The sequence below is a fragment of the Bidens hawaiensis genome, unplaced genomic scaffold, assembly GCF_021521415.1.
Source record: "Bidens hawaiensis isolate Kalapana, Puna unplaced genomic scaffold, B.hawaiensis_p1.1 tig00023393_1, whole genome shotgun sequence".
In the NCBI taxonomy this organism is placed as follows: domain Eukaryota; kingdom Viridiplantae; phylum Streptophyta; class Magnoliopsida; order Asterales; family Asteraceae; genus Bidens; species Bidens hawaiensis.
The window spans coordinates 44,822-116,391 of NW_027493663.1; the positions used below are offsets into that span (position 1 = coordinate 44,822).

At 37.3% G+C, this 71,570-nt stretch overlaps 5 protein-coding genes, 1 long non-coding RNA gene and 1 pseudogene across 6 annotated transcripts; 3 read left to right on the forward strand and 4 right to left on the reverse strand.

Annotated features, from left to right (window-relative positions):
* Nucleotides 1-4,749: 4,749 nt before the first annotated feature.
* On the reverse strand, nt 4,750-7,846 carry LOC143567351 (ubiquitin-ribosomal protein eL40 fusion protein). Its single transcript, XM_077053797.1, has 5 exons — nt 7,744-7,846; nt 7,592-7,678; nt 6,737-6,839; nt 5,032-5,098; nt 4,750-4,914 (listed from the first exon to the last, which is right to left on the reverse strand). Exons 1-5 carry the CDS (start codon nt 7,844-7,846, stop codon nt 4,888-4,890), a joined length of 387 nt encoding a protein of 128 aa, XP_076909912.1. The 3' UTR covers nt 4,750-4,887.
* Nucleotides 7,847-9,061: 1,215 nt separating this feature from the next.
* LOC143567360 (uncharacterized) lies at nt 9,062-11,584 on the reverse strand. The gene is made up of 5 exons (XM_077053803.1): nt 11,335-11,584; nt 11,081-11,275; nt 10,085-10,202; nt 9,464-9,604; nt 9,062-9,360 (listed from the first exon to the last, which is right to left on the reverse strand). Exons 1-5 carry the CDS (start codon nt 11,582-11,584, stop codon nt 9,108-9,110), a joined length of 957 nt encoding a protein of 318 aa, XP_076909918.1. The 3' UTR covers nt 9,062-9,107.
* A 3,769-nt stretch (nt 11,585-15,353) lies between these two features.
* LOC143567358 (putative UDP-N-acetylglucosamine--peptide N-acetylglucosaminyltransferase SPINDLY) lies at nt 15,354-21,865 on the forward strand. The gene is made up of 18 exons (XM_077053801.1): nt 15,354-15,373; nt 16,267-16,703; nt 16,805-16,966; nt 17,056-17,231; nt 17,324-17,399; nt 17,469-17,597; nt 17,729-17,848; nt 17,940-18,008; nt 18,087-18,168; nt 18,567-18,661; nt 19,066-19,130; nt 19,222-19,420; nt 19,498-19,692; nt 19,913-20,007; nt 20,110-20,245; nt 20,322-20,539; nt 21,160-21,287; nt 21,369-21,865. Exons 2-18 carry the CDS (start codon nt 16,293-16,295, stop codon nt 21,716-21,718), a joined length of 2,706 nt encoding a protein of 901 aa, XP_076909916.1. The 5' UTR covers nt 15,354-15,373; nt 16,267-16,292; the 3' UTR covers nt 21,719-21,865.
* A 628-nt stretch (nt 21,866-22,493) lies between these two features.
* On the forward strand, nt 22,494-23,646 carry LOC143567361 (uncharacterized; annotated as a pseudogene).
* Nucleotides 23,647-26,893: 3,247 nt separating this feature from the next.
* Nucleotides 26,894-31,673, forward strand: LOC143567359 (carbon catabolite repressor protein 4 homolog 1-like). The gene is made up of 9 exons (XM_077053802.1): nt 26,894-27,125; nt 27,209-27,929; nt 28,529-28,786; nt 28,892-29,032; nt 29,159-29,250; nt 29,343-29,457; nt 29,546-29,681; nt 29,748-29,903; nt 31,405-31,673. The coding sequence occupies exons 1-8, from the start codon at nt 26,968-26,970 to the stop codon at nt 29,891-29,893; spliced, it is 1,767 nt and encodes a 588-aa protein (XP_076909917.1). The 5' UTR covers nt 26,894-26,967; the 3' UTR covers nt 29,894-29,903; nt 31,405-31,673.
* A 3,119-nt stretch (nt 31,674-34,792) lies between these two features.
* On the reverse strand, nt 34,793-46,192 carry LOC143567353 (4-hydroxy-tetrahydrodipicolinate reductase 2, chloroplastic-like). Its single transcript, XM_077053798.1, has 8 exons — nt 45,992-46,192; nt 45,851-45,908; nt 36,489-36,668; nt 35,876-36,009; nt 35,704-35,778; nt 35,400-35,611; nt 35,237-35,324; nt 34,793-34,968 (listed from the first exon to the last, which is right to left on the reverse strand). The coding sequence occupies exons 1-8, from the start codon at nt 46,190-46,192 to the stop codon at nt 34,900-34,902; spliced, it is 1,017 nt and encodes a 338-aa protein (XP_076909913.1). The 3' UTR covers nt 34,793-34,899.
* A 9,746-nt stretch (nt 46,193-55,938) lies between these two features.
* On the reverse strand, nt 55,939-56,954 carry LOC143567354 (uncharacterized). Its single transcript, XR_013141399.1, has 3 exons — nt 56,804-56,954; nt 56,448-56,708; nt 55,939-56,264 (listed from the first exon to the last, which is right to left on the reverse strand). It is a non-coding gene; the product is annotated as an uncharacterized LOC143567354 (long non-coding RNA).
* Nucleotides 56,955-71,570: the final 14,616 nt, after the last annotated feature.

Sequence of the window (71,570 nt, forward strand, 5' to 3'; positions counted from 1 at the left end):
TATTGATTAAACAAGTAAACAACTTCCGAACAATTAACAAAGACAAGTCACACCCGGGAGTTCAAGCAAGTAAGCAAACAGCTATCTCATGAAACTTAACATATTAACAATCGATGATCAACACAGACTGACTAACTAGATAAACCTTAGGCATCCACGCTCGCACACGACACTGGTTATCAAACGGCCCCTGCCAGTGTGACTCAACTAAGGGCAAACGTATGCTTCATCATATTCAACTAGTCAAAACAATCCTATAAGCAATTATCATAGCAACTGGCACAATAACCGTTTTGATCGAAATAAACTAAACTGACTTAGTGCACAATAATACTAGACATCAATACTCATAGATTAATCAAAGATGGTTACAAATAATTCGTTCTTAATACATGAGAAAAACTGAAAGATACAATACTCTATATCCCAGGCATGACTCGAAGAATCTAGCCGCGTCTCGGCATCTCTCGGGCTTCGGTTATGATGTGGTAGAACATGTATGATGCCTTGAGATGATTGGAAGTGATGGTGGCCCTCCTTACTGCTCTGAAAATCACCTGGAAAGTGAATTATCGTGTCTAGGGTCGTCAAAATGAAATATAAACTCAAACCCTAACTTTCACGATTCTAGGGACCATCGCGAAGGGCGATGGTCTCCTCTCCTGGTCCATCGCGTTACGCGATGGACCAAAAGTCAATGCAATGTAAATCTTGTACAGGGCATCGCGTAGCGCGATGCCCCACCTTCAACACCCATCGCGCTACGCGATAGGTCCCTTCACTCAGCAGGTCCAATTAAATGCCTCGGTTCGCGTGCTGGACATCCCGGGTCTTCATTCCATGCTCGTACAGGTCCAAATTAAGCGCGTTAAGTACCTGTGATCTGAAACACAATAAACATGTATGAAGTACCAAAGTTCCTAAACTAAACGAGTAAAACGACCAAATTTGCATACTAAAATACGTACAAATAAACCGAACATCAGCGAAAGGTAATTATCTGTGAAAATTTGTCACCAAACTGAAGTTTTCCAATGAGAGGATACCGTGAAGTGGAATATTCAGGAAATGTTGTACCTGTGCTTTTGACTTTCTATTTTATGAATGTTAATATATAAATATTTTATATAAACTAAATACAACCAGCATGTTAACTTTATCCTATTAGATAAATTTTATCAAAACTGATTTGTAATCAATAAAATATCTTTTGAAATGATTCGATAAATAATAATAAACATGTCTTAATAATGTATTCAATTTATTATATTCAAAATTACAAAAGAAAACTAGACTATACGTGAAATAAAAAATGTAATGGAAATAATATATGTGAACTCTAAAGTGTTAAAGAATAAGTAATTTGAAACTATGAAAAACTATGGAGCAAACCAAGGGTTGGTGGTTCGGTGATAGAGACAAAACCTTTTAATCACTTAAAAGGTCATAAGTTAAATGTCTTTCATAAAAAAGAAATTACCCTTTCATAGTCCATTACGGCATTACCTGATAGATAGATATGTTAAGTAAGCTACTTTAAAACGTTATAAAATCATAATAATTTAATACTGCGTTTGTAATTTTCCTTAAAAGATATGCTTAGAACTAAAATAAGTTACTTTCTCCAAATCACAAAGCCTGCAAATATTGGCCTTACCTTGACTTTTGGAAAGAAACATAGGATTGTGAGTTGTTACGTTATAAAATCTTAATTTTCTTTTCTAGTATGATAAAGTTAGGCAATATGGTATAGACAATTCAATTTGTTCGTTAGCTCTTTGAGATCGATACATTAAAAAATAAAAAATAAATAAAAACTTGAATTAAGTCAAGTTTAAACAAGGTTGATTCAAGAGCTCAAGACTAAAAAACAAGTTCATTTAATAAGTGATCACGATAGTAAATTCACGACCCTAAACATTTAATTAGCTGAATAATGTATATAATGTTAACCCACAAGAAGATTGAATAATGTGAATGTTTAAAAGGAAATATTAATTCTATAATCACTTATTCATACTCATTTATAACTTTATAATTAATTTTCATTTTTATCATCTATACTTCCGTTTTTATTATAAACAGTATTTAGTACTTGTTAGAAAACAGTACATGTTAGGTAAAGAATTGAAAAGCAGAAAAGACATCAACATTCATCATATATTCCAACATACGAAAGTGTGTCAGGAAACACAAACTTATCTTGCCAAATGTACAACACAACATTATTTAGATACAGACAGATATGCTATTATCTGGCTAAGAATTCTGGTCCACTTGATTGCATCAAATGTATGTTGCCAAATGTAACACTACTTGAAATAGCAACTTGTATACTCATAAATGTAGCAAAATATTTTAAATAATCATGATCTTGATAAAACCTACTCTCATATAGACATATGGATCACCCAGAGAAAGGTCGATTAAACAAATATAATATCAAAAACTCTTGGTTGCTATTATTAAATTGTGACACATTAAATTAGTTGCTAGTTGCTACTCTCCCTAACTCACGGCTTTTCTTCCGTAACGTTCATGCATTATTTTTTTGTAACATTTTTTTTATTTTGTTTTGCTTTGTAATAAATCTGTCTCTCTCTTTTCATCAAATAAATGACTTCTGTACTAGAATTATCTTTTGTGCAAATGTTTTTAACCATATTCATAAATCATAATAAAATTTGCTTTAACATGATGACATTTTCACATAATCTCAGTATATTCATAAATCAAAATAAAATTTGCTTTAACATGATGACATTTTCACATAATCTCAATATGCTTTAACATTTTGATAAAGGAAGGATGTGATCTATATGGATAATACTCTTACGCACAAATCATCGTTCTTTTTCTATTATTCGGGATTTATTAAATGAGCAACAGTTTAGAAGTGGTAACCATTAAGCATTTTGTTTGATATTTTCTAATTTCCATCATTTTATATAAATAAATGGATTTTAAAAGTGTGTTATAATTAAATCACTCAAATTCAAAAGTGTTTCAATTAAGTCATTATCCTTTCATTTTTCATTTGAACTGATAATTTTTAACATATATTTTGTTGTTTCAATAAAGAAATATTTTTATCTTTTTTTTCATGTTGATGTGAAATGTTGGCATGGTTTTACTTTTATTTTTTAATACAATTAAAGATTTCTTTAATTTTTAAATTTGACTACATATATTACAAATCCTGGTTTCCATATCTTCTTCCTATTGCTTTCTTAACACACAAAAAATCCAATGAGACTTGATTTGAAGATTTAATGACCCGATTTGAAAAAAAATTGCATGATCTAATTAGAACGCTTTTAAAACTTTTATTTTATAGCATTTTCACTTTTAAAAATGCTTGTGAGTTGTGACTTGAATTTGATTCTAATGCCAAATATTTCTTCTAATCAAACAATTGAACAAACATATAATGGGAGATCAGACCAAACAGAAAATTAGACTTCGACTGATTAACTTTCAAACAAACCAACTGCCCCCTTCTAAAAAGCATTTGCTAAGATAGTCTTGCTCAAAACACAAGGTAAAAGCGAGAAGAAAAACGTTTTAACAAAACCAAAAAACAAACAAAATTAAACCAAAATAACCGACTTAAACACATAATAAGTAATTCCGTTGACAAATTACATTTCTATTTCGTTGTCTCACTCAAAAATCAAACCGTAGAATTCAAACTCTAGAATTGAACTGAGGTACACAGCCTAACCAAACAAAAATTGTCAGAACATTTGTTACCAAAGATCAGTAAAACAAAACCTTAGGGTTATTCATACACCAAGGAGATTATTCACACACCAGGAGGGCCTATACGAGTCGTATAGCCTATACGACTCGTATAGGTGTACTGTCAAGTCATTTTCGGTCAGAAGTGTCAGTTTTCATTTATTTGCATCATATAGCCCCTATACGAGCCGTATAGGGCTATACGACTCGTATAGTCTCTATTTAACTCGTATAGTATTTATTTTTTTTAGATTTTTTTAAAATTACAAAATATTAAAATAACATCCGAGTTGTTTACAAAATAGAAACACGTAATTTAAAAGTAAATATTTTGCTATATACATAAAAACATACGAACAACATGAACGTTTTTGGGTAACGACCTTTTATGTGTGGTAACGACGTTTTTGGTTGACGCCCATATGAGTTATAAATATGTTTGGAGCAATAAATAATTACGTTTTGAAATATAACTACCATAAAAATAATTACGTTTGGAGCAAGAAAAACTGATATCTGGCCTGTACGGGGCCGTATACCATCTATACGGCTCGTATAGACCATAAAATAATTATAAATATATGACCAAAGTACAGCTGACATGCTGTCTATATGAGTCGTATAGACCCTATGCGGCTCGTATAGGGTCTATACGAACAAGAATATCTATACGACTCGTATAGACTGCAAAAAGCTGCCACACTGTCACCCTCATATGCATGTTAATAAAAGTTAGGCCTATACGACTCGTATAGGCCCTATACGAGCCGTCTAGCCTTATTCACACACCATGGGGATGGTGTTTGTATATAACAACCCTTTCTAAATCCGAAACTTTGAATTACGTTTGTTTTCAGCCCAAAGCTGACTGAAACCAAACCAGGCATACTTCTAAAAAGAGGTAATAAAAATGGCTTTGAGTCAAGATATGTCGGGTTAACTTTGGACTAAGGCTATTTTTTCCCAAGATAGGTATCACTCATATCAGCAACAGCAACAGCAACAGCAAAGCACAATGTCACCAGAAAAACAGTTAATTTAGTAAGTTTACTTTCATACCAAACAAAAAATGTCTAAAAAAGATGCCCATGTTTTAATGATAAACATGCATAATCCTCTTCCAACAGAGAAAGCACTCAGATGTCTTCACTTGATCTTCTTTTTTGGCCTTAGCTGCAGCCAAAAAAAAATAAAATTATTCATCCATTTATTATCAATATATAATAATCGACAAAAGGCACATAAATAAATTATTTTAAAACATGAACAGAAAGTTGAGAGCGCGATTACCTGGTTGCTGTGACCACACTTCTTCTTCCTGCAGTTTACAGCCCTTGGGTGCAAACGCGCATAACACCTAGGTCAATACAATACATAAGTTAACCGGAATCAAATCATAAAAATGAATCCAAACAAGTTCAAAAGCATTCCATGTATGTAAAACCATACTCAAGTATATATGCATTATTAAAATCTAACCGAATCAAAAATAGATGGCGTCTTCAAAAAACAAAACAAAAAAAATTGAACTAAAAGGCAAGCTTTCGTGATCAGGAGAAATAAAAATCTAAATTTTAGCAAGTAACAAAATCCCAAAAACACTTAAAAAGGTTTACAAAAACAAACCATAAATTCTTAAAAGATCGAGCCTGATGAAAACTGAAAGCAGATATTGTATTTTGTTATTAACTCCCAGTGAGTTTCTTTTAACATTTTTCTGATTAATTCCCCACTTTTATCAAAATTCTTTAAACCAAAATGATAAATTTAAAGACTCAGAATTAATCACCAAGATTATCTTTGAAAAGAAATTCAAATATTTTATGTATAAATAGAAATCGCTGTACCATTAATGTTTTTCGCTAAATCGTGGGTTTCAAAAACTTATCTTTCATACTTCCATAGAAGGGCTCAAGCATACCTTGAAACTTGGAGCTATGTACTTGGATGAAAATCATAACAAAATTGTTATTTAATGCTCTTATATATGGTAAGAGTTTAAGGGGTGAAGGATGAAGCACGAGTAAGGACAAGACGGGTAGTGGCAGCGTTTTGGGTGACACTCGTAATCTCCACAGTCAAACTGGTTTGTTTAGTATCATGCAGTTTTCAAAAAATATAAAAGCATTTTGACTGCATAATACAAAAAGAACAACTTTGATAGTGGTATAACTACAGATCACCCGCAAAACCGTCACCATTCGCCATGCCCTACTCATGATCTTCCTTGCAGATCTTCCTTGCACCCGTTCAGCTCTAACATTATATAAGAGCATTAAATAAAAAATTTGTTTTCATTTTCATCCAAGTACATAACTTAAGTTTCAAGGTAGGTTTAAGCGCTTCTAAGGAATAATGAAATATTAGTTTTTGAAGCCCACCCTTTACCATTTAGCATAAACCATTAATGTGGAGTTGTGGACACGAATTTCCATATTTACATAAAAACAATTTGGGTTCCTTCTCAAAAATAGTCATGGTCGACTAATTGAACAGTTAAATTTATAATTTAAAGTTATAGTTTAAAAAATTTAGTAAAATGAGTAATTAACCACATAAATGGTGTCATGCTAAGACTTGCATATGTTATGCGAGACCTAAGTTCATTCAGGTGGAACTTTACAAGTGAAATAGAGAGGAGTTGATGCTTGATAGATCTGGGGAGTTATATACCTCATAAAGAAGATGTATAAAAATTGTTGTCAAATAGAGGTAATGCACATGAGTATAACCCAAAATTGTTGTTAATACCATAGTATGTAACATAAATGGTAAATCTTCACATCATAAAAATTACCTATTTTAGAGTTTCTGTAAAATACTTGCAAATAAATATAAATAGTAAAGAGAACATAAAAATTTTACAATAGAAACCCTACAACAAGAAGCATAAGAAACAGCTATAATATTGAGGAAAAAAAAACTTATTAATATTATCTAACAAGTACTATTATATTAATACATGCTGAACCAGCATTACAAACGAAAAACTCACTTGCGGCAAATGGTCTTGTCTTGATTGTATTTCCTAGCCAATGCCATCAAAGATGGTTCAATGATTCCTCCCCTCAGCCTCAAAACCAAATGAAGAGTAGATTCTGAGAACACAATAATAAAAGAAGATTAAAAATCAAACATTACAAAAAATAATGAAATTCAATCAAAATATCTTATTGCAATGTACTTCATGCATTCTTTATATAAATAAAAACTTTAAACAAATAATAGTAAAGCAATACTGCTAATAAGCAAAACATAGAACCCTAAAGTAGCATATTGCCCGAAATTAACCAACAATATGGCAAGTGATTAATAACATAATACTAGTTAAATTCATATATGGCAATTATGAAAACAGCAAACCTATGCAGCTAATGCTGAAAAATATTGGGTATCGATCAAGGACAGATATTTGAGATATCAGTTGGTGTATATCGGCAACTTTAAGATCATGCAGAATTTATATATATAGCAATTTAACATTAACAACTAGCAATTAATATACTCTCCTTACTCTCCTACCATAAACTAATTAACCTTTGGAAGCTTACATAACACTAACAATTGTAACAAGTAAGAACTGATTGAAGACTTAAAAGTAGTTAAAACACTAACATTAAACACTAAAAATTGAGAATTACTAAAACTTAAAAAGCTGATATAGTAAAATCGGTGATATATCAGTCGAATATCACCGTTAATTATCGATATTTTACCAATACGACGGATAACCAAAATATCAGCGATATCGACTTCATAGCAGCAAAGGGATGCTACAAGCTCAATTAATAGTTCAAGCCTAACAGAGACAAATTAAACTTCCTAATCACTGAAACTAAAAGAAATAAACCTTTCTGGATGTTGTAATCAGCAAGAGTTCGGCCGTCTTCAAGCTGTTTTCCGGCGAATATCAACCGCTGCTGGTCCGGTGGGATACCTATATGATATGAACAATTGAGAAATATGTTTGAATTAAATAAAGGATAATAATAATAATCGTACCTTCCTTATCCTGGATCTTGGCTTTGACATTGTCGATGGTGTCACTGCTTTCAACCTCTAGGGTTATGGTTTTACCGGTTAGGGTTTTCACGAAGATCTGCATCTTTTTGATAACTGGACTACTGTGGACACCAAACAAGGGTTTTATACTCTGGTTTACCAGATGGGGCCTTTTGGGCCCATTAGACGTTTCAGGCCCAACTATGGTCCGTTTTTTAACCGGTTTTGTCGGATCTTATAGGTTTTTGGTCAGGTCGTCCACGTTTTGACAGGATAATCCGGTGGGTCCGAGTCCGGCCATCCGGGTACGGTTTATCTAAGGAACTGAAATCTGGTTTGTACCCATGGGCTGGGTACACCGGGTCCAGTTTTGGGTAGGGTACACCCGTGTCGGATTCGGAACTGGGTTTTATGCTCGAGTATACTTATATTTTTAGATGGTAGTTTGGTACTAGGATTTAACATCATGCATCCTTTTGTTAAAAACATGTATAATAATAAATTATCATATGAAGTGTAAATGAAATTCAGAGTAGAAAGAATGCATATTGTTTATAAAATGAACGATTGATGCACAATTATAGTTGTATATAGTTTTCAATATTTAAAAATTTACGAGGTTGAATTGACTATGACAATCGTAAATGCATGTTTTGGTCTATCATAGAAGCTACATTTGATTTGAAGAAGTTTTTAGATGATAGTGAAAACTTAACACAAAGTGTATAACTTCGTGATTTTACATAAATAGGTGGTGATAGTAAGTTAATGTCAGACAGAGTATGATGGGTTTCATAAGTTTGTATATTACCAAGGGGTTGCGGAGTGGTAAATAAGCACAAAAATACATTTGGGGTGGTTGTATTCCTAAAATTGAGATTTATCCCATCCAAATGAATTGAAAAAGACATTCATAAGGGGAATGTGCGTGTTTAAAGATGCTTATATGCTTGGATACAAAACCAATTTTAAGTAGTAGACGGTAAAAGCGACATAAATAAAAACACTTATAACTATGTGATATACATAATACAGTTGGCAACTGTTTTATCTTTCTCTCAATACATTTTATTATCTTCAAATCTTCAATACAATGTTGTAAAGAGTTCTACAACACTTTCTTCATGCTTTCGTACTCCCTGGTCCTCTTTCTCCCAGATTTATATTAGTTCTAACTTGATTAAAACCAAAAATAAATCACTAAACTAACAAAAACAATAAAATGGAAAAAAATCAGTTGCATTAAGATTACTCATTATTAATGGATGATTTATAAATGAAAGGCACAGCCCACATAATAATAAATAAATCAAAAAGAAGAGCCTCGAGTCCTGAGCAAAGCAAATATATAGAACCAATTTGGTTCAACTAAGGGAAGCCATTTTGGGTGTGACAATCTCCAGAAGTCCCTTCGGGTTATCAACATGAACCCAATGCCCAGCCTTGGGAAGAACCACAACCGAAAGTTTACCCTCTGATGCATCACCCGTCCGATTATTAAGGCTTTCGAGCCTCTCAATTATATGCGGGTCCCACCTGTCGCTGTTTTCAGCACGCACAATCACAATCTCCGTCCCTTTAGGTGGGTGTTCTAGGAGCGGCCAATAATCCATCTTCCTGGAACATGGATTTAAAAAATATATATATCAATCCCATACTGGTATAAAAAATGATAAAAATTATATCAATCATTCGTGATATGAAAAGCATAGAAGCTAACCTGTAGGAATCAAACATCTGGATGATTCCATCAAGATTAAATCCCCATGTATAGTGTTCTCCTGTTTTTTTGAGATTGGTAGCGATCCATTCAGATAATGATCTTGAAAATCCTTGATTTGCCAAGTGATCCACTAGCCAACTGTAGCCAAAAACACAGTCTTTGATATCACAAATAAGATCATGCTAGCGAAACTATATGCTCATGTTCTTAATGGCTCAATCAGAATAAGCAAAAGGGCTAATTGCATAAAAAGACTATATACACCGATGATATCTATTTTGGGCAACACACTTTTCTGCACCCACGAAAAAGGTTAAAACTCTCAAAAAGACCAAGCCTGTTGTGGGTGCAAACAACCCGGTGTAGAAATCAATTAAAAGTTGCCTTATAATGCAATTTACCCCAAATTAAATGGAAGTTCTACAAAAACCATTAGTTGAATCTAAGCATACTACAGAAACGTGCATCATGAATATCAAGAACACATTTTGTATAAATAAGAATCCAAGATGAGCTATAAATTTGGATCAACTGTAATAAGACATCATATATTAGTCAAACATGGCGTAACTATTAATATGATGCTCAAAAGGTGGTTGATGAGATTTAAATACATACTTGCGTGATTCGATTGTTGTTGGTAGAGTTTGCAAGGTTTCTAAAACTTTCTCCACCTCACCACTAGATTCTTCAGGGTCCACTATTCCAGGCACAGAATCCAGCACCCACAACTGTTCTGCATCATAGGTTTGTCTTCGTCAGGTATTGTCGAATATCGATAATATCAATTACATATTAAGGGCTTAAATTTGTTTGGAATTATCAACTGAAAACCATAAGTTGAGATAGTAAAAACTAAGTAACCACCTACTATAAAATTAATTGCATGATTAGGCTTCTATTTTGAATGATGTAATCACAGTTGTTTAGTGCCTGAACAATTGTAGTTCATGTCCAAAAAAAACTGATACGATGCCAAAGTTCTTCACTTGGCATACGTGACACGAAATTTAAATCAATAATAGTATATTAATGCATTTTATCAAGTCTGCAATTTTGTCATCTTCTTAAAAGGCATGAATGGTGACGCTAAGATTGTACAGAATAAAGAACACCAGAGTAAATCACTCAAAAATAATCTCAATGACTTAATGTTACACCATAATGAGCAAACTATGGGTTTTGTTAACATAATTTAAAAGTATTCTCATATGTTTTATATTAAGGGTATGAACAAATTTGCCGATAAATGACATGCATGGTCTCCACGTGAGTTTATATTCCAAATAGACATTCTCTTTGTAACAGGAAACTTGTTCACAGAGCAACACTAAAATGTGAGACGTATGTTATCGCATACAAATAAATCAATGGAGGAAAAATTTTCAAGAAGCCACAAATTATTATACATCAAAAACACCATAATTAATGATCGAAATAATACTTATAATAACTAACATATGAAGATAAGCATTTGTATGATAAATAATTAGCACTAAAACTGATTGTATCGTTTCGGATGGCAAAATTGATGTTTCTAAGCCGTCAACTAACCGATACGAAACTTGTATGAACATACCTGTTTGGGCAACTTAGCCGAACTCCCATAGTCACCTGTAGCACAGCTCAAAAGATACTGCAAAGCCACCTTACCACCCATAGAATGGCCTAACACAACATCAGGCCACTTCCAATCATGAGCTTTAACCAAATTAGCAAGATCATTAGCAGCACTCACAATATCATGAGGCGGGTTTAACCCAGACGATCGCCCATGGTTCCTCAAATCCACAAGAACCATCTTCCAATCTACAATTAATATTAATATCAAGTCAAAATTAGGGGTTTTTAATAATGTGTTAAATTACCTGATGAATTGGATAAAGAAGAGGCTAAATTGCGAGAAAATGATCTCCAGTTTCTAGCGGATCCGACTAAGCCGTGAAGAATGAAGGCGGAGTGATCGGGTTCGGGCTTGTGGGTCGGAGAACGAACCTCTTCGAAAGCTAGGGTTTCGATGGACCTGGTAGAGGTAGAGATGAATGGGAAAATAGTGGATTGCAGGAACTGCGTATAGGATCTGAATTTGGGTTTGTTGTTGATGATGATTCTCGCCATTGTTGGCTTTCAGGGACCTTGGTCTGCAGCTGCTAGGGTGTATGTTGTCAGTTTTTTTTAATCAAACTCAGTAATGGTTAAATGAGACGTCCGCTTGACTATATTCACTAAACGGACATACACAAAAAAGATTTCGTTCGGTAGGCTTAATATGTTTTCAATTATTATATGTAATACTTGTTTTTTTTATAATAGTAGGAAAATTATGTAAATGATATTGTGAATGTTGGAATTTCTTGAAAAATAAATAATTTGAAGCTCGTTTTTCGTGAAACATTAGAATGTTTATGGATTTTGAACTCCATGACATTATTTTGATATGACTATATTTTGGTTATTACGTTAAGTGTTAAGTTTTTTTTGGATATCATGTGGTGTAATTTTGGATTTGTGGGTGAACCTTCTGGATTTATGATTATTCTTTTTGAATTAGTATGTAATTGTTTATGTTTGTTTGTTGATTAGAGTCTTTTATATATGTTTGTCCATTAATGTTCATTAGTGTCCGTTAGTGTTCATTTGTCCATTGGTGTCCGTGCGTTCGACTGTCCATTAGTTTTTGTTAGTGTTCGTTTGTTCATTATTGTCTGTTAGCATCGGTTTACAATATTAACGAGCGGATATAAATGGACACGGACAAACTCAATTCCTTAATGAACAGACACATACACGAATTTTCGTTTGGTAGAGTGTTCGTAAACCATCCGTTTGTTCGACAAAAGCCTAACGGATGAACATGGACTTGTCCGGTTCGGTTCGTTAACAACCCTAAATACCGAATTTATATCTTTTGTCTCCAGAAAAATGACATTTTTTTGGTTAACTACGCATATCTCATTCTTCATCTGCATCTTTGTATAATTACATTTTAGTTTGCTTATCAAGTTCAATTTGAAATTGAGCTTTGATAACGAGTATCCTAACACATATTCACAATGTGTCGATACCCACAGGAATATTTGTGAATCCGGCCCGATGTCAAAAATTTAAGTCTAGCTTTGAATCTATCCACAACTGGTTTTCAATGTTTGGTAAGATTTATTTGCACCTATAGGCATTCTAAGATGAGTAAATGACAACTTTGAAGCTTTCACATCCTATACGCTTTGCAAGACCTTCCACCTCCACCTCGTCAATGCCCACCCGTACAATTTTACTACCGTGAAAGTTTTTTCTGAGCATGAGAAACAAATATCAAAGCATCTAAAAATTTGTTTTAAGATTAGTGATACCGTGAAGAGACCATTTCCCCATGAACATCACGTCATATGCATACATAACATGAGATAACACTTGATCGTTGTTAGGAAGTAAAACCACATTGAAAAGCCCTTTACCACTAAATTTACGAATACGAAAATAAGATATCGAGTCACATTGTTATACACCTCCACAATCCTTAAGGCTAAGGGGCATACACCCCTCAACACCATCCCCCTCATTCGCCACGGATACGTCACGTCAGCTTTCCCCCATCATTCAACATCGCCCTTCAACCAAGGAAATTCACCATTCTCCGTTATTCTCCACCATTCCATCATTTAATAATAAAAAGAATTGAAAAAGAAAAGAATTTAAGTAAAAAAACCAATTGGTTAGCCCTTAAACGAGAGCAATGTTTTCATAACCAGATCGAACAGCGAACCGGATGGGCGAATGGTTCACCGGTTTAACCAGTCGGACCGGTGTGACATCCCACATCGGTTGGGGAGGAGAACTAAGCCTTCTTTATAAGGAGGTGGATACCTTCCCCATCATAATGTGTTTCGGTCGCTTAATGGTAGTGGATGAGAGGAGAATTCCACAGTTAAGCGTGCTCAAATGGAAGTAGTATCAGGATGGGTGACCTCCTGGGAAGTCTTCACCTGGGCAACCAAAATCAAATTTGTGAGGCGATGGTGGTACGTCCCGGCCAAAGCGGACAATATTATGGTGCGGCGGTAGCTGGGCTGTTACAAATGGTATAAGATCCATGGGCGGACCGGTGGTGCCAGGTCTCGCGAGGACGCTGGACCCCTAAGGGGGGTGGATTGTGACATCCCACGTCGGTTGGGGAGAAGAACAAAGCCTTCTTTATAAGGAGGTGGATACCTTCCCCGTCATAACGCGTTTTGAGCGCTTAATGGTAGTGGATGAGAGGAGAACTCCACAGTTAAGCGTGCTCGGGTGGGAGTAGTATCAAGATAGGTGACCTCCTAGGAAGTCTCCACATAGGCAACCAAAAGCAAATCCGTGAGGCGATGGTGGTACGTCCCGGCCAAAGCGAACAATATTATGATGCGGCGGTAGCTGGGCTGTTACAACCGGCCAAACAACTTTGATCAAAAAATGACGGGTAGGCTGAATAAAAGATTTTCCAAAAAAATATATTTTTTTTCATAGTAAACCGGTTCAACCGGTTCGGTTTTCTGATCAAACCAGTTCAGACCCGCCGGTTCTCTGGGAGCCTATCGAACTACACAGAACAGGACCAGTCAGTAGACCGAATCCTGGTCGGATAGGTATGGTCTCAACAACATTGAATGAGAGGATAATGGCAATAATGATGATGACCATTTATGCTCATGTCATTCATGACCAAAAAAAATAAGGGGGGGGGGGGGTTGTCTAAATGAGGCCATTCCTCATTTGAGGGTCACGCGGATCATTCATCGGTGTATAATGGTAAGCCTAACAATATAGTGAAAAACAAGTCATGTGAAGTTCTCTTATACCACTCAGCAAATTTATTAATTTGGTGCCAGGTTTTAGGCTGTGCGTTGTGATGGCTTCACCGGCGCTAGCCACGTTAGTGGCGAACACCACAACGGTCCGGCGCGATGGGACTTCTGCGAGCCTTGTCGTGGATGGTGAAGGTGGTTTTTTTCTTTTTCCTTTTTTTAATACTTTCAAATTAGGGTGGTTGGTGGTGGTCGTGAAGAATTGTAAAACGAGAAGAAAAGAATGAAAGAGAAGAAGGGTGGTGAAGAAGAAAGGAAAAGAGAAGGATAGTTGGTTGTTTTTTTTTTTTTCCTTATTTTATGTTTTTTTATAATAATGATAAAAATTGCACAAATAAAAAAACCCAAACAATACAAATTTGTATGAAAAAAAACATAAAATAAAAAACAAAAACCAAACAATACAAATTTGTATATATTAAAAAATAATTTAAAACAAGAATATATATTAAAAGATAATTTGTATCATTTGGGTTTTTATTTATACAATTTTATCTTTATTATAAAAATTATCTTCTAATATGTATTCTTGTTTTAAATTAAAAAAATCACAAAATTCATTGAAGTCACCGTTCACCTGAATCACAACATGCTCAGACGGTTCAGCAAGTGTCATCCAGTCAGCATCGCATGACATAATATTATTAGATGAATTCAGAGTCTAGTTTAGCAACATCATACATTCTTATTTCTTATAAGTTATAACCATCCTATAAATGCACATCTACAATAAATAACCACAAGGGCTCTTTTGTAATCTATCACAATACATATTTTTGACGATTATTATTATTTAGTATTAGTATTGGGGCCAGGAAGGAGGCAGGCAGGGTCGCAGCGGAACGCGGGCAAAATCATAGACAAACGGGACTTACATTTGACTACACTTTCCACCACCACTGGCACTGCTCGATTGCCAAACACACCACCGCCGCAGTGGCCTTGGGAGCCAACTCCTCCGTCGCACACAACACACAATTCTTAAGCCTCTCACTTTGCCGTCAACTGAGAGTCAATAATAATAATAATCAGGAATGCTATTTCTCTCTCGCCTTCAATGCGTATTTAGGTATATTACATTAATGTGTATCTGCGTTTCTAGTTATTAGATTAAGTGCATCAACTGCAATCATGTGCTTCTACGTTTTCATCGTTTGATAGTTTAGTTTGCATTACTGGAAGTGAAGCCAAATCCTTAATCCTATTGAGTGAGGCTGCGGTTTCGTGGTTTCTAAGTGATTTGTTGCTTTGATGTAACTGTTATGTGCTTGTGTTAGGGTTTTGGGGCGTCTAGTGAAATTATTGAAGAACTAGTATTGTCATATACAATTCATTTGCTCTAAAAACTATTATTTCAGATAATTTAATGCATAGTTATCAAATGCGCTAGGCTCACTCAAGGTGCATAGGCCTCGCCCGGAGCCTAGGTGCATAGGCCTCGCCCGGAGCCTAGGTGCAAAAACAGTGAGGGCCTGACGCGCTAAAATAAAAAATATATATTATGCATATGAAAAATAATACTATTCTTCAAATAATAAATAAAAGCTATTATATAATATTTAATATAATTTAATTTGTTTTAAAAGTTCTAAAATAGTCAAGATTCAAATGTAATTCCAAAACTTGAATAACAATAGGTTCAATGTAATTCCTTTGACCTCTCCTAGATCTATGTTTCAATCGCGCTCCTTGCGTTTCTTTTGCTTGGATTTTATCTTCCCATGTTCCTGTCGTAGACAATGCTGAAGTGCTTGCCTAGGCACTAGAAGTGCATTTATTGAGCTTCGTCTGAAAAATGGGCCTAGGCGCAAGAAGCGAGGGCTTTTAATAACTCTGATTTAAAGGAATATTCACATAGCATACACACTGTAGAATAGATCAATGAAACTGTGTACTTTAGGTTTTGAGATTATTACTTAGTTTTAAAACCAATGATTTGTCTATTTGCTGCAATTGGTCCAGGAATTTGATCTTTTAGTTGCAACAAGATGGCGTTGACAGAAAAGGATGTTGGTGGAGGGAAAGAGAAGGGTCACCTTGAAGATAATGGTTTCTTAAAAACAGTTGAGCCGTCACTAGGTGCCACTGATTCTACGACACATGTTAGTCCAATAGAAGAGTGTTATGAGGGGAAAGATGGGCTTGGTTATGCTAATATTTTGCGGTCTAGAAACAAATTTGTGGAAGCTCTTACTATATATGAAAGTGTACTTGAGAAAGACAATGGAAATGTTGAGGCTCATATTGGCAAAGGAATCTGTTTGCAGATGCAAAATATGGGAAAACAGGCTTTTGAGAGCTTTTCTGAAGCTGTTAAATTAGATTCACAAAATGTGTGTGCACTTACTCATTGTGGTATATGGTATAAAGACGAAGGTCGATTGGTGGAGGCTGCCGAGGTATTATTGTGTTGATTGAACTTATTATACTATTACACATTTATGATTTATGTGCTTTTAAGATCTTGGTTACTGATTAAGTTTACTATTTGTTTATGCAGTCATACCAAAAGGCTCTGGAGGCAGATCCATCATATAAACCAGCAGCAGAATGTCTCTCAATTGTACTAACAGATATTGGAACCAGTTTAAAGCTTGCTGGCAACACTCAAGAGGGAATTCAGAAGTATTATGATGCTATAAAGATTGACCCTCATTATGCTGTAATTTCATATTCTTTACACATCTTGTTAAGCATTCATTTCATTTATTGCATTTTTAGATGGTGACGTTTTTGGTTTATTTTGGGCAGCCTGCATTTTACAACCTTGGAGTTGTATATTCTGAATTAATGCAGTACGATACGGCACTTAATTGCTACGAAAAGGCTGCTATGGAAAGGCCTATGTATGCAGAAGCATATTGTAACATGGGCGTGATTTATAAAAACCGTGGAGATCTTGAGTCAGCTATTGCCTGTTACGAGAGGTTATTAATGTTCATTTATTATTTTCCAGTTGGGTAACCATTATTATGTTTTATTAATTGTCCATGTATGGTTCTCTTGCTGTGTTTCTTAGGTGTCTGGCTGTGTCACCCAACTTTGAGATTGCTAAGAATAACATGGCAATTGCCTTAACAGATTTGGGCACAAAGGTATTTTCCTAAAACCCAATTTAGTATATTCTTTTTTAAATGCCATTATTAGTAATGGTATATACGTAGGTGAAATTGGAGGGAGATATTAACCAAGGTGTGGCATATTATAAAAAAGCTTTGTATTATAACTGGCATTATGCGGATGCCATGTACAATCTTGGGGTTGCTTATGGGGAAATGCTGAAGTTTGATATGGTAGCACTGATCTTTCTTTTTTCTTTAACTCATTTCGTTCTCTTCTGTTTTGTTTATAAAAGAATTACAGTCATTTTGTGTTGTTCACTTATTTTGTAGAAATTGTTGTAAGCTCTCATTTCTGTTTGCAGGCAATTGTATTCTATGAACTTGCTTTCCACTTCAATCCCCATTGTGCAGAAGCATGTAATAATCTTGGAGTTATATATAAAGACCGAGACAACCTTGATAAAGCTGTAGAGTGTTATCAGGTAAACATTGTAATTATTTGTTCACATGTTTAATACATGAAGATCTAATTATAATAGTTCGTTTCTGTTTGTTGCTTTTTTTCCCTTGAAGTTGGCTTTGTCAATCAAACCGAATTTTTCTCAATCATTGAACAACCTTGGAGTAGTCTACACAGTGCAGGTACAATTTAATATATCAATATCTAACAAGGCAATATGTTTTAACTATTATATGAATGCAATTTGAATTGATATACAGGGTAAAATGGATGCTGCTGCTAGCATGATAGAGAAAGCAATCGTGGCAAATCCCACTTATGCAGAAGCTTACAATAACTTAGGTTTGTTTCCATCATAATTATGCATTGAAATTAATATTATCAACTATGTTATCAGATTGTAGTTGTTCTTGTACAGAATTTTGGTTGAGTTATTTTTAAGATTTGGTATATAACACTCGTCAGTAAAGAGTTAGATGCTCTTTTTGGTTGGAAATCACAATTACTGACATCGAAAATTAATAACAAAATTGAAACAGACGAGTGTTATATACATGAAACTATGAAAGTTTGTTCAGTGTGCAAATTTATATATGGTTTGTGCTCATACGCGTTTCAACTCTATAGTTAGAGCTTTACTAGCAGGGAGCAGCAGCCTTACAGATTCCTTTTTCTCCCCCCCCCCCCTCCCTTCTTGATGAATCATGTTTTCAGTTATTTGTGTTGAACTGTACTTGTAGGGGTTCTTTACAGAGATGCTGGAAGTATATCTTTAGCTATTGAAGCATATGAGCAGTGTCTCAAGATTGACCCAGATTCGCGCAACGCGGGTCAGGTATCATTTATGTGCTTATAAATGTTTCACAGCTTATTTCAATTTATTGCATAATATTGTGATTGCGATTCGACTTAAAAAAGTATACATATTGGCTTAATTCTTAATGAGGATGATCTTTCTAACTTTCTTAAATCGGAGACATGACATGAAATCATGTTTAGTTATTGCGATAAGTTGTAATGGCTGCCTGAGTTTTTGGGATCATTTTGACCCTTTGATTAAGTTATGATATTGATAACCACATGGGTAATCAAGACACGTGCAGTTGATGCAATAAATGCGGACTTGTGCTGATTGCATCTAAAATAAATCAATAAATGAAGACGATTAAAAATTCTTTACCACATGGTTGTGCTTCATTCAATATTGCACTCATTGCTGTACATTGACTGTTATTGCAGAACCGATTACTTGCGATGAATTACATTAACGAGGGAACAGATGATAAACTATATGAAGCTCACAGGTCCTTTTAACTACCACATATGTCAAACCTGTATTCTTTGCATGTTAGATCAAAATTAGTAAACTAAATTTTTTTTCATGATTTTTTGCAGGGACTGGGGTCGGCGATTCATGAGATTATTTCCACAATATGCTTCATGGGAAAATTCAAAAGATCCAGAAAGACCACTTGTTATTGGATACGTGTCTCCAGATTATTTTACACATTCTGTATCTTATTTCATTGAAGCGCCTCTTCTCTATCATGACTATGCTAACTATAAGGTTGTCGTTTACTCAGCTGTTGTTAAGGTAAGTGCTTGTTTACATGCCACAAGCAGTTATAATGCTGTAATTGCACTTATATATTATTTTTATAAATGTTGCAGGCAGATGCAAAAACTAATAAATTCAGAGACAGAGTTTTAAAAGGAGGTGGCTTATGGAGAGATATTTATGGAATTGATGAGAAAAAGGTTGCAAGTATGGTTAGAGAAGATAAAGTTGATATTTTGGTGGAACTTACTGGTCATACTGCTAATAATAAGTTGGGAATGATGGCTTGCCGCCCTGCACCTCTTCAGGTAATTAATTATAATAAAACTGTTATATATTATATTTCTTAGTAGTCTGCTGGCTGCTGCTACCACATGCTATATTTCCATGAAATATTATTCTTGTCGTTGCTTCATTCTTAAAACATTACTATGCTGACATTTAGTGAACCTGTTTTTATAAATAACATATCTGTGATAATATAACCCCTGTTTATTAATATTACCAAAATTGTTAATATACTGATAGGTGACTTGGATTGGTTACCCAAATACCACTGGTTTGCCTACTATTGACTATCGGATCACTGATGCCCTGGCTGACCCTCCTGATACAAAGCAGAAGTACAATTCTTAGTTTTTAAAAACTATATATACATACATACATATATTGTGTGTGTGTGTGTGTTTATATATACTCACACGACCTGATTGCATTGGTGGCAGGCATGTTGAGGATCTGATTCGGCTACCAGATTGCTTTCTTTGTTACACACCATCTCCTGAGGCGGGCCCTGCATCACCAGCACCTGCTCTTTCCAATGGCTTTATTACATTCGGTAGTTTCAACAATTTAGCAAAGGTGGTTAATTTTATACTTTTCTATCTTCCATTGACCAGCATTGGACTTTTATGCCTTTTCTTTTGCATTGTATCAGATAACACCAAAAGTGCTTCAAGTTTGGGCCAAAATTTTATGTGCAGTTCCAAACTCTCGGCTTATTGTAAAATGCAAACCTTTCTGCTGTGAAAGTGTAAGACAGAAATTTCTATCAACATTGGAGCAGTTAGGTCTGGAATCACTCCGTGTTGATCTTTTACCCTTGATTTTACTTAATCATGATCATATGCAAGCGTATTCTCTTATGGATATTAGGTAAATCCTTCATTATTCTATACATTTTAACCTTTTTCATGCATTTTGTTAACTAGTTTAAAAGATATATATTGTTCAGTGTTTACAAAAGGATGCTCTTTCATTCACCAAATTTTGTAGAATCTTTTCTAGGCCTGTAAATGAACCAAATGTTCAGTGAACTGTTCTTGAACCTTTCGACGAGAAGTTCATTTATCTTAGTTTAGTTAAAACGAACGAAGATGAACAAAAAATGTTCATGAATGTTCACTCATGCTCGCTTGTTTAAGTTCTATTTCTTTAAGATGAATGCATTCATTAAAAAAAATTTAGGTCTATTATAATTTAGTCTAGTTTTAATGAGGTTTTAGACCCAATACATTGCTGCTTACATTTAATTTTAATCAGCTTTAGCTTAGTTATATTCGTTTGTTTACGTGTGTGAACCGTTCATTATATTGTTAACGAACGAACATAAACGAACACAAACGAACACGAAGACCTTCATTTTCTTAACAAACAAACATGAAAACTGTGTTCGTGTGCGATCGTCTGTTTGGTTAAAGTTAAACAAACAAAATTCATTGGTTCGCTTACAAGCCTAATCTTTTCTAATCTTTTCTCTTTTTTTTGGTATGTAGCTTGGATACCTTCCCTTATGCAGGAACTACTACCACATGTGAATCTCTTTATATGGGAGTGCCATGTGTCACTATGGGTGGTTCTGTACATGCACATAACGTTGGTATCAGTCTTCTAACTGCAGTTGGTAAATTGTCTTTTTTTTATTTTTGTCTCGAGATGCACAAGTTTATATATACTAACATATTAACATGACTCTGAGTTGCAGGGTTAGAACACCTGATTGCAAAAACCGAAGACGAGTACATCCGGTTGGCGATACAGCTGGCATCTGACGTGGCAGCACTTTCAAACCTCAGAGTGGATCTAAGAAAATTAATGTCCAAATCTCCTTTGGGCAATGGATCCAGATTTATTACTGGGTTGGAATCTGCTTATCGGGACATTTGGCGAGGGTATTGTAAAGGTAACATTCCTTCTTTAAAGCGAATGGAACAAGTTACATCTTTACCCTCTAATGATGACCTGCTTGGAGTGGTTAAGGAGAATGGGTTTAATTTAGGCCCTCCACGTTTGTTAACAAGTGAAGAGAACGGGAGTCAGTCAAACCAGACTTGAGGCTCAGGTCAGTGAAAATGATATTTAGGAATTAAATACACATTGAGGCATACATGATTTCTATAGTAGTGTAGATGGTTTTTGTATCATATAATTTAAATGTTGATGGAAGAATGTTTTGGTTTAGATTAGAACAGTGGAATGAAATGGCTGATGAAGTGTGTTGTATAATTCTTTATTTTGGTTTAGATTAGATTGAATGTTTTCCTCTGATTGCTACCCAAAGGTCAAGATTAAGGGTGTTTGGGACTGCTTGTTGAGATAGATGAATTTGTAAGTAGATTATTCAAAGGTGATTATTGTTTTTATGAACTTGTTTTTGAAACACAAACTCAATCCCAAACACCCCCTTCTTAGGGCGTTTTCGTTGACACATTTTTATTTTTACATGTTAATAGTAACAATAATTTTGAAGTTCTTATATAATAAATTCAACATATAACCATAAATCATGCACAAGTAACATGTCATGTCATTACACAAAAGCCTATATAAACGTCACACGATCATGTAATTAGGCGTCAACTGTGCTTGGCTTTAGGTTTATGTCTTGTAATGTTCAACCCAAACACGATCGATTTTTTTATTTATATAAAAAGCATCAATGCTAATTCGAAAACTTTAAAAACTGTGTAACCCGAGCCCATTTTAGCCATCTATCTAAACATATCAAATTGGTTGACAAGTTAATGATACAAATCAAGTTGTAAATGTGTAATTGGGTTGATATTCTATAAATAGTAGTTCAAGCAGGCGGAAGACTCGGGAAGAAAAGATGTTGAGAGAGAGAGAGGGTGATGAAGATGAAGGGCATTGTAGAGACGAAGAGGGTGGTGGTGGTCAGCAACAACGACGGTGGTGGTGGTCAGCGGTGACGAGAAAGATCAAGGGATTTGATATAAGGTGTGAAAAGACCATATTGCTTATTACCCCTTGATTTGACGGTGCTATAGACGAAAAGTTGACGGAGGGTCTTAACATGATAACGACAGAAAACCATAGACTCATGGAGACTCAACTTCCTCAAAATTTCATTTCATTTCAGCTTCCAAATACTTAACCCTCAAAACCCCCTATAAAGCCGATTCCGTCATCCAGTTCTTCAAGTCCCAAGGCTTTTCACAGACCCAGATCTTCAATTTACTCCGTAAGTTCCGAAAACAACCTCCTCCCCAAATTCAACTTCTTGCTTTCCCTAGGCTTGTCCAGCTCCGAAATTGTCAAGCTTTTATCCGCCAGACCCAAATCCTTAGGCAGAAGCTTAAAGAATCATTTAATACCTTCACTTGGGTTCCTTACTGCAGTCCGATTATCGGACTTTGATCGCTATTTTTAAGGTTGTGGTTGAGGAGGTTGCGGGTATGGGGTTTGATCCGACGAAGACGAGTTTTATGTTGGAGGTCGATGACCAAGTCCACGTGGGATAAGAAGATGAAGACGTATAAGAAATGGGGGTGGAGTAAAGACGAGATCATGCTGGCATTTAGGACCGACCCGTGGTGTATGATGAAGTCTGCGGAGAAGATCGATACGGTGATGGATTTTCTTGTTAATAAAATGGGGTTTGATACGTCGGTTGTGGCCAAGAATTCGTTGCTGATTTCGTTGAGTATGGAGAAGAGGATTATTCCGAGGTGTGAGGTTTTCGAGCAGTGTTTGAGTAAGGGGTTGGTGAAGAATAGGAATGCTTTTAGTTGGTGGCTGAGGTGTTTGGAGAGTATATTTGTGAAGAGGTTGCAGAGGTATGATAAAGAAGCCCCCGGTGTGATGAAGTTGTACCGAGAGAAGTTGAATCGTGCGAGCTAAGGTTATGATGATGATTTGATCTCATTTTGTTGTGATGAGATGGTTTTGAATCTGTTATTATCTTTTAGAGCTTAGGTTTGCTTATGACTATACTTTGGATCACAGATTCTACTTGATCACCTGTTTTTATCATAATGATTATTTTCTTCTGAAGTTCCTAATTGGTTTGTTTATGATTGTTTGTAAATCATAAGTTTCCTCATTTTTAGTTTAAGAAGTTTGTACACATATAATTGATGTATAGTTAAAAATTGATAAGTTTTTAAATTGCAAATGAAGCTTCTACTGGTGAAGTTGTTAATATTTATCACAACTTCATGACACCCGGGCATGAAATGGTTAAGGGTAACCATTGGTAACTTGGTCAAATGGTTGCTTATAAGGTCTTTCATGTCAAAATTAGAAAACTAATCTTAGATTTGTTAAGAGGAACCAGAAAGTTCATCTAGTAAATGTTTGATTCACGAATATTCGTTTAAGGGAATTGATTCATCTGGTATGTGTTTGAAAAAATCGGATTGTGAGTTGAAATTGTCCAAGAATTTTAAATTTAAGAAACTAGATAAATTGAGATTTTTAAGTTTTATTTTATTGAGAGGAGGTGTAGTGTGTAGAGGCTGGTTTTGCGATCAAATTTAATTTTTGTTTTTTTTGTTTTAGAGAACTTATCGAATTCGTTTTTTTGGTTTTACGCATGAGTTTGGATTGGTTCAGCTATGAGTCAGTTTTCGGTTTTATATTTGCGATTGAAATGTTTGAGCCTAGGAAAATAGACACAAAATAATGAATTTGGGCCTTTATATTTTTTTTATTAATCATTTATTAATAAAACATGATATGAAACTTTTGGCTTAAAATAATGAATTTGAACGTTAAATCCAATAAAATAATAACAATCAAGTTCGGTATGGTTAAGTTTTAGTTTTAGTGCGGGTCGGTTTTGGAACGAGGTATGACCAAAATCAAACTTTAGTTTTCGGTAAAAGGAAAAACAAAACCGAGAGTGAAGTTCTATGGTCATGCCAAAATAAAAATAGTGAACTTTCGGGTTCCTTTGAAATTAGAATTGAAAATTTGACTTGAATTGTGGGTTTTTTTTTTTGACTTGAATTGGCCCATTTTAACAAATAATGATTTTCCGTTCATGTTGTTTTGGTAAGGAAATTATATAATTTTCATATCGGTCCAAATAAAAAGGCAAAGATTTTAATTACTATCATGCTCATTATACACTTACAAATTTAACAGTTTACGTATTAAAAGTTTTATATGGATGCTATTTTAAATTGTGACAAGTAGGATCAAAGTAAAAGGTAAATTAGATTTCCTTTTTGAAAATATAGCAAAATTCATTCTTCATCATTAAACTAAAAAAATTACATAATTCATCACCTATGTTCACGTGTTGTAGCAGTTTACGTCTGTTTCACTAACAAATGCTGATTTTGTTTGTTAAATCTAGTTATATCATATGTCTTGCATATCAAAACATTTCCGTTCTATTTTTCTAGAGACTATTTTCTAATTAACCAGAAGATTTGGGTCCCGCCACTTTATCAAAACAACTTTAAAACAAATACTTCACCTCAAATCAAAATATTTTATCAAATAACCCATCAACTCATTTACATCCTGATCAACTCATCTAATTTACAACTCACAAACCCATTTACATTTAGGGTCTTTTTGGTATGATGTAATGGAATAGGCGATTGAATGAAATGAACGAGGTAATGGAATGGATAATTACCATTCCATTGACATGTTTGGTTACCATGTGGGAATAAAATGAATTATTAGTCTTTATTTTTTGATAAGCTAGAAAATGCTGGAAAAAAATAAAAATGGTAGATGGTGGTGGTGGGCGGCGAGTAGTAATGGTGGTGGTGGATGGTGGGCGGCGGTGGCGATGGGCGAGAGCGGGGAGTGATTGTTGGTGGTGGCAGGTGGTGCTAATAGTGGGTGTTGGCGGTGGTGACGGTGGTAAGCGGCAGGTGACGGGCGGTGGTCGTGATGGCGGGAGCGATGGTTGGTGGTGGCAGTGGTGAGCGGCGCTGGTGGGTGGTGTTAGGTGGTGGCGGCGGAGGTGGGCGGAGGTGGTGGTGGTGGTGGTGATGGTGGGTGGTGAGAGGCAATGGGTAATGGTGGTGGGAGGGTGGTGGAGGTGACATAGTGTGAAAGTGGGATGGAATGAAAAAAAAACAAGGGAGGTAGATGGAATGAATTTGGGTAGCGTTTGGTATGTAGGAATGACAGTAGGAATGGAATGATTCATTACGTGAAAATGAAAAAAGTGGTGTTTGGTTGCTCAATGGAATGGAATCATCCATTACCCATGGAATTCCATTCCATAAAAACCATTCCTTCCCACCCCCCTTCTTTTTTTTCATTCCATTCCTCATTCACCTTACTTTTTCAACAACACTACCACCTAACAACCACCACCACCATTGGCACCACCACCAACTCCGCCAACACCATCGCCGCCGCCACCATTGCCACCACCATTTCGTCGCCGGAGCTACCACCGTCGCTATTGTAGGGGTTTTTTTTTTGGTTAAAAAGTATTTTGAGATATGAGTGTTTTTATTATTTCTATTTTATTTCTACAATTTTTTATATACCAAACAATAAAAATTAATAATTGATTTCATTCCTATAGGTTAACCAAACAAGACATAAGAATGGTAATGATCCATTTCATTCCCTTGTCCATTCCATTCCTTCTCCCATTCCATTCCCCCTTCATTCCATTACCTCCAACCAAACATACCCTTGGGGTGTTTTAGAAGGAATGAAATGGTCATGGTAATGGGTGATTCAATTCCATTGACCAACCAAACACATTCTTTTTCATTCCATCATAATGGTCTATTCCATTTCATATCTCATTCATGCATAACAAACGCTACCTTATAGTTTTACACCCTCCATTGAAATCTTTATATATACCATTTAGGTAAATGATATCATTTTCGAATCACATGATTTCAACATCCATTCCCAAATTAGAATTGAAAAATTGAAATTAGAAAAAAAAGATAATAACAATAAGACTTTAGGAAAAGGCAATAGAATAGAAAATTAAAATTACGTGTTCTTCTTATTCTTATCTGTGTGTATTTGTATTTGGTAAATCTAAAACCCCCGTATACACCCCGCACAAATCAAATCCCATTTCAAACCCTAATTCTTCTTTCTCCAATCAATTCATTCAATTTCACATAATCGATCCTTCAATTCAAGCACCCCTCAAGCGCTAATCGATCTAGGGTTTTTGATTCGCCAAATCAATCGGCAATGTTCAATTACATGTAATGGCGGATTCGCCACGTGTTTTCCTGCTCGAACTCGTCATCATCGTAGGGTTAGGGTTTTTTGAAAATTGTTTTAGTTTAATTTACTGCTGTAGTAATAGTAATAGTAATAATAATAATTGAAGCATGCTGAGTCTGCTCAGAGTGCACCTCCCCTCCGATATTCCCATTGTAGGCTGCGAGCTCTCGCCCTATGTCCTTATTCGCCATCCCGACAACACCGTCTCCACCGATGATGTTCCCGAGTCTTCCCCACTTGGTGCTCATTTCTTAAGATACAAGTGGTTAGTAAATTAACTTAAAACTGTTTAGTCAATGCTTAGGGTGATTGTTTTAATTTGAATTGTTAATGATATTATTGTTGTAGGTATCGCGTGCAGAGTGATAAGAAAGTTGCTATATGTAGTGTGCATCCGTCCGAGCAAGCCACATTGCAATGTTTAGGTTGTGTTAAGGCTAAGTTGTCTGTTGCCAAAAGCTATCACTGCACTCCCAAGTGTTTTTCGGATGCGTGGCAACACCATCGCGTTTTGCATGAGCGTGCTGCTAGTGCTGTTAATGAGAATGGTAACGAAGAGGAGGATATTTATGGTCGGTTTAATAACGCAACATCCGGGGTAAACAATAGTAATAATATTAATAGTACGAATGGTGTAACGCCTTTATATCCTGCTGCAATTACTCAAAGAAACGGTGGTGAGATTTGGTTTGAAGTCGGGCGTTCAAAAACGTACACGCCGACAGCGGAGGATATCGGTCATGTTTTGAAGTTTGAATGTGTTGTGATTGATTCCGAGACGAAGTTGCCTGTTGGACAGGCGAATACCACATTAACGTCCCGTGTGATTCCCGCCCCGTCACCGAGTCCGAGGCGGTTGATTTCAGTTACCAATGCTGACGTAGCGGGCAGTTTGGATTCGTCGTCTGGGACCTTTTCCGTGCTTTCGTATAATGTGTTGTGTGATGCGTATGCTACTAGTGATTTGTACGGGTATTGCCCTTCGTGGGCTCTATCTTGGCCTTACCGGAGGCAGAATCTGTTAAGAGAGATTGTTGGTTACCTTGCGGATATTGTTTGTCTTCAAGAGGTGAGTTTGTCCTTTTTTATTTCGCTAAGTTTAAGGGTGCAAACGAGCCGAGCTTAGCTCATTTGACTTGCTTGAGCTCGAGCTCGGCTTTTTTAGCTTACTTGAGCTCGAGCTTGGCTCGGTTAACTTACTTGAGCACGGCTTGTTTCGGGCTCTATTTATAAAGCTTGGCTCATGAGTAGTTTTCAATCTCTAGGCAGGCCTGTTTATTATTTGTTAATTAATTTATATACATTTTTTATTTTTACATATGCGCGCGCGTGTGTGTGTATTATTTAACATTTCTATATATAACTTAATATGCATTATTTAGTTATTTTATTATAATTTTGTATATATAATTACTAATACATAAATATGTATTTAATACATACATAAAATATAAAAATAGTCGTTAGGCGGCTCGAGTTCGATAAGTGAAACTTGGATTCAGGCTCGTTTATTAGGGAAGCTTATGTTAGGCTCGAGTCTGGGTTTGAGCTCGGCTGATTCGAGCATTTAGCAAGCTGATCTTGAGTTGTTAACGAGCGACTTGGGGCGTTTACACCTCTATCTCTAAGGATCTTCTAAGCTTGGCTTTGACTTTTATTTGATTTTAGGTTCAAAGTGATCATTTTGAGGAATTTTTTGCACCCGAGTTGGACAAACATGGATATCAAGCTCTTTTCAAGAGGAGAACTGCTGAGGTGCAGAATGGTAATAATCAAATAATTGATGGTTGTGCAACGTTTTTTCGCAGAGATAGATTCTCACATGTGAAAAAATATGAAGTTGAGTTTAATAAGGCTGCACAATCTTTAACTGATGCTTTGGTTCCTAATGCACAAAAGAAAACAGCTTTAAATCGTTTGGTTAAGGTAGCTTTAGATCTTTAACTCATTTTTTGTTTCTATACCCTTCTCTTTTTAATGCTTTGTGTTGTCTTTGTTTTATGTGCTGATAAACTTTATTTCTTATATCAGGATAATGTTGCGTTAATTGTTGTTCTAGAAGCAAAGTTTGGTAACCAAGGTGTTGATCCTCTAGGTAAACGACAACTTATTTGTGTGGCAAATACTCATGTGAACGTTCCGAATGAGCTAAAGGATGTCAAACTATGGCAGGTTTGACTTTTATTTTTAAAACGCAAGCAGAAAAAATATTATTATTGTTATTTTTTGAAACCGCGAAAGTTATTTTCGCTGTTAATAGTTATGATTATGAAACTTGTTTGGTTGGAAATGATGAAGGTTCACACGCTGTTAAAAGGATTGGAAAAGATAGCTGCGAGTGCAGATATTCCAATGTTAGTCTGCGGTGACTTCAATTCGGTTCCGGGAAGGTGAGCAAGTGATGTGCTTTTCTATTTAAGTTAATAAATTATAAAACTTTATTACGTTACTATATGTAAAGAATTTTAAAACTCAAATGCAGTGCTCCACATGCGCTTCTTGCAATGGGAACAGTTGATCCAATGCATCCAGATCTAGCTGTAGACCCTCTTGGAATATTAAGACCCGACACCAAACTGACTCACACTCTCCCCTTGGTAAGTCAACAACTTTTAACTATTGGTTGACTTTTTTAAAAATCATGCGCCCTTTTTATAAAAAAATATGGTTTTAATATATTTACAGGTAAGTGCGTACTCGTCGTTTGCTAGAATTGGTTATGAACAACAGAAGAAGAGAGTGGATCCTAATACAAATGAGCCCTTGTTTACAAATTGCACAAGAGACTTCATTGGGACCCTTGATTATATATTTTATTCAGGTATTATATTTATTTAACAGCTGATTATTGAAAGTCAAATAATCACTTGATTGAGTTTTAATGCAGCTGATAGTTTGAGTGTGGAATCTTTATTGGAGCTTTTGGATGAGGATAGTTTGAGGAAAGATACCGCACTTCCGTCTCCAGAATGGTCATCTGATCACATTGCACTGTTAGCTGAATTTCGATGCAAGCCTCGTGTTAGACGTTAATGTATTTTAGGTAAGCGGTTATTATTCTAATTAGGGTTGGAAAATGGGTCGGACCGGGTCAAATAAAAAAGGGTTGTTTGTGTTGGAACGGGTTGGGGTCAGAACGGGTCCGGGTTAGACTGGGTTTTGGGTCAAAACGGGTTGTTTCTTTAATTAAAAAAACATGATTTCATCGTAATTTAATATACATATATATTAAATTATCACTGATATAAAAAAACAGAACTATATTACAAAGCCTTTCAAAATAAAAAGAAAATACACATTCCCAGCCAAAAAATCTATGTACCCTATTACCATCCTCTATTGAACTCAATCCTGCAGTCTTGACAATCCCGGAATCATTCATCATTGCTCTCCCCAACGATCTATTTCATTCCAATGGTCACACGATGTATACAAATTTGACGCCATCATATAATCCCCATCATTTAAACCATCAAACTTTAAGAGTATCTTCACTACTCTCTCCAATCTCATGATCCCTATAATTCACATAAGCAGTAAGCAATGCACCCAAAACAGAACTTCCTGGTCTAAGAGCAAGCCCAGCTATTAACGCGTTCCAACAGAATATGGCTCTCATATTATTACTGCAGGAAAGAAGTACACAAGCTGAAACATAGAGAACTAAATATAGAACAACACTATGAGAGCTAGGGGTGCAAACGAGCCGAGCCCGGGCTCGAGCTTGGCTTGTTTAACTTACACATAGATCAAGCTCGAGCTCGGCTCGTTTCGTTTCTATTTTTAAAACTCAAGCTCGGCTCTTGAGTAGGTTTCCAAGCTCGGACTCGGCTCGCTTGCTATTAATTAATTAGTTTTTTATATATATTTATAATTATTTTTATATTTTTTTCAGTTATAAATTTATATATGCATAGTATATATTAAGCGAGCTTACTTTTAGGCTCAAGCTCGGGCTCGCTTGAGCTCAGATCGATTGAGCTTTTCATGAGCCGATCTTGAGTAGCTCGTGAGCGATTCGGTTCATTTACACCTCTAGATATGGCTGGATAGAAACATTTAATAGAAATCACTTCTGATTTGAGTAAAATTTTCTAAAACTCAATAATCTAGTTTGATGATCAAAAATCAAGCAACAATCAACTCAGTACAGTTTGATGGTGATGTCTGATTGGAAAAGCTACCGATGGCGAGGCCAGGTTACTAGAACCACGACGATGGCGATTGAAAAGCTGCCAATGACTTTGATGGTGACTGTGAGAAAAAAGACGGCGACGGCGAACCAATTATCGGTAGCTTGAACCAAGTTTGACCTGTTTATTATTTTCTCATACCTAACAACCCATTTCTTTAATATCTTCGGCCCACTCGACCTGTACATAAATCCATGGACAATTTAAGTGACCCATTTTAACCCTTTAGCTGGAATACCTAACCCAATACAACCCATACTAATTGAAAAGAAAAGCCCAAACTGACTCAAACTAAAGGGGTTGGGTCAGAATTGCCCGCCCTAATTCTAATAACCGAGTCATTCATTGCAGGCCAGGTTGGAAGGAAAGATGATGATGATAAAAGTGAAGGGAAACCAGTGTAAGTTGAAAGTGTGACAAAAGTAGATTTTTGTAGGAAATTTGTGCTCAATGTTCTACTACTACACTATGTATCATGCTACCTCTGACTCAGGAAAACGGATATGTTCAGTTTCGAATATTGTTTTTTTTTTAAATTTAATAGAAATATAATATCAGCAGTATAACTTAGTGGATCAAGTGTTACTTGCAACGGGTTTTTGCAAAATTATTAGACTATTGCCTAGTCTTGTTACAAATTTTTGATGATATATAGATTTTGGGTTTTTTTTACCCTTTTTCTTATTACTTCTCATTGCAGCAAAAAAAAAAAAGAAAGAAAGGTACAGTTTTATGTGTTTAAGATTTGTTGGGGTGTGTAGAATTAGTGATGATGAGAGATGTGATTAGGTGGATCTAAGAAAACAATTGATGTAATTAGGTGAATGGTACAGAACTGATAACTTTGACTGCATTGGATCTATGAGCTCCAAAACTGTTATTTACCAGTTCCACTTCTGGGATTGCTTATCTTATAAAAACATTAGACAGTTTTGGTTCTTGTATGTCTCAGTTAGGTCATGAGAGAATTTGACCATGGTCGGTCAAACCCGATTGTGCCCGTTGGTTTTTAGTTGAGCAGTGGCTGCAACGCCTTTGTCACGTTTAGTTTAAATTCTATTCAATCTTCTATCATTTTGGTTGAGAGGTGTTCTTACAAATCGGTCATTTTTGGTTAAGGTTTAAAAGAGTCAGGTTACTTTTTTATCTTTTGCCAGTTTTGAACTCCTTAATGAATGTGATGGTACTAAATGGAATCATTCTAGTTGGATACCTTAGGAGTGTGTCATGTGGCACCCTGGTTATTTATTAGTATATAAGGATAAGGATTAATGTGGATGATTGCAAAAATAGATTCACTTGTTTCTTTAGTTATATGCTTCTTGAATTGACCTCTTTAAAACAACCAAAAATTCTCACTATCACCATGTGAAAGTCAGGATCGGACCCACAAAATGGAGGACAAAGGTTTAGTATATGGGTCTTACATGGGATACACAGACACCCTCCAATACGTCCTGTATAGGGCTATACGGGCCCTATACGTCCCGTATAGGGCTATGGAGGGGGGGGGGGGGGGGGTTGTATGGGACCCTATACGCCTCGTATAGCCCTATACAGGGTGTATTGGTTGGTTTTTTTAGCAAAAAGGTGTGGGTGTCTAGAATTCCCCTTAGTATATATATGAGGTGGGACTTTGAAGGCCAATCAATGTTTATTTTTGGATCAACACATTATTAATTACTTTGTCCTCACTTTGCCACTTATAGAGAGTTGCACAATAAGAATATTTCAAAGTCAAGCCTGATGATTTCACATTGAGTTTTAAAATTATTTATATTGTAACAATCTCAAATGGGGTCAAATGTACATACTGCCTGTTATAATCTCTGGTCCCTGTGTGTGGGTGGGTGGGGGTGGGGGGGGGGGGTGTCTTATTCCATCTTCAAGTTAAAATGTAAATAATTTTGATACTCAAAAATGTTGACTCTGTTTACAGGAGACTGAATAGAAAAACACACCCATGTAACAAGACTTGGTTGTCCTTCAGGCCTTTGTCATCCAACAGTTTCCTTCTGGTTAAAAGTTCTAAAACAATTCCAAAACTATAGAGATCACATTTTTAGATATATGAATATAATCATTTGTATTGACATAGTGAACTGAAAAGATAATGAATAGCGAGACTTACTAAGGAGCATGGAAGTCGAAAGAACCCAATGCTATCGAAGACTGCAGCCGCACTAAGTTGTCAAAAGACAGACTGCTCAAGCTGAAATCAGCTTTGTTATTCAAATTCATCCAACACAAGGGCATTGTTTGACCTTACATCACAATAAACTACACACTCATGTACCAGCCTCCACACATACATATACATGTGTAACCACCATCTATACGTCTGTATACCACTCTCTACACGCCCGCATACGGCATACATATGCACCACCCTCTTTACAAATGTATACATAGGGGTATATCAAGTATATAGGAGGGGTGCATTTAGTCAAACCTCCAATATGACTAAATGCCTTAATTTTGCTTTGGTTATTTTCAGTTATTGGCTTATAAAACTATTGTATAAATTAGGGGTGTACACGGTTCGGTTAATGGCAATAACAGAAACCATAACCGAACACTTCGGTTATTAAAAACAATAACAATTTGGTTTCAGTTAACTGGTTATTTACGGTTAATTTGATTCGGTTTGGTTAATTAGCCGCTAAAGCCCATACTTTTAACATGGACTACATTTTTGTTAGACATTTGTCAAAATTTTTTACCAAAATATACACATTATAAACAATTAAGTTATACACATTAGTTCCAAAATATACATAAAAGATTACTCATGAACTCAGTTTTAAGTTTTAACAGGTAAATAGCTAAGTAGCTAAGCTAACTGTCAAAGCCAGTAGCGTATAAGAGAATAAATGCAATTTAAAGTCATTGTCATTCAAAACGAATTAATATTTGCTACTAAAGAAATGAAATATGCAAGATCAAGAATACAATTGTCAAAGAAAATTGGATAAATATCATTTTGAATATTGAAACATAATATTATTAGAAGAAGATGATTGTTACGGATAAATGTATTGGCTAATTGTTTTGGTTCGGTTATTAAAAATGGTTAACCGAAACGGAACCAAAAAATCAGTTATTCAACAAAAAGTTAACCGTCGATTAATGCTTTGGTTCGGTTAGTTTGGTTTCGGTTCGATTAATTCGATTTAAGGCTCACCCTTAGACTATGAATATATATTGTAGTCTACACAATACACTTCAACCTGTCTGACATGCTTTAATCCGAACTCATTTCGAGGACTTTACCATACCAGGCTACCTATTTTTTGCCATTTATACCCAACCAAGTTTTGTGATAATTAAATAGTCTAATTTTTATTAATTTTAATATTTTGTAAACAGTCATTGATTCAAAGTTTTAAGTGTGCTTACAAAATTCAAAAGATAAAACTGGATCATTCTACCCAAACCCTCCATTTTACAACACGAGTAAAATATTCAAAAATCTTCCAAGTGGTAGAAAATAACATAAGAACCAAAGAATTCATAAAAAATGACTAAATGATTCCAATTGGTCAGCAAAGTATTGACGGAGTGGTGTAGTTTTTAGATAACAAGTTGTCAAGGTTATAAAAAAATTGGTTGATTGTCATGGTTCTAAAAAGGACAGCTACAATCATTGGATGATTCATCTTCATGCATGTCAAAGGCAAAATTTCCAATAGAATTAGTTACATGACGAAAAAGCAAAAATAACATAATTGTTGACAAAAACAAGATTTGACTTGACTTCCACTTATTTGCTATTTCAGACAACCGCTGATAGGCGAAACAACATAAACCTGATCAAAGCCGATAGATGATGCGTATGTCTTTCTCTCAACGCATGCTACCCTCACGCAACACATCAATCATGTCATATATCTTCTTATCTGCTTTTGACTGGATCTGCATTTTAAAAACAGGTTCCGAAATTCAGCCAGTAAGCATTTAGCTTAGTAACATCGAGTGTTTGGATGAGTACTTGGATACTCAAATAACCAAATAACAGTGTGCACAAGATAATTCTGTATGTGCTTTTGTTGTTCAAGTGTTTGACCAACAAATGTGGATTATTAAAAAAAATAGCACGTAAAATAACCAAAAAGGGCAATCTTGTAAAAAATGTGACGTTTTTCTTTGATGACTTTTAATTTAAAAGAGAAAGATGAAGCACCTTCTTAGAGAGAAAAAGTGCAGCATCAACGGCACCTTCTGCATAGATTGATCTCCCACAAACATTATGTTGAAACTCAAACGAAACTCTACATATACAAAAAACAGAATTAGACTGCTTGTGAAAAAACCTCAAAAGTTAACTATAAGTCAAAGAAGCTTACGTTCCATCAGGAGATTTGAGACGATACGTATGAAATGCATGCCCATTGAGGTGCTCTTCAGGAACACCAAGCATTTCAATTTGTTGCTTAGAATCCCATATCAATTGTATCTGATCTAAGTCGAACGAGACTCCAAGTTTCTGAAAACACGAAATAACCGCTTTTGCTGTTCCAGATATGTCCAACTTGGTAGCTTGATGAGATTCCAACACCTGTTAGGTTTTCAAAAACATAACACCACCATAAGAAACAAAACTAACTAACAAATAATTAGCAACTAATGGCATGAAATGGAGACGAGTACCTCTAGTGTATACCCGGATAAAGCACCTGGAAACTGCTTGGCCATAATATCCATGGCTGCCAGAAATGCCACAACCTTAAACAAATCAAACAACCAAAACACGTAACCATTAATTATAACTAAACCAACAAAAACATTCAACAAACACAAAACAACCATAAACATCACTCACCTGTTTCCCCATTTGAGGAGAGATCACTGCATAAAGCTTCGCGTCTTCCACGGTTTTATACAAAAGATCTCTTTCTCCACCGGTGGTTCCCATCACAAAAGGCACCCCAGCTTTGCAATACATTTCAGCATTATCTGCAACAACAGTAATACAAACATACAATACAGACGATGCAGCATATTTGTATGAGCTATGAAGGAATCATAAAAGAGCACAAATTTAATGCGGAAAAATATCGGATATTGGCCGAGGACCGATGTTTGAGATATCGGTTATCGCGGTGAGATATCAGTGGGATATCGGTAATTTTAATATCATGCAAAATTTACATATATAGCACTTTAACACTAACAATTTAGTATATCCTGTTCCTATTAACAAATTAACCTTTTGCAACACTAACAATTGTAGCAAGTAGGAACTGATTAATACTCGAAACACCAACATTAAACACTAAAAGTTGAAAATTAAGACTTAAAATGCTGATATCGGGAATATCGTGATATATTGGTCAATATCGGCGATATTATCGGTACCGATATTTTGACCGATATTTCACATGAGGACCGATAACCGAGATACCACCGAGATTGACTGCATAGGGCACAATTACCGTTAACAGCATTAGGCACTGTAAAGTCAATAACAATCAGATTTGGATATTCTTCAAGAGTAGATGCTAGAATGGTTTCTCTATCGGATGGACCGTGCACTTGAATATCTTTCCCTCCCACTTGAACAGTTTTCCCTGCATCTGTTTGAATGCCGAACGATGCGGGAACAACATGAAGCCCTGCTGAAGAAACACTAACCGGACCCCGGGCAGATTACGTGTAACCTGGGGGTTAGATAGATGTTTCCCACGAGGGGTTAGACCCAGAGAAGATGGTTCTTCTGATAACCTGCAAAACAGACACCGTGAGCTTGTCACTGAGAAGGGGGGGGGGGGTTCCTCCTTGTGACCACCCTCCGGCGTGAGAATCAGACTAGATTGCTCTTTAAATATAAGTGTATATTAAGAGATTGCTAGAGCAGATATCAGGTATAATATGATGATACAAGATAAGATGAGATGGTCATACCATTTGTGGTATTTATAGCCGAAGGTAGGTTTCCAAGGAGGTGTGGCCGGCTGCAACAGTATTCCTGTTCCACCAACAGTGGCCTACGCACGTGCCCTGCTGGTAGTTGGTGGGTAGGCAGCGGCAATAGTGACCAGGCCTGCTGTGTACTATTCCTTTTCCACCAACTGCCGGCTATGCACGTGGTATGGCAGTAGTTGGTGAGTAGGCAGCGGCTAATAGTGACATACAGTACAGGAGCATGCTGCTCGCCATACTGTTGTCAATAAGCTGTCGTATCTTTAGTCAGATCTTTTGCCCATACCTCGTCAGGTTCAGTACAGAAGATCTTCCCGTATCGTACGGACTGGCTTATTTGGGCGGGAGTATTCCCCCTCCCGCCCTTGTGCGGGATTGTTCCCGGCTTTGCTCATTCCTTCAGGTGACACTGAGTGATTGAGAGCTAAGTGCCTTGTGCGTGTAGCCTTGCTGCGCGGGTGACCTTCCCTGATGGCTTGTATCCAAGGCTGCGGGGACAGGCGGAGTCCTTCACCATTGGGAGGCATTTCCTGCGGGAACAGCTTGCGTACTGCGCGTAAGGACGTCACGTCTCTGAGCATGGTTGGTCCTGCGGATCCAGTTGGTTTCTGCGCAGACGTTCCTCTTCAAGGCGAGTCTTGCGGGTCCAACTGGGCTCTGCTGGGACCTACCTCTTCAAGTCCCCCCAGTCCAATGTTCTTCTCATGAGTGTTTAATAAAGTGAGGTGAACTTTTGGACTTAAGCAAAGGGTTTTTGAAAAGGGTTTTTTAAGGTTTTCCATGGGGATTCTTCCCGCGGAAGTCCTTGTCACTTGCAGAAATTCCCGAGTTTCCTGCTTGATCTTTGGGTATGATGCGGCTAGGTCTGTAACCTCCTCGCAAGTCAGGAGCGTTGAGTCCCACTTGTGTGGATTCTCCATGAGGTTTTGGTAGTTTTGAACATAGTGATCAATTATGTTAAAACCACCAATTCCATCCTGGAGCTTCAAACAATGTAGTTCTCGACGTTCCCGCTATGCGGGGATGTTATTTCCGTTTCCGCAAGCATTACCCAGAAGATCCTTCTTGGTTTCAATTCCCTGCGGAGCGCTAGGTATGTGAAGGGTTTTGCCTTAACACTGTACCCGCGCTCGTCTTACGGTTACTTTACTTCGAAGGTATTCCTGGCGTCAATTCCCTGCGGGTGCTAGGTATGTGATTTGTTTTGCCTTAACACTGTACCCGCACCCGTCTTATAGTTACTTGGTTGCCGAGGTATTCTTGGCTTCAATTCCATGCGGGTGCTAGGTATGTGAAGGGTTTTGCCTTTACACTGTACCCGCACCCGTCTTACGGTTAGTTGTTTGCCAAGGTTTTCTTGGCTTCAATTCCCTGCGGGTGCTAGGTATGTGAAGGGTTTTGCCTTAACACTGTACCCGCATCCGTCTTACGGTTACTTGTTTGCCAAGGTAAGGGGTATTTTCCCGCTTACTTTTTAATCTTTTTGAATTTTGAATTTTGAAATTCGAAGAGTTGGTGGAAAGATAAGAACAGTCCAAACCTCTGAAACGTCGTGCGACGGTTTCTTCTGACTGTGTCAGGACGTGCAGGAAGTTATGGTGACGTGACAGTACATGGTCATTCCAGACGCTTTTTCAGGCGCGTGGGCGCGATTTTTCGGGCGCGTGGCCGCGAAATTTATGGTATGCGTCCTGTCAACAGCTGTTGCCAGCTTGCTTTTTGCCACGTGTCATAGTTTCATTGCACCTTCGTTTTCTCTCTCTTCCGCATTAATTTCATCGCATTAATTGCGATTAGTATATAAAGGGGGAGAGGGTTCTTTGTAATCCACACTTTCACTCTTCTCTTCATCTTCTAAGCGATTTCCGGCGAATACTCACCTTTTCAGGCAAGCATTCTCCCGAAATCGTTTTCTTCTTCTTTTACAAGATGTCTCGTGATCTCGAATCTACAGCTGATGACAAGAGTACTGCTGGCGAGTGCCAGTGTGCTCTGCCTGGCGATCTGTATCGGTACGTCGTCAGGAAGTTCATGCTCGAGTCTCTCGAGCCTGAGTTTCCTGAACCCCACCAGACGGTGTATGATGCCCCCAGAGGCAAGATCGGGGTTTATGCTGCATTCTTTGTTTATGGGAATCTTAGATTCCCATTGACAAAGTTTGTTTTCCGTGTCCTTGAGAGGCACGGTGTTCATTTGACCGAGTTGCACCCCATGGCGATCGCCAAGATTCGCCACTTTGAGTGGGTGTGCCGGATTTTGGGCATTGAGCCCTATGTTGACCGCCTGATAACCTTTTACACTTGGAGGTGCATCCAGCGGTGGTACACGTTGATAACCCGGATCAAGGGTTTGAAGATTTGCGAAACCGAGCGCAGTCTTCGTTCGTGGAAGAGGGAGTTCTTCTACCTCTCCGCTCGCGCCATCCCCCTTGCCATGAAATTTAAGAACGGGCAAGTACTTCCCAGCCTTCACGCCTCCAACCACGAGGAGGCGGAATGGTTTTCGAAGATCTCCCGAGTCCAATCTCCGGTTTACCGGTTTGCGGAGTCCGGGATGGTGATGCTGGGGATGAGCCGGGTGTGGAAGGCTGCGGATGCGCATAAGATCCCAATCGTCCTCGAATACGGTTCGAACTCTGTTCCTTACGGTATGCTTTGTTTTTCTTTGTTATTTTAGAATTTCTTCTAATCTTCTTTCCTGTTTATTTCAGAGGGGAACGACTTGAAGTCGCTCCTGTACCCGTGGGAGGCTGATGGTCCCGCTCGGATGGGTACTCGCGCTCTAGACGAGAACGAGTTGCCCATCCTAGAACAAACGTCGGATCGGTTCGTGGAGGTCTATCCGCTAGGCCACGAGATCCTTAGCGCCAGGCGGCCAGGTAAGGCGCTATTCGACCCTCGACCCCTCAATGTTGAAACCTCTGCTGGAATTCCTTTAATCGTATGTTCTGATGAGGAATCCGCAGATGGTCCTCCGTTGGTGCGGAAGAAGAAGGCTGCCGGCGGGAAGGGGAAGGAGAAGGTGGCCTCCACTGCCGATCCGGTGCCTCGGTCTGACTCGGAGACCGAGAGCGAAGAGGTGGCGGGGAATCCCGGTGGTGATGAGATCACCATTCCGGAGGCTGTGACAACTGTCACCGAAGAGCCCAGGATGACGACGGTGACCGGCGTGAAGAGGCCGGCTCCATCGGGTTCATCCCCGCCCGTCCGCACTTTCAGGCTCAAGAAAACCCGTAAGTACAACTTCCTTTAGCTTTTATCTTCATAGTTTAATATCGTTAACACTTATCTTCTTTACGCAGGCGTGGATGTTGACGCATTCCAGGGTGGAGTGCAGAGTACCTCTCCGCCAATGACGGTAGGCTTGGTCAGCCTACCTGAGGCGTCGACCCAGGCGCCTGCGCCTGCTTCCGCTGGTTCAGTTGCTCACTCATTTGAGCCGACTGTTCCAGCTGTGATGACGTCACCGCCGGCTGTGAGTGCTGTTTTTACTGCATCTTTCACCGAGCCGGCGGTTACTTTTGCTGCGGATTCCGCGGCGGCGACCGCGGCGGCTGCTACCATGCCCCCGTCATCGGCAACGACGGCCGATCCATCAGGTACGCATGGGGCTTCTCGCCAACCTCTGCCACCTTCCCATCTGCCTGACCTCTTGGATGGATTTCCGTTGGGTTCAGGTGATGGTTCGGCGGCTATCGGCCTGTTATTGACCCTACAGGTGCGTAGGGTTCTTTTGGCCTATTTTATATTTGTTTTATCATCTTTTCCTAACTGCTTTGTTTTTTTGCAGTGTCGGATTCCAATGAAGTGTATGTTCCACGATGGAACATTCGCCGAGGAACAACCCTTCGCACCCCTGTGGAGTGCGTGGAGTGGGCTCGTCACGCTGCTCCTAGTGGTGCGTTGGGGGAAGCCATGGCTAGCTACCAGGAGGGTAGGCTAAGCAATGAGCTTCGGGTTCTCCTGGCCCGGATGCAGCCGCGCGTCGAGCTGCTTTGTCGTGAAAACGACAAGTTAAAAGCAGCTCGCGTTAAAGAAGTAGCTCAGGCGCGGGCTGTCCGGGAGGAGAACCAAAAACTTACCGCAGTGGCTGCGGAGAAGGAGAAGGCCTTCAAGGCCCTCGAGGTTGAAGTTCAGGCCCGGCTCGAGGCCCGTTCCAAGGCTGCCCAAGCTGTTAATGAACAGCTTCGGCTGGCTAAGGAAACTGCAAGGAACGCAACCGAGAGGGCCACCAAGGCTGAAGCTGTTGCTGAGCCTCTACGCGTGGAGAATGAGGAGCTTAAAGCCAAATTAGAGGCTCTCCAGCAGGCTCATGATGCCTTGGCGATGGAAGACGCCAAAAAGCTCCAAGAAATCCTGGACCAGAGAGGGGTGCTTGACCATGCTGAGCGTAAGCTAAAGAGCGTCGAAGAGGCTGCGGCTAAAGAAGTGTTGCTTGCCAACCTCAACAAGAGTGAAGCCGATCACGCCCGTAACGAAGCTCAAGCTGCCCTCCAAGAAGCCCTGGTTGCCAAGGAATGGCTTCTTCGAGAAGCGTTGTCTCAGGTAAGCTTTTCTTGTCTTTACGCTTTTCTTTGTAAATAGAAAAGGTTTTGACCCTTGTATATTTTCTTGTAGGTTGTGCATCGGGTCTTCTCAGAGACCTCTTATGATGATGCTATGAGCGCAGCCCTCAACGCTTCTCACGAGGATGGCGAAAAGGTCGGCTTCCTGCTTGGTCTAGGGTTCGTTGAGAAAGGCATCCCGCCTTCCAACTTCCCTTTGTACAATGTTGATACTGAAGCTGTTTACGACCAAGCAGTGAATCAGTACGCTGCCTTCCCGCATCCGGTGGTGGAGAAGGTGAATCAAGTTGCTGCTGCTGATGATGGGTTAGCTATCCTTAAAGCTTTCCTTGAACTGCCACGATCTACTGATGGTGCTGGTCCAAGTGGAAGTGGCCCTGAAGCCTGATCCTGAAGATCCCTTCCCACTGCTAGGATAGACTTAGCTTGTATAGATTTATTTTCTTGTAGGTGGGTAGTTACCCGACCATTCTTGTAATGAATATTTATGAAATATAAATCTTTGTGCGGGTAAGACCGCTACTTTCTCTGGATTCCTTGCTTTATAAACGTTATATGACTTGCATACTTTAGTTTAAATTAGCAATTTTCCAAGTGTAGAATAAGTTAACCTTTGAACGTGGTAGATAATAGGTTGAAGTTTTGCTTCCTTTTTCGTGATTGTGGGGGTAGGACCGTCACTTGCACTTAGTAGGATGGCTAAACTTTACCTACGTCTGACCTGCGTGTAGGTTTTCCTCATCTTTTCTGAGGATAAGTTAACCTTTGAACGTGGTAGATAATAGGTGTGAAGTTTTGCTTCCTCCTTCGTGATTGTGCGGGTAGGACCGTCACTTGCACTTAGTAGGATGGCTAAACTTTACCTACGTCTGACCTGCGTGTAGGTTTTCCTCATCCTTTTCTGAGGATAAGTTAACCTTTTAACGTGGTAGATAATAGGTTGAAGTTTTGCTTCCTCTTTCGTGATTGTGCGGGTAGGACCGTCACTTGCACTTAGTAGGATGGCTAAACTTTAACCTATATCCAACCTGCGTGTAGGTTTTCCTCATCCTTTTGTTAGGAATTCTGTTTTGAATAACCGTTCGACGCGCGGTTGTTAATAGGTTAGTGTTCAGTATCCTCTCATGATTCATGCGGATAGACCGGCACTTTCATTTAGTGGGATAACTGAACTTTTCCCCTTCAACTGACCTGCGTGAAGGTTTGTCGTTTTTTGGGTTTATGCGGGTTTTGCCGCCTTCCCCATGCAACGACTTTCCACGTAATTATTTTGTGAAAACCGGCATATTAGTGTTGAATAAATTAACCGTTCGACGCGCGGTTGTCAATAGGTTAGTGTTCAGTTTCCTCTTATCATGATTCATGCGGATAGACCGGCACTTTCATTTATTGGGATGACTGAACTTTTCCCCTTCAACTGACCTGCGTGAAGGTTTGCCATTTTTTGGGTTTATGCGGGTTTTACCGCCTTCCCCATGCAACGACTTTTCACGTAATTATGCGGTGAAAACCGGCATATCCGTGTTGATAGTTCATAAAAGTATAAATGTAAAATCATCAGCGTCGATGTTTTTAAGGAGAATCATTTCCATTAGAAGTGGCTCTTGGCCTTTTCTTTACAAATTTGGAATTGATTTACATGCAAACTGTGTAAATGAGCTCCCTTCCATGTTGTTGGGATGGGAGTGCCATCGAGCCGATACGCACCTCGTTCGGGATCTCGTTCTTTACGCAGCATGTAGTCTCCATATTGAAGCTGGAATTTTATTCTTGTTTTCCCCAGCTGGGGTTCTACACGCATCAGCCTGCTCAGCGTTCATTGCGCCACGAGGTGCGCGAGCGTCCCATCTCTGACAAATGCTTCGACCATGTCCTTTACGTCTATGCATTCTTCGGTGTTGTGGCCTTTTGTCCTGTGAAAGTCACAGTATTTGCTCCGATCAGCATTGTGACGATGTCGGATTATTTGAGGCTTTGGCCATGGGAGCTCCTCAGTAGCGAATATCTCGGTGACGCTTTTGGTGAGCGGCGTCCATCTGGAGTTCTTGTTTGACTGTACGTTATCCCTTCCGCCTAACCGATGCTGCAAGCCGGATGAGGTGTCAAAGTTTACCCTTGACTGCCAAATGCCTAGCTTCCGCTTTTTGTTTAATCGGGCGGTAAGGACGTTGTCTTCTCTTGTTTTCTGGGTGTAGAGGTTTGTGCTCTGTGGGAGATCTCTACCCAGTTGCTTCTCCGTTTCCGCAAAGCGTTTAGCTGCTGTCATGATGGCATCCCATGTGGATGGCATGCCATCTTTGCCCGTTAAGGTGCGGATGAGCTCTGGGTCGTTCGCGCCCTGAATAAAGGCAGCGCTAACAAGATCTTCGCTAATGTTACCCAGACTTAGCTTCTTCGAGTTGAAGCGAGTGATGAAGTCTAGCAAAGATTCATCTTTTTCTCGAATGCACTTGAGGATTGTCCATTGCTCCTCGGTATACTTTCGTTGTTGGCTGAAGTGTTGGCTAAACTTCTGTTGGAAGTCTGCCCAGTCGTAGATGTGGTTGACCGGTAGACGATCGAACCACGCTCTAGCAGCCCCGACCAGCGTCATTTGGAACATGTAACACCACGTGGGTTCCGTCCAACTACTGACGGTTGCCCCCGCTATGAATCTGTTTAAATGATCATCTGGGTCGGATATACCGTCATATGTGCCTATGCTGGACATTTGTTTGGCACTTTTTGGGGCAATTGCTTCTGCAATGTCCCTTGCAAATTTGGACGTTCCTGCATTTGCAACATTTGGTCTGAATGTTTTGGAGAAGTCACGTGGACTTCCACCTGGGTTTTTTGGTTTGTAGGCTTCTCCAAAATGCCTTCTCGGTTGGGGATCCGTTTCCTTACGCTTCCCTTTTGCCCTATGGCGAGGGTTCGCGTCGGAGTCGGATTCCTCCGAGTCGTCCAATTAATCTTCGAATTCGTCAGCCTGTTGGACGGAACGCAAGTGTTCGTCCAACTCAGCTTGGAATTCCTTTTGACGTGCCTCCGCCCATGCCTTAACTTCATCGAGTGTTTGGCGGGGGAGTCTTGTTCGTTTTTCAAACTGGGTATCAGTGAATCCCAGTGGGCGATTATTTACTGCACTTGCCCCAGCTTGGGTAACTGGGGTAGTGTTCGTAAAATTTACTTCACTTGCCCCGGCTTGGGTAGCCGGGGTAGTGTTTGTAAAAACTGTGTTGCCGGTATTCCCCCCAGGGGTTGTGGTTACCGGAGTTTCTTTAACCATTTTTCTAGAAGTTTGAAAAAACTGGAGAAAAATGAAGTTCTAGCTTTATGCACGGATGGCGCCAATGAAGAAACACTAACCGGACCCCGGGCAGATTACGTGTAACCTGGGGGTTAGATAGATGTTTCCCACGAGGGGTTAGACCCAGAGAAGATGGTTCTTCTGATAACCTGCAAAACAGACACCGTGAGCTTGTCACTGAGAAGGGGGGGTTCCTCCTTGTGACCACCCTCCGGCGTGAGAATCAGACTAGATTGCTCTTTAAATATAAGTGTATATTAAGAGATTGCTAGAGCAGATATCAGGTATAATATGATGATACAAGATAAGATGAGATGGTCATACCATTTGTGGTATTTATAGCCGAAGGTAGGTTTCCAAGGAGGTGTGGCCGGCTGCAACAGTATTCCTGTTCCACCAACAGTGGCCTACGCACGTGCCCTGCTGGTAGTTGGTGGGTAGGCAGCGGCTGATAGTGACCAGGCCTGCTGTGTACTATTCCTTTTCCACCAACTGCCGGCTATGCACGTGGTATGGCAGTAGTTGGTGAGTAGGCAGCGGCTAATAGTGACATACAGTACAGGAGCATGCTGCTCGCCATACTGTTGTCAATAAGCTGTCGTATCTTTAGTCAGATCTTTTGCCCATACCTCGTCAGGTTCAGTACAGAAGATCTTCCCGTATCGTACGGACTGGCTTATTTGGGCGGGAGTATTCCCTTTCCCGCCCTTGTGCGGGATTGTTCCCGGCTTTGCTCATTCCTTCAGGTGACACTGAGTGATTGAGAGCTAAGTGCCTTGTGCGTGTAGCCTTGCTGCGCGGGTGGCCTTCCCTGATGGCTTGTATCCGAGGCTGCGGGGACAGGCGGAGTCCTTCACCATTGGGAGGCATTTCCTGCGGGAACAGCTTGCGTACTGCGCGTAAGGACGTCACGTCTCTGAGCATGGTTGGTCCTGCGGATCCAGTTGGTTTCTGCGCAGACGTTCCTCTTCAAGGTGAGTCTTGCGGGTCCAACTGGGCTCTGCTGGGACCTACCTCTTCACCTGCAGACACTCCTGCTTGAATAACCGCCTGCCCCATTTTCCCCATACAGCTATTGACCTAAACACGATTTACATATAAACAATATGAAGAATACCCAATACAATTAGCGTTGAAAATTGTATTGGAAAGGGGTAAATGACCATGATTGGAAGAGCAAGATCGCTGTGCTTGATCTCAAGGGTCTGAACCACGGGTGTGTTTAGTGTTGCTGAGATTGACATCAGGCACCTTTGTTTTCTACTGAAATAACTTGATGATCTGCTTGAAAATGAGAGGCTGCGATTATTATTAATATGTTGACGAGCAAATAGATTCACTGGAGCTTCAAATACCAAAGCCATCTCTAGGGTTTTAGCGGAGAATGAATATTCTTCTGTTTACAAAATATAACATACATCAAATTTATAGGGTTTTATAATAATAATATAACAAGCAAGCAAGCATTTCACACCTGTTGAGTTGTCGATGGAAGATACAAAATGCGTTTTCAGCGCCGGTGAAATGACTTTTGTGGTTTGTCGCAGGGCTTTCCGTTTATACATTACTAGTGTTTAATGCGCTGGGCTGGTTGGTAAATTCGAACGTTGGTAACACACAAGCATTACCGATCCTAAGTGTTGAGGCGGTAAGTTGACGTGAATTTGATCAAGTTATAAAAATTGAGATGGAACATTGAGATAGTGTTGGTAAGTGAAACCCGAGCTTGTTGGTCCCTGACGGAGAGTCTATGCAAATTTGGTTGGGGTTTTCACGTCCGTTATAAAACCGGACTAAAAAAAAGAATTGTCATTCGGTCAGTTTCGTTACGGTACTATAGCTAAAACAAAATGCGCTAAGTCTACGCAAATTATGTCAGTTTTTATCACATCTGTTACGGTATATTGATATTGGAACTAAACTAATAAAAAAACAAACATAACAAAGATAATTAGAAATATAATTATCAAAGTTTAAAAAAAAAAAAAACTTGGTCCTATGAAATCTTGCCAAATGGACCAGTCATAGTCCAGCGTTTACAACAAAACAAAAAAAAAAAAAAAACCTTGGTCCAATGAAATCTTGTCAAATGAACCAATCATAGTCCAGCGTCGCCAAAATTCTCTTTTATATATATATATTAGTAATTAACGTTGCGGTCCCCAAAAATTGTTTAAATTAACTGTTAGCGGAAATGAGGGTACGTGTTTCATTACGGTTTTTAAGATATGCGGTTTTTTATCATCGAAAATCAAAACCGAAGTGTTTAAATTAAAATCAAGCCAAATCAAATGGTTACTAACTGGATTTGTTACAGGGTTTTTCTTCATACTAGTTGGATTAATGGTTAATTTTTAAATGCTTTCAATGTTTGATTATGTTAAAAACAAAGTTGGTACATGATTTGCATCTCTTCACCTAGAGAAGGTTTGGTATGCATATATGATCGGTGAAACGAAATGGATAGTAGGGGTGGAAGGGAAAAAATAGTCTTCGATTGATCGATATAATAAAATCATTGATTACGTAAGAAATCTAATACTCTTTAAACACATCAAAATCATTCATCTGCACTCTCCAACTTTTTCTTTCTTTTGTTCTTTTTTTTTAATTTTTCATTCCACCTGACCACCGCCACCGCAACTTGAGCACCGCTGCCACCACCACCACTTGGCCACGACCACCATCATCGCCACCATTACCACTGCCATCGTTGCCATTACCACTTGACGTCAACCACCATCGCAGTCGCTGCCATTGCTAACACTGCCACCACCTGACCCAAACCACCACCACAACTGTCATCACCACCGCCCCATTACCATTTTTATAATGTTTTTTTAAAGTAAGGCAATGTTATTTTTGTCATTTCTATTTCATTTTGGCGTCTTTTTATGCCTGTCAAACAACATAAATGAATGATTCATTCCAATTTCATAGCTTAACCAAATAGGACAATGAAATGATCCATTTTTCTGTTGTCCATTCCATCTCCCATGACCATTACATTCATTTGTCCATTCCATTACCCCATACTAAACAGACTCTTCGATTTGGTATAAGGTAATGTGAGGATGGGGGATTGGTGTGACATCCATCCATTTTCTTTTTGGTATTTGTATTTGTTTACCCGGTCTGGGTTTTGTATTCGGATCCTTAATCATTAACAAAATGTGCATTTATCGGTATTTATTGGTATTTAAATTGCTTCATATTATGTGTTGTGTATACTCGTTAAACAATCATCAAATATGCTTATTTCATGTTAATATTGCATTTAACCAAAGTCCAAGGGCCATAAGTATAAAAAATCAAATTCTAGATTTCAGCGTTTTGTCGCATTGCGCGGTGGCATGGGACTAATCCCGTCGCGTATCGCGACAAAGTGTGTTCTTTGGAAAGACTTCGGTCTGCTGTGCTACGAGGCAGACAGAGTCTTTACCCATCGCAATACATGATACGTGACGGACATACTTGTAGATGAAAAAGCAACCGATAATCGGGGTTTTCACCAAAATCTCTTCCAATTCGGTTTGTTTCTATATTATTTTCAAGAGTAGTTTATTTCTGGCATTCTTATAATAAATCACAAATAATTACTTAAGTTTAGGCCTTGGTTAATTTATTGTTGGATTATTGCAAAAGTTATAAAAAAAACCCTAATTTTTCAATTAAATGATTTTTTCCTTCCCTGCCACACCCCAACCTAAGGCGGAAATGTCGGGGTGAAACCGCTGGTTCACAGCTCACAAGATACTATCGTATAATATAAAATATGACAATATCTAAATGATTTATTTATTTCAAATTTTAAATAAGTGCACAAGTTCCAAACATGACGATAATAATCCAAATTAAACAGAAAATCCCAAAACAAAATAAGTTGCAAATATCTTTTATTTTAATATCTAATGTTCTCTCTATGTGTTCTTCACTTTATCTTCAAATCAACTGATAACCTGCATATGCGTACAAAATAAACATAGGTTTGTCAACACGAGGTTGAGTGAGATAATCACCGGTTTTGACACTAATAATAATATATAATAAATGAGCAAACAAAATAATGTGAGTATAAATCAATCAAACCATGAGCAAATAGTTGTGTTAGTTGACCGTTGCCTTGCGAATCGGGTATTGGCTACTATGACTATCATATACAAATGTGGGTGTTGGTTGACCATCACCATACAAATCGAGCTTTGACTATTAAAACAGCATATGATCATACTTTAATGTGATTATGATGGACCTCTCAGAATGCGATAAAGTAAACAACTAAGCAAATAGCAATTAGCATTTAATTGATAACACACAAGATTTACGTTTGCTAGTCGAGTATATATAATGTAAAAATATGAGATACTACGCATATGTCCCCCAAATCATTGAAAAACAGTAAAATATGAGGGGAATGATCTCTCACCTTATAATTTTGGTGAGTTTGAGATATAATAAGAATACAATGGGATTAAACGAGTGAACTGTCCTTTAACGCGTTGACTGAGTGAATCCGAACAGACCTGAAACTTAGAGAAAATAAACTAAAATTAAAATCGAGAACATAGCTGCTGGAATCGATCCAAATGGATGTCTAGAACTCCAGTTATGAGATATTTAACAAACAAGCGAGCTGGTACTGACCAGAATTCGAACTGCGAGTTGGAAGTAGGGTTTTGGTCAGCAGCCTTAAAATCTCAAGAAAAAAATAAAAGTCTTCTTGACTGAGAGTCGGTTCTGACCAGAAGTGATAGAAAACGATTGGCCAATGTTGTTGACCAATATGCCCTTAAACGGGTCAGCGTCAAATTGACCTGTCAATTCCCCTCAATCTTAGAAATTGATTGAGGGATTATTGACTATTGAGAAATAAGGAACGACTTTACAGTAAACAACTTACCCGGAAAACACTTGAATCGATGAGAAAGCGGAGTCAAATACCGGAAAGATAGCAAAGTCAACACGAACATTAATAACCTTGAGTAGAATATCAAGAACAAAGGGGAAACCGTGGGTTTATGGAGAATGACGGCTGCTACTGAATTATTAGGATCTAGGGAAGAAATTTGCAGATGATAAGGGTCTCGTTTATATAGGATTAGTAGACATAAGTTAATTTTAGTTTAAAAGTTCGTTTAAGCAACCAAATCTCGTTTAATGACTAAATCAATCGAAAACTAATCAAAATTCAATCTTAAAGAAGGGGATAATGAATGTGGACATGTGCTAAGTATAGCAGGGGTTTTCTTGGGGCTTAAAACAGGCGATTTGGTCCAAAATAAGCGATTTTGCATTGAAATACGAACTAGGACTAAAAATAACAATATTTGCTGATGCAGGTCTATGGCCGCGCCACGCGACCATTCTCCCCTCCTTGGCCACGTGGCGTGGCGTGGTCAAGGGGGTGGTAGGTTTTGTTTTGGCACTTTTAATCTTTGTTGTCACACCCCAACCTAAGACGGAAAAATGCCGGGGAGTGTGATGGTTCATAGCTCAAGGTAACTTCATACAACAAATGTGACAATAACTATTTAGTTTATTTATTTCAATCAAACACACATCATCCATAATAACACATAATCCAAAACAACAACAACAACAATAACAACAAAAATAATAATAATAATCCAACTAAAACTCAAAATAAATTGTTTCTTGATAAAGCCTAGGGTCTCGACTAAATATCCATAACTCCAGTCTTCAATTCAAGCGATAACCTGCATATGCGTAGAAAATAGAATATATTTGTCAACAATATGTTGAGTGAGAATGTCACCAGTTTTGAAAGTTATAATATAATTTGAAAGATAGCAAAACGTAAATAATTGCGGTAAATATAATCAAACCATGAGCAAGTAAAGTGTCAAGAGACCATTGCCAAGCGAATTGGGTGCCGGTTAACATGACGGTCGTATGATCATACTATAATGAGAATATGTTGGACCTCTCCGAATGCGTAAAGTAAACAAGTAATTAAATAGCAAGTATGTTCGATTAATTACACACAATATCATGTTTGCTAGTTTAAGATATGTATAATATGAAATACTATAATACGCATACGTCCCGAAAACATTTGAAAGCAAATAAAATAGGGGAACGACAAAACTCACCTTAAATAATAAGCAAGTTAACTAAAAATAAGAATATAATAAGCAATCATCCGTTAACGCGCCAAACGATGTAAACGAACAGAACCTGAAACTTTGAATAGAAACTATAAATAAAAACGAACTTAATGCCGCTGGAATCAATTCAAACGGATGAGTAGAACTAATGTTATGTCAATTTTAATATTTAAACGAGTCGGTACTGACCGGAATCCAAACAACAAGTCGAAAGTCGGGTTTTGGTCAGAAGCCTTAAATTTCATTACGATAATAAAAGTCTTCTGGACCGAACGCTGAATCTGACCAGAAGTATGAGAAAACGTAAAGTCAAACTTGTTGACTGTTTTACCCTTTAACGGATTTTAAAGAAATTGACCAGTCAACACCCTTCAATCTCAGAAAATCGATTGAAGGTTATTGACTAGGGAATGTAAGGACAATAACTCAGTTTACAACTTACATGGAAAGTGAAAGAATCAAGAGATACGATGAATCAAAGGTCCACACGTATGCAAAGTCAACCGGTTATGAGTGTATTTTCAACAAAATAGCAAAAAGCGAAGAGTTCTATGAAGCATAGATGACAGTGACGGTTGAGGAGGCTTCCTTAGGGTTAGGGTAAAGTTTGTGGTAGGTTAGAATGATATGTTTATATAGAGATTACAAAAACGAACCAATTATGGTCATAATACTCGTTTAAGCAACTAAATAAGAGTTTAATGACAAAATCGATGAAATAAGCTAGGATATTCGTTCTTGATTAGTAAGGAATGAACGTGGACTTGAATTTTGGTTAAAATCCTTTTCTTGGACCTTAATTCACTCAACTTATGCCTAATATAACCGATTTATATGCCAAAAACGAGTTAGGAAAGGAAATCAAGTAGGTAATCTGCACAACAACTCCACCACACCGCACGGACACCATGGAAGCCACCGTCGCTTGGTGCTCCGGCCACCTCAGGTGGAAGTTTCATTTTTTTTACAATCAGGTCCTTGTAGTTTGTTATTTGGTCAAATATTGAATCATTTATGCATAAAATAAGAATTAAACATTATATAAAGCATGAGGGGTATAAAGTGAACATAGGAAAACTTAATTACTTGTAAATGCAAATTATTATTAAGGATTAAGATCCGAATAAGGTTCTTACAACGATAAAATGAAAACAAAATGAATACGGTAAAACCCGAAATGTTACATTTGTTCTTCGAAAAGTGTTAGTTTTTGGTATTTTTAAGAGTTATAAGCATGAAATGGCAAGTTTAAATACCAATAAATGTAAGTTTTAAATAGTTCAAAATATCCGCTTTACATTCCGGATCGGTTTAAACATAAACGAATACAAATATGAAAAATCCGAGATGTTACATTTCTCAAATCCAATTAAACCTATATAAACAACGCTTACCCTCTGCTAAATCTTTACCCAACTCAAATTTACTTGCGATTACATTTTGGTGCTATAATTCCCTTGTTCTTCATACTTTGACTTTTAAAGTCAACTATTTTCGGTGTTCTTCATCTTCTAGCTAATTTCCGGGTATGTTTTGAGTTTTTTTATGTTATTTATCATTATTGGAACGAAATTCATCCTTCAATTATAATGGAGTGAGGGATTTCCAAGTTCAGTTGAATCAAACCCATTTAGGGTTTATTTAAAGACCAAATTTGGGGCTTTTTAATTTACCCATGAATTGACCCGTATTAGTTTATGATATTTCAATATTTCATTTATTATATTGTTTTAGTCGTGTGGGATCCGAATCCGATCTCATATTAGCATTTGAATTGAACACAAACCAAACAATCATTTAAGCTTATTTTATTCTTTACTTTATGTTAAAATCTCAAGTTTTAATTAATTTTTTTCCATCTATCATATTATTAACGCTAGTATTTTATTATGATTTCTTAGGATATTTTGAGTTCAGTTGTCAGCTCGCTTATTCTCGCATTTTTTCTTTAAGTCCTACATTTAAGGTGAGTAATCACACCCCCGCTTTCATATTTTATTTTGGGGGTAATATGCGTACCACAACCTCAATATATATTAAACTAGTCACCCTCAACCATAATTCTATTTACGGCGGATATTGCTTAATAAGTTGCTACATGTTTATTTGACAAGATGTTATTATTTATTGTTTGGTAGCCTCATCCCCATCCTCATTAGTATGATCATACGTCGTCCAAGTAGCCTAACTTAGTGTATGGTGAAAAGACTTAATTATTTAATTAATTGTTGTTAATACCGCTGCGGTATCACCGCATCCGAATTAGAATTGTCTTTTACTTATTATTATATATCAAATATTGTATTGCTCACTCGACATATTTTGTTGACAAATATATATATATATATATATATATATATATATATTACGTATATTACAGGTAGCTCTATTGGATGATTGGAAGTTTGAAGCTAGTAGAATTTCCTTAGGCTATCAACATTAAAGACTTATTTATTTTATTTTGTTCGAATTATAGATGTTTGTTTTATTTGGATCTATATACTTCAATTTTATGGAATGAAAACATTATATATGGACATTTTATTTAAATAGTGTCTTGTAAGTAGGGTGTAAATGATTCAAGCTACTCGAGATCAGCTCATTAAAAAGCTCGATCGAGCCGGAGCCCGAGCCTAAAAGTAACCTCGTTTAATAAACGATCCCGAGCTTGAGTTTCACTTATCGAGCTCGAGCCGGCTCACGAGCCTAAACGAGCCTGTCATTTATATAATTTTAAAATATATATTTAATAGTTATTAATTAATATATATAATGTTTTGAAAAAATAATAAAAATAACTAAATAATATATATTATTTTATACATAAAATTAAAATAGAAAAAAATATAAAAATAATTATAATTATATAAAAAAATAATTGATAAATAGTAAACGAGCCGAGCTCGAGCTTGAAAATCTACTCACGAGCCGAGCTCGAGCTCTGTGTAAGTTAAACAAGCCGAGCTCGGGATTGGCTTAGCTCGTTTGCACCCCTACTTGTAAGCTACCTAACAAATCTAAATCGCGCCCCAACATATTCTATCTTAGGTGGTGTGCGACAGTTGGAATGAAATAGACAAAGGAATGAAATGCATCATTAGCATTCTCATGTCATGTTTAATTGATCTATGAGAATTTAATGAATCGTTATTTTTTGTTTTTTAAATATGGCAAAAGAAAAAAAAGATGAATGAATGAAATACAAAAGACGAGAATACCTCTACCTTAAAAAAATAATAATATTTACCAAATTAATAAAAAGGCGATGGTGGTGGTAGCGGCGGCAGTGGTAGTGGTGACGGTGGTGGCGTTAACGGTGGTGGCGTTAACAGTGGTGGTGGTTAAGTGGAGGCGGTGATGATGAAAGTGGTGGTGCTAGTGGTAGCAGCGGCAGTGGTAGTGGTGGCGATAACGGTGGGGGCAACAGTGGTGGTTAAGTGGAGGTGGTGATGATGAAAGTGGTGGTGCTAGTTGTAGCAACGGTGGTTGTGGTCATATGAGGGATGATTCCAATCTATTGATTAACCAAACCTTTTTTTTTCACAATGATGCATTTCATTTTGTATGTCATTCCTATATGCCAATCAATTAAGATAAATTATGGTAAATAATTAACATCCATAAACTAATACTTAATAATATTTAGTGATTAACTATGTAAATCTTGATTAACATTATTGTTTATCTTATTTCTCTTTGATTTTATGTAAATCTTGATTAACTTAATAAATTTACCAACAAAACTTTTTTATTATATAAGCAAATAGCCCAACTTAACTTGTGTGTAGCAATGAGAAAAAAACATTATAAATTGTGCACAACATCCTATATAGTAGGACTGAGTCATTTGAACACACTCAATTTTAGTGAGATGAAAATAAAAACAAGCATTCACACAAAAGTTCATTTTTATAAGATGTTTTGTAGGTACAAAATACCTTTTTTTAAATAATAATAAAATCTTTTCTTGTAACTTGTTCTGTTATTTACTGAAATAATTTGAGTCGATTAAGTAGATCATATTTTAGTCATTCATTGGATGATATTTTACAAAGTCAAACATGTGATTATGTGTCATGAGTGATTTCTTAAAAAGAAAAGTTCATGAAACATTCGTAAGACTTTTTGTCGTTGTAGTGGAGGTTAGAAAACTTTATCTTGAAGATTACAAACCTTAAGAAAATAAAAATGGATGTTTCATAAAAGAATTTAGTATAAATTTACAGGGGAATAGTTAAATCGTATAAATTTTAGTAAGCTAAACATAAGAAGCAAATGTAATACTACAAATGGGTTTGGACACTAACTTCTATAGCAAATTATTCTTGGCACTTTAAGAAAGGTATCGTCTGTCAACGCATTTTCCATTGTAATCATCCTTCAACTGAGAATAAGTACATGCTTATCACCGAAAAATAAGTACGTAAATACTGACATTGAATGACATGATTTGCATGATGCTCCTAATATTTATATACCAGGTACAGTTATCCGTCATCATGTGTTGATGGGTAAATGCTTTTTAGTTAACTTTAAATTACTCTTTTCTTGTATACAGAGAGGCGGAGTTAAGAATGTTGCATGTGATGGATCCGAGTACCAATGCATTACCGGGGATACGTTACCAAACAATCCATAACCTAGGCAGAGATGCCTTAATTAAACATATCGGAATAAGATGCAGCAAATGAGAGGCATAGCATAAAGACACCCACCCAAAATATTCTCATGAGCCTAACTGGGAGATTCAAACCAACATATAATATTCAATTACAACAATCTGTACGTGTTTAGATAGTCATACTAAGAAATCACTAATTTGCCAACACACCACGATTAGAAGTCTTGGACTTTGTTCCAATCCACTCAAACAAACATTTATCAACACTTACATTATAAGCAAAGTAAACATAAGAAAACACCCAAAAACGAGAACAAAATCTAATTGTAAAATGTGCTAAGAGAATACAATCCTTGATGACATCACGTGAACCAATTAGCTAACTATTTCCTTACTAATTAATTAAACGTTGTTCAATTCATTTCACGTGGACTGTTCATCGACCAGACATCCAATTTCTCAATAGTGATGGTCTCGGTACCATTGTTAAATGGATACAAATGTGCATTTTTGCCCACCGCTAATGTCGGACAAACCCTTGATGTTATAACTGTCATTCCACCTTCCCCAAAGCTTTCTACAACTGAATGATCTATCAAGATCCTTAGCGACAGCTTCTTTTGTGCTATATCGACATCCACAAAGCTTGCATATGATGGCATATCCACATGCTTGTTCAATGAGGAACTGCATTCCAAAGAAACAAAAGATTAATAATGAAATAATGTAACAAAAAGTTTTTACCAAACCCTTTCATGGGAGGCTATATAGCATAAACCAAATTGCATTTCCATCATCGTTAGCACGTAGTAAGTGAAGAAAAAAGTTGATAACAAATATCAAAATATGTAGAGAAAGTATAGATATTACCGTGTAGCATCAGAACACATAAGAATTTTATGTTTGTTGTCCGAAGTCTTGAAAATCCTAAAAAATACAGGATCAAAAGTATTCTTCGAGGATCTTAGACGCCAGTGTTAACACTCCGAACGGCCCTAATCCACCTTGTTTAGTCCCCTTAATTCCACATATCTTTGCTGCTAGATTTTCGGAGGGTAATTTGGACCATTCGGGATCAAAAGTCTTAGCTTCATCCAAGCTAGAAATTGTAAATGTAACTTCCACATCCACCTACATTAGTTCAAATTGTTATATGAATATCATCTTCTATCATATTCATACACAATGGAATCAACTATATTACATTTAATGTATAAAGTACAAACCTGTGTAGCTGTAATTCCATTGACCTCAAACATCTCATGCTTTTTGAGGATCATATCAGTTTGGTGGAACGTGCCACCTCTTAAGCTTTCCAATTCATGAATTGGCCATTGCATCAATTGCTTTCCTTTAGGGTGTAGCCATACCATACGTGGAATCTGTTGGTATTCGTGTATTAAACCTGTAACAATAAACCAGAAATAATAAACGTGAAAGATGAACCGGGCTTGTGTTTTACACAATTCACTTAAACAGATTCGCGGTCTATTCCCATGGTACACCGGATCGAAACAGCCGATGTGTGCTGCCGGACTTGACGACTTGCCTGAAACGAAATCAAGAATAATGCTGCAGAAAGAAGAGAGAGCTGTGTGTTTTCGGTGTGTCTTAACCTTCTGCAATGGTCTGGTTTTATAACCACAAGATCGTAACTGTATATTCAACTCTTTGATGACCCCATTAAAATGTAATAATGGTCATTAGAGCAGAATATGTAACTGACATTACAATAATAATAATATTCAGTAACCGGCTAATTATTAATGACCATTAACAATCAGTGATGACCATTGACTAGCAGTCACGATTTCAAAATCTCAAAAACAAATGCAAAAAATTGCCTCATGCGGGCTCGGGTTTTCGGAGCTGCATTCGTGTCCGCGGGACGTGCAGGCACGCATGAGTTCGATAGATTTTTAGCCCGGAACCCAAATTTGCACCCCCCTACGCGCGGGTAGGAATTGTAGTAAAACACATCACAAATTTTCAAATGTGTAGTGAGAATGACACCTTATAAACCATTCTCAATTTTGTTCCCCAACCGATGTGGGACAAAGTTTCACTACTTCATTATTTTGAGACATTCATTCACACACACTTTGCTTAATCTTCCAACAATCCCCCACATGAATGGAGGTCGAAAAAACAACATTATTTCGATTAAATTTCAGCAGTTGAATCTCGCATACAATAGGTAGATGTTACTCTTTGAACCTTTGCTTATGAAGCGCACTTAGCCCACTGACTCTGAGTAGACAGCGATGTCTTTGAATTCATCTGCGTTTGTGTAGACGACAATACACTTAACACAAGACTCTCCCTGACAAAAGTCAAGTCCTCATAGTTATGTTCGTTATGGTCATGAACATGAGCCTGGTTCTGCGAGAGCCATTAAGTATTGTGCCCCAACAATACCCTTCGAAGCGACCCCACTTCTCTCTCACATAGGTGATTCACCATGTATGGTTACCTTAGTCGAATCATTAAAAGCCATATGCTTAGCCTCACACTTGTCACTTTTAGGAATGGACTAGGAAGTGTACCAACCATGTAGTAAACTACCTTTTAAATACGTAGGTTTATCCCCCCACAGTGACCTCATTAATTTATACAATTAGGTTTTCCTATTGAACTCAATTCTTGGGATCTCCAATCTGTTGAGTTAGGTTTCCTTCGTATGAACCTTTAATTTTTCAAGGGCTTTAGTCCCATTCCCATGGACGACTTCTGAACTAACTCTCTACTTAGGCCTTTTGTTAACGGATCTGCAATATTATCCTTTGACTTCACGTAGTCAACAGTGATAAGTCCTGTAGAGATTAGTTGTCGTACCGTATTATGTCTACGTCTAATATGTCTGTTCTTACCATTATACATTGTGTTATGAGCTCTGTCAATTGCCGATTGGCTATCACAATGTATACAAATGGCCGATGCCGGCTTAGGCCATCTTGGTATATCCTCGACAAATTGATGTAACCATTCTGCCTCCTTGCCCGCTTTATCTAGGGCGATGAATTCTGATTCCATCGTGGATCTAGCTATAACCGTTTGTTTTGATGATTTCCACGATATAGAAGCACCTCCAAGTGTGAATACATATCCACTTGTTGCTCTGGAATCATTCGTGTCAGATATCCAATTTGCATCATAGTGTCCTTCGATAACTGCAGGATATCTGTTATAATGTAACCCGTATTCCCAAGTGTATCTTAGGTACCGAAGTAACCGAATCATACAGTTTCAATGAATTGAACTTGGGTTGTTCGTGTATCTACTTAGCTTGCTCACAGCATAGCTAAGTCTGGTCTAGTACAACTCATAAGGTACATTAAGCTACCGAATTCTTGAGTATTCCAACTGGTTAATGGGTTCACCTCTATTCTTAGCTAGATGTTGACTCATGTCAATGGGAGTTCTAGCTATATTAGTGTCATTAGTATTAAACTTCTCAAGAATTTTGTTTACGTAATGGGCTTGACTTAAAACAAGTCCATTTGGGTTCGTGTGATTTTAACTCCCAAAATCACATCCGCAAAACCCATGTCTTTCATGTCAAAACTTGCCTTTAACATGTTCTTTGTGGACGTTATGATTTTGTCATCACTTCCAACAATGAGCATATCATCTACGTATAGACACAGAATGACATATCCATCTGATGTGTCCTTCACATATACACATTTGTCACATTCATTGATTTTGAACTCGGCATCAAGCATGACATGATCAAACCTTTGATGCCATTGTTTTTGAGCTTGTTTCAATCCATACAAGGATTTTACAAGTTTGCAAACTTTCTTTTCTTTCCCAATGGCTATTAAACCATCATGTTGTTCCATGTAAATCTCTTCCTCCAGATTTCCATTCAAGAAAGCTGTATTCACATCCATTTGATGAACTTCCAGATTTCTAATGGCGGCAATGGCAAGCACTAATCTGATGGAGGTTATTCGCGTAACTGGCGAATATGTATCAAAGTAATCTAAAACTTCTCGTTGTTTATATCATTTGATCACCAACCTTGCCTTGTACTTATCGATGGTGCCATCTGGTTTCATCTTCTTCTTGAAGATCGATCGATATCCTAGTGGTTTACATCCTTGAGGAAGATCCACTAATTCCCAAGTATGATTTTATAAGATAGAATCTATCTCACCTTTGATGGCCTCCCTCCACTGAGGTCATTCTGAGGAACTCACCGCTTGTTGGTACGTTTGAGGTTCCTCTTCTACCATGTAGGTAAGGAAGTCAGAGCCGAAGGATTTTTCAGTCCTTTGCCATTTACTCTTTCTAATTTCGACTTCCTCTGTCTCAGATTGTTCTCGAGGTTCAAGAGATCTCTTGTACCTTCGTTTTCTAGAACAATTTCCTCAACCGATCTAGAACAACTCGGTTTTCCTTTATCCAAGCATGGGAACATATGTTCAAACCATGATGCATCCTTTGATTCTAGTATAGTGCCTTTGTTTATTCCAAGGTTCTTGGAATCATGCACAAGAAAACGAAATGCACCACTAGGACGAGTATATCCTATAAATATACAATCCACGGTTTTGGGTCCAATTAATAGCCGTTTCGGTGGTGTTACTACTACCTTGGCTAGGCACCCCCATACTTGCAAGTATTTATATGATGGTTTATTTCCCGTCCATAATTCGTATGAAGTTACATCTTTTTTCTTATTGGGTACCATGTTTAAGACATAATTCGCCGATAAGATTGGTTTCCCCCACATGTCTTGGCTTACACCAGAACTTATCATCATGGCATTCATCATTTCTTTCAAAGTGCGGTTCTTTCGTTCCACCATGCCATTTGATTGAGGGGAGTAAGGAGGCGTGAGTTCATGTATGATTCCATCTCTTTCACACACATCAACAAAAGGTGAAACATATTCACCTCCTCGGTCACTCCTTACTCTTTTGATTTTCCGATTTAGTTGATTCTCAACTTCGGCCTTGAACAAGATAAACTTATCAATAGCCTCATCCTTACTCTTAAGTAAGTACACATAGTAATACCTTGTACTATCATCAATAAATGTGATGAAGACTTACTCCCAACACGGGTAGGAATTGCTTTTAGATCACACATATCGGTGTGGATCATTTCGAGGGGTTCGGTGAATCGTTCAATCTTTTTAAATGACGATCTTGTTTGTTTTGATTCGACACAAGTTTCACATTTATTGTTTGAGTCAATATCGAATGTTGGTATACAATTAAGTTTAATCATACGACGAATGGAATTAAAATTAACATGACCTAGTCTACCATGCCAAACATTAGAAGACTCAAGCAAGTAAGCAGAACTAGTAGTGTTCTCATTCATTCCATCAAACACGGTTACATTTAGTTTAAACATACCATTAAGGGCAAAGCCCTTACCAACATACATACCATTTTTGGTCAACACGACCTTATCCGACTCAATAACCATTTTAAACCCAAACTTATTCAATTGCCACCCCGACACAAGGTTCTTACGAATTTCAGGAACATACAACACATTGGACAAAGTAAGTTCCTTTCCCGAAGTCATCTTCAAGATCACATTCCCCTCGCCTTTGACTTCGGCCGTGGTGGAGTTTCCCATAAAAACCTTCTCTCCACTTGTCACCTCTTTGAAAGTGCTAAAGAGGCTTTTGTCAAAGCACACATGACGGGTAGCCCCCGTATCAACCCACCAATCCTCGTTATTTTGCCCAACCAAGTTAACTTCGGTGACCATAATCGAGAGATCCGTGACCATAGCAACAGGGTTTTCAACCTCACGAACCATATTCACTTGTCGAGTATTTTCATTCTTTGGAAGCTTGCACTCACTGGCCCTATGGCCTTGCTTTCACAATTATAACAAGTTCCTTGGAACTTCTTCTTCTTCCCAATTCTCCCCTTAGGACGAAGGTTAGAGCCTTTTCCATGAATTTTCTTTCCACCATTTTTATTACCCTTTGAAGATTGACCATGTTTAATGACATTGGCCTTTGCCATTCCAGGACCATCAATCATTTTTAGAGCAATTTTGTTATCTTCTTTAATACGAAGACGAACGACAAGATCTTCAAGGGTCATCTCCTTTCACTTATGCTTGTGATAGTTCTTGAAATCAACCCAACTTGGTGGTAGCTTTTCAATCATAGCCGCAACTTGGAATGTCTCGCTAAGCGACATTCCTTCCGCATGAACATCATGTAGAATAACTTGCAACTCTTGGATTTGGCTCATGAAAGTTTTTGAGTCTATCATTTTAAAGTCCAAAAACTTAGCCACCATGAATTTCTTAGCACCGACATCTTCGGTTTTGTATTTGCGGTCCAAAGACTCCCATAATTCTTTGGCAGTCTTGGTCTTGCAATACACATTATATAGTACATCCACCATACCATTCAAAATATAATTCCGGCACAAGAAATCCAAATGATTCCAAGCCTGAACCGCGCTCACCGAATGAGCATCCATTTCCCCTTCATCAACATGGGGAACGGTTTCAGTCAAGAACCTCGCAAGGCTCATAGTGGTCAGATAAAAGAACATCTTTTGCTGCCACTGTTCGAAATTCACACCGGTGAATTTTTCCGGTTTCTCAGCATGAGACACGACTGCATTAGGCAGTGGCGCAACCACATTTGCTGTGACAGCAACAACGGAAGTGGCGATGGCGAAAACGGTAGTGTTCATGGACTGAGACATTTTGAAACGAAAAATACAGGAAGTGTTAGTAATCTGTTTAAGTTTGTTGGTATTCCTGTATTAAACTTGTAACAATAAACCAGAAATAATAAACGTGAAAGATGAACCTGGCTTGTGTTTTACAGAATTCACTCAAACAGATTCGCGGTCTGTTCCTAGGGTACACCGGATCGAAACAGCCGAAGTGTGCTGCCGAACTTGATGACTTGCCTGAAACGAAATCAAGAATAATGCTGCAGAGAGAAGAGAGAGTTGTGTGTTTTCGGTGTGTCTTAACCTTCTGCAATGGTCTGGTTTTATAACCACAAGATCGTAACTGTATATTAAACTCTTTGACGACCCCATTAAAATGCAATAATGGTCATTAGAGCAGAATATGTAACTGACATTACAATAATAATAATACTCAGTAACCGACTAATTATTAATGACCATTAACAATCAGTGATGACCATTGACTAGCAGTCACGATTTCAAAATCTCAAAAACAAATGCAAAAAATTGCCTCACGTGGGCTCGGGTTTTTGGAGCTGCATTCGTGTCTGCGGGACGTGCGGGTACGCACGAATTCGATAGATTTTTAGTCCGGAAACCCAAATTTGCACCCCCTACGCGCGGGTAGGAATTGTAGTAAAACACATCGCAAATTTTCAAATGTGTAGTGAGAATGGCACCTTATAAACCATTCTCAATTTTGTTCCCCAACCGATGTGGGATAAAGTTTCAGTACTTCATTATTTTGAGACATTCATTCACACACACTTTATTGTCCGAAGTCTTGAAAATCCTAAAAAATGAAGGAGTGTATTCTTCGAGCATCTTAGACGCCAGTGTTAACACTCCGAACGGCCCTAATCCACCTTGTTTAGTCCCCTTGATTCCACATATCTTTGCTGCTAGATTTTCGGAGGGTAATTTGAACCATTCGGGATCAAAAGTCTCAGCTTCATCCAAGCTAGAAATTGTAAATATAACTTCCACATCTGCCTACATTAGTTCAAATTGTTATATGAATATCATCTTCTATCATATTCATACACAATGGAATCAACTATATTACATTTAATGTATAAAGTACAAACATGTGTAGCTGTAATTCCATTGACCTCAAACATCTCATGCTTTTTGAGGATCACATCAGTTTGGTGGAACGTGCCACCTCTTAAGCTTTCCAATTCATGAATTGGCCATTGCATCAATTGCTTTCCTTTAGGGTGTAGCCATACCATACGTGGAATCAACTACACAAGATACATAAACTATTACAAAACACATTCATGGCATGGTACAACTATTTTACACACAACACATAAAACTACAAAGGTCTCAAATACTACCATTTCATGTGATTACCTGAATTCCTGCCCATCCTTTTGCGACATCTTCTGCAGCGGTGCTGGACTCATTAACCCATCCCCATAGAATTGTAACATGACAAGTGTCTACGTTTATTTTACTTGATTAGAATATAGGTAGATAGTGTATATTAAATAACAACTTTCTTAACAGGACAGGAATGGTGCATTAAAAGTTGTACAAGAGAGACTGTACATTTCGCTATAAATGTTGTATCTTTTGCTGTGTGTTGTGTACCTGCGTTTATACGAGTGGCATTTCAGAAAGCTTCCACCGATTTCCTTCAATCAACTTCTTCAACCTAATACCTTTCTCTCTCTTGTAATCACAAACTTTTTCAGATTCGTCTCTTCATATGGTGAGAAGAAGGCAAGTTCCGGCTTCTCTTTGATTTCCTTCCGGCTACAAATCGTAGAAAATTATACCCAGTTTGTGGCTTCTCTGCTTCTTCCGTCAAGGTTCGAATCCACTCTTATATTTTGTGTTTGTGAAATAGGTTATACGCTTGCTTGGACTGTCATGACAACAACAAAATAGGAGATGCCAAATATTATTGTTTTTATTGCAATTGTTTTAACAGTTTTGATTTTCTTGCCTATTTGATTTCTTTGTGTTCATGTTGGATGCAGGTTTTGGTTGACTGTTGTCTTTGAACATGGGATTCATCACTCATCAGTGAAGAGGTTAGTTATTTTTACATCCTTTTTTTTTTCCGATTGTTCGTCTCCTAAGGTTCGTTTTATGTTAGGCTGCTTTAATTTGCTTATGCATGATATAAGCTGTTTGTTTGCTTTGGGTGCAGCACTTCGATTGCTTTTTGTGTCAGGTGTGATCTTCATCAGTTAAAAAGGTTGGTTTACATTTGCTTTTATAGGTAGTTTTTTTTACACCTTAAGCCGCATTGTTTAATTTGTTAGTTTATCATTAAACTTGCACTTATATGATCCGAGCTGGTCTATAATTAGAGAGAAGACATAAAATGCTCGACCAGTTAAGCCGAATTGACATATTAAGAGAGAACGTATAACCCAAACTGATACATTACAAATAAAACGTAACTCAAGTCCGACCCGTTGGATAGACTATACTCCATTAAATCGACCTGTTATGTTTCCTGTCATGTTAAAGATAGGTTTCCATTATTATAGTATGTTATTAACTTCTTATCACTAATTTCTGATCTCAATGAAGTGAACTTCTAATCTCTAATGAACTAAATCAATCTTCTCAGTATTTGTGTTTGTTGGACATGCTTGCTAATTGATTTACTTTATTCAAATTTTGGCTTATACAATTCATTAAATATTGTATAATTCAGAGGGGTTTTGATATTTTTAGGTGGAGACAGTTGATGACTATGATGAGTATTGTAGCTTCCAAATTTGGGTTCGCATGAGGTGATTGATTGTTAGTGATATTTTTAGAGTTCTGAATTCCATGGATATATATATATATATATATATATATATCCTTTTCTAGCTTTTTGTTTGATTATTGATCCGGGACTTGACTGGATTCCCGCTGCAATGTGCGGGTTCGAAATACTAAGGCAAGTTGATGTTTAATTTAATGAAGCAAAGAAATGTGAAACAGGTTTCTTTAATGCTTATTATATATTTTGCAATATAAAATTTGCAAAGTTGAACTAACTTTTTTTAAATTATGATTTTAGTCTTATGTAAAATGATGAAATGCAATTTTGGGATTATTCTCTGCTAATATTTGTTCTGCATTCTACACGTAAATGGATTTACAAGTTAAAAGTAAATTTGATATTGTGATTATTTGCATCTGTTTAGTAAACCATTTTCATTTCTTAATATTTAACGCATGTTTTTTTTTTTTAAATTTCTAAAGGTAGTCAGCAGGATGAGTGGAAATGTGGAACACTGGGGCTGCTGTGGCAAACATCCTTACTTGATCCAGACGAGGCATATATTTGTGATCTTTATGTATTTTATGCATAGTAACTGATTATATTCATATTTATATATTTCACAAGAAAACAATTTGGTGAGTTTATATTTAAAGTTATCCTTTTATTTTAATTATTCAGGGTATTTGCTTTCTGGGTCTCAATCCTTGAATGCCAGAATGCACTGTAGCTGTGCAGCTTGACGGAGAGCCGTAGCAGAGGATCCTTTTTTGACTTCTTTTGACTAGAAAGGTAAATTGATTTTGTTTACTTCATTGGTGCCATAGTAGTGTAGTGCTGGTGGTGGATGTTTGGAACTCTTTTGGAGAATCCACTAGACGCCTTCATGCTTCAACAGTATTCTAACCCTGCAAACACGTACGTTTCATCACCTTTTCAGTTAGTAAAAGCTGTTTTATTAACCATTTGCTGGTGTGAAATAGGTGCTTTTTAAGACAACAGATCTAGAGATTTGGGACGACACGAATTGGAAATACACATTGTTATTGAGAACTGAATATTGAATGAAGTAGAAAGAATTTACTACTAGAAGTCACCAACTTATTCATGTTAAATTGTTTGAATAAAAGTTAAAGGGGGCATTTACTTATTTTCCCTTCCTAAACTTTAAAATTACATATTTTTCCAAATAATGCTTAAAGAGCATTGTACATTTTGCATTAAAAACTTGTATTTTGGGGAAATATGTAATTTACATAGTTTAAGAAGGGGAAATATGTAAAAATCCCAAAGTTAAATGTGAACTTTATTGGAGCATTATTGGGACAGGAGAGTTCATTGAATGCGGTTGAAGATGTGCTCAAAGATACTTAGTGATAAGCTTATGTTTTCGTAACATAAAATTGTAATTTTTCTTTTTTAATTTTATGCCACCCGCCGCAATGCGGCGGGTCTAAATACTAGTTCTACTCTAATTCTAACATTCCAACTCCATCAACTGAATTACACTTTCAACCTATTCAATTTCAATCTATTTTAATTTCACTGATTACTCAAGAGATATGACTATTTATTCAATAAATTAATCAGATCCTTGGGCTCATTTGGAGTTTCTAATTTCACTTGTTTAAGGGTTTTGTGTGTTTGGATTATGCGATTTGTTATTTGCTTGTGTAAGTTAAAATTTAAAATAACGTCTTTGCTTGAATTTTTAGCGTACATATAATTTTTTTTTAGTTTTAGGTCAAATATTCGAAACCCGATTAACTTGTAATAAAAACACCTGAACCCGAAGCATCTAGGGGAGATTAGGGTCGGGTATGAGTACTAGAAATATGTTTCTCAAACCTGAAAACTCAAAACTCGAAAATACAACCCCAATAACACCCCTAGCTAATGACAATGAGAAATCACACCTGGAGGTGAGTTATATGAAAAACGCCTTAGGTTATATATTAATAATTTATATTACAAACTAGTGTTTTACCGGCGCAACATAATAAAACTCAAGCATTGTCGGCCACAAGTGTTGAGGCGATAAGTTAGCGCGAATTCGATTGGTTTTGGTTATGTGTGTTATTGTACCAGCACTAAAACCAAAATATAAAAAATAATAAAATTTGAGGTAGACCAATGGGGTGGCGTCACCCGGTAAAACTCGAGTGTTGGTAAAAGTCGATCGTTGTTGATCCCGGGCATTGAGACAAGGAGTCTACGCAATTCGGTCGGTTTATGTCACATTTGTAATGGTACCGGAACTAAAAAAAACAAACAGAATCAGCATCATGTCGATTTTCGTTACGTTTGTTACGATATTAGAACTAAAATAAAACGCGTTGAGTCTAATCGAGTTCGGTCGGTTTCCATTATGTTCGTTATGGTATCGGAACTAAAACAAAACAAAATTTACATTTGGTTGGTTTCATTACGTTTGTTGCAAACCGAAACTAAAACAAACCAAAAAGGACCAATACGATGCCACAAAGCTGCCCATCAGAACTTTGCAGCACCAAGCTTCTTGTTTGTATTATATAATAATTTTCATTATTAAAAATATACAGATTTTAGATTTTATAAACGGTTGAATTCTCCAATTATAGCTCATGATTTCTTACACGTATTAATATTGTTTTATCTAATATTTTTAAGCCAATGAGCTAGTGGTGGAGTGGTAAGAAAGTGACTTGGTGTTGTGACCTAGGTTTGATTTTTGCCCACATCATTTAGTTTCAGAGGTACCAGGGTGATGATGGAAGACTAGGTGATTAGGTAGTTTTTACTAGTTGGATCCTTGAACTGAGCGGGTTTTATCTCACCGCACTGTCGTGCCTTCGGGCGAATGTTCACAGAGGTTTTCTCAAATCGAAAGGCGAGTGTATCCCGTTACGGTGAATTTAGCCGGTAGCTTATTAAGAGAATTCGTTGGCGGGTCAAAAAGAAATCTAATATTTTTAACATCCAGGTTAGAAAAACCTGGATATGGAATGATGAAATTGATAAAAATCTTGAATTTGAATAACGCTATGCTTTAAGTTTCTGAAACAATATTAACAGAAAAAGAAAAATTAAAAATATATAATCAAGCTGACAGGTATACGTGTACCAAAATTACCCGCCAACTATGAAAAAAAATGAAAATTTTTTTATTTAACTTTTTTTAATTGACAGTCCAAAATGTTTATAAATATTATATTTTTAAATACAAATACAAGTGTGTATATTACTACATGAACATAAAAATCTTCAAACTAATTGACCTAGGCGTATGCCATTTTAACTTTTAACCGTTTATCTACGCATCCATAGATAGTTTACACATGCCTAGGACTAAGATGTATATGTTGTTTTTTCAGAAGAGAGAAAACATTGTATTTTCTTATATTATAAAAGATTGAAAAAATAAAAATTTGTACTGTTCTATGTATATATAAACTGCACCTACAGAATATATTAATTTAGCACTAGCGAGTAGCGAGAAGCTAGATTGAAGGGATTGAATGATGCTCGTATATACACATTACAGATATCTAAATATCGATATATATGCATAGATTATACATGGAAGATTACCCATATTCCATAATCTTATATATTGTTGGAAATTTTTCCTACACATATAATTCACGTAATAACGTATTAATCAGCAAGAAAAGCAGTACAAGCGTAGAACTACAAGGATTAAAATTTAGAGAGAGAGAGAGAGAGAGAAGATTAAACGTACCGCTGATCCAGTTTTGTTTACGTTGAAAGTGATAACCAGTTCTATAAACTTGATTGACATTATTATTATTATTCCTCTTGTGTAAAGCCATAACTCCTCCAATGATATTATCCAATACTGGAAACAAACACACTACAAATGCAAATATCCAGAATTCATTACCGAAAACCCTCATTCTTGCCCAAATGTTTATTTTGGAAGGAGAGAATATTGATGGGTTGTTTACGTTGGGAGTGGTATTTATATGGAGAGGTTGTATTCCGCATGCATGTGGATAATATTTTCAAATATTGGTTTTCCAAATGTATCCTAGACTCCTAGTCACCCTAAGTGTGAGGTCCAATACAATTCCATCTGTGTACGCTTTGAAACTCAGCAACTAATTAAATCATTCTCTCGATCTTGTAAATAATACGTGACATTAATGATATTTAATGCAAGCAAATATTCAATTAAAATATACTAAAAAAAGTCTAATTATGACTATGTGATGTGCCTCAAGCCACATAATTCATCCTCAAATATTGTTCTCGGTTGTTTGAATCTGGCGCTGACTGAACGTTGACAGTGTATTGGACTGTACTGGATAAAGGCTATTATTGAAGCCACCTGACCCTGTGTGTTTCAGGTGAGCGTCGGGCTTCAACGATTTTTTATTTATTAGTTTATATTTTTCTCTGTTTTAATTTGTAAACTAAACTAATATATATATATATGTGCGTGCGCACGCTATGAACAAGATAAAGACAGAACAAATGAGGGAGAAACTCATATATATTACATTATAATAGGAATAAGCAACCTTTTACCTCCCAATACTCTCTCATCATCAGATGCCGTAATATTTATGAGGGCTTCTGTTGGGCCTCATTTTGTATATCTAGAAGTCTTTTGTATTAGTAGTATATGTTTGGGCTTGTATTTTGTATTTGTATGTTATTGGGCCCAAGGCCTTGTAAAGAAGCCTATTAGGCATGTTATGATGGAAAGAATTCTCATGCATGCTTCCTATAAATAGGGAAGCATGCCAGGCTTTCTGTCAAATCTTATTCTCTTGTTCTCTTTCTCTCACTCACACACAAAAGGCCGAACATAAACCACAAGATCTGAGACCAAAGGTGTCTTAGTGTGATATTCCGCTAGCACTAAGTTGATTGATCCAAGATTAGTTGTTAGATCCGACCCTAGTGGACCTACAATTGGTATCAGAGCTTCGGCTCAACTAGTTGAGGTTTTGGATCACAACCTTGGGTTTTGATTTTGTGAAAGAGCATAAAAAGAAAGTGTTGTTTGAATTTGTTCTCACGAGTTCTTGCAAAGAAAACTACAAAAATACAAAAAGATTAGGGTTAAAAGGACTATAAAATAGTCTAAAAAGGTGTTCTTGGTAAAAATCATAAGCATCAAAAGTGTTAAATTTCAAGCATTCGCTGTTAAAATTGTTTAAAAAGTGTGTGTTAGAATTCGCATTCGCATGTACCAAAAAGTTAGTGTACTAACCTTAGAAAAAAACTGACAAGTTGGTTAAGGTACAAGAATAGATCCCCAAAAAGATTATTTCTAGAAGAACAAAAGAATTCGCATTCGCACCAGTATTTGCATTCGCATAACAATTCGCTTCGCAAGAAAAATTCGCATCCCATAAGTATTCGCTTCTCAAGAAAATTCGCGTCGCTTGAGAAAGTATTCGCTTCGCATAAGAATTCGCATCGCATAGACAAAGAATTCATATCGCAAAATTTTGATTCGCGTAGAAAACAATTCGCATCGCATACAAAGCGAATAAACCTTTTTATTCGCTTTGCATTCAAACCATTTGATTCGCATTTCTTGCGAATAGTTTGAAATTGTTTTCTATTTGCATCCTTTGCGAATTGTTTGTTCTGTTATTGGGAAATCTCTTCTGTTTGAAGTCATTCGGTGTTTAGAACTTGTGTTGAATCATGACTTCCACAGACTCTGAGTTGTTGAAGAGTTACATGCTGCTTGAGAATCAAGCAGGAACCACCACAAAACCTCCTAAATTCATGACTTTGGAAGACAATTTTGTTGACTTCAAATGGAGGTTTATGAACTTCATTGCTTTGACTGATTCTGATTTAATGAGATGTTATGAAGTGGGTCCTCATGTTCCTACAATAATCACTGCTAATGGACCACAACCAAAGCCAGTTGAAAGATATAATGATGATAAGACTTTGATAGAACAGGACAAGAGAGCATTCCTTACTTTAACAGTTTGCCTCTCTAATGAAATCACAGAAACTCTTCATGAACATACTACTGCAAAAGGGTTATGGGATGGTCTAGTTGTGAAAATTGAAGGAAACGCTGAAATTAGAGATAATAAGAGGGCATTATTGAAAGAAGAATTTAATATGTTTAATCATCGTCAAGGAGAAAGTATGAGTGACTTAATCAAAAGGTTTGAAAAGTTGCTGGCAAGAGTTAAAGCTACTGAAGTAAGTATTATGAGCTCAGAAGTCGATCACAAGCTGATGAACTCTCTGCCATACACCTAGAGTACCAATACAGTCACCATAAAGAGAACCACAAATTTGAATGCCATCTCAACCACTGATTTGATATCTACAATCAAGTCTTTTGAGATGGATGAACAAATGAGAATGAACAATCATTTAAATTCTCTTAATCAAGCTGGAATGAACACATGTTCAACAATGTCTACTGCTTTCATAAGCAAATCCCAACAGAATATATGCCCGGTGACTACTCCAAGGTACTCCTCATCAATGCCACCTCAGAAAACAGCATACTTGTCCACTGGAAATTCTTCGGTGTCATCCAGTTCCAGCTCACTACAAAGGGTTGTTGATAATGCA

Coding starts and splice junctions, on each gene's coding strand:
- LOC143567360 (XM_077053803.1), bottom strand. CDS start 11,584: ATGGCGAGAATCATCATCAACAACAAACCCAAATTCAGATCCTATACG. Junction 9,605..10,084: donor ACAACAATCGAATCACGCAA/GTATGTATTTAA, acceptor TTTTGGCTACAG/TTGGCTAGTGGATCACTTGG. Junction 9,361..9,463: donor CAGATGTTTGATTCCTACAG/GTTAGCTTCTAT, acceptor TCCATGTTCCAG/GAAGATGGATTATTGGCCGC.
- LOC143567359 (XM_077053802.1), top strand. CDS start 26,968: ATGCTGAGTCTGCTCAGAGTGCACCTCCCCTCCGATATTCCCATTGTA. Junction 27,126..27,208: donor CATTTCTTAAGATACAAGTG/GTTAGTAAATTA, acceptor TTATTGTTGTAG/GTATCGCGTGCAGAGTGATA. Junction 29,682..29,747: donor TGATTATATATTTTATTCAG/GTATTATATTTA, acceptor GTTTTAATGCAG/CTGATAGTTTGAGTGTGGAA.
- LOC143567358 (XM_077053801.1), top strand. CDS start 16,293: ATGGCGTTGACAGAAAAGGATGTTGGTGGAGGGAAAGAGAAGGGTCAC. Junction 17,849..17,939: donor AAGCTGTAGAGTGTTATCAG/GTAAACATTGTA, acceptor TTTCCCTTGAAG/TTGGCTTTGTCAATCAAACC. Junction 18,169..18,566: donor AGAAGCTTACAATAACTTAG/GTTTGTTTCCAT, acceptor CTGTACTTGTAG/GGGTTCTTTACAGAGATGCT.
- LOC143567351 (XM_077053797.1), bottom strand. CDS start 7,846: ATGCAGATCTTCGTGAAAACCCTAACCGGTAAAACCATAACCCTAGAG. Junction 5,099..6,736: donor GACAAGACCATTTGCCGCAA/GTGAGTTTTTCG, acceptor GTATTGACCTAG/GTGTTATGCGCGTTTGCACC. Junction 4,915..5,031: donor AGTGTGGTCACAGCAACCAG/GTAATCGCGCTC, acceptor TTTTGGCTGCAG/CTAAGGCCAAAAAAGAAGAT.
- LOC143567353 (XM_077053798.1), bottom strand. CDS start 46,192: ATGGCTTTGGTATTTGAAGCTCCAGTGAATCTATTTGCTCGTCAACAT. Junction 45,909..45,991: donor ATCTTGCTCTTCCAATCATG/GTCATTTACCCC, acceptor AATCGTGTTTAG/GTCAATAGCTGTATGGGGAA. Junction 36,010..36,488: donor AGTGCCTAATGCTGTTAACG/GTAATTGTGCCC, acceptor CTGTTGTTGCAG/ATAATGCTGAAATGTATTGC.